Here is a 72,089-nt window from a genome sequence, read left to right on the forward strand (position 1 = left end):
CTAAAGTTTTCTGAGGGAATACAAACATAATAGTTTGGTGACTTCCACTGAATATTACTTATCTTATTGCTGCTGTCATTAAGTTTTCTTCCTCCAGTGCAGAAGCACAGAAAAAGTCTTGACTTTAATGTATATCTGAGAAGGGGTGTATATTAGATACACAGACGCTTGAAATTGTTTCCCCATGGCCATATTAACTTTGAACGGAAGCAGTTCACTAGATTTCTATATTTTGGTCTCTCGATGGATAGCTGTGATTGTGTTATTTTGCACAGCATATACTAGTTTTGCTGTTCTATGTTTTATCTTGTAATTTGCACGCTGTGAGGTAGATTGTTTATTGCCTCCACTCTGTGACCACAAGGATGGATTATTAAAAATAATGCAAATGTGATTGAAATCACTTCTGTGTGGAAATGGAGGGCTGCTTTTCCCATAAATATGTATGTCCCAGTTCTGTTCTGTTACTGTTATTCTAATGAAACATTTCTTTCTTTTCTTTTTTTCTTTTTTTTCCCCCCAAATTTTGGTTTGTAATTTATTGAACAAAAGTGCCACCAAACCAAAGCCAAGAGAGACTCCTTGTGATTTCTAGCATCTATTTTATGACCCTGTAACACCTATTTGAAAAAAAAAAAGAAAGAGTTACACATTTTTTGTGTATTTGTATATTTCTTGATACAGAACCAGACTCTATCCTGCTACATGATGGATGACAAAGGTTTGGGGCCAAAATCTAATCAAAAAACATTTATTGAAATTTTAAGCTGCAAATGTGCATTGCAATATTTGAATGCAAATTAGCAAACACACAAGCTGTAACCTCTCATTTTTTGTATAAGAAAATAAATATATCAGTCTTATATCTTAAGACTTTTACAGTCCTGTATGTCTTGTATGCTGTACACACAGGAGACAGAAACTTAATCTTAATCTTAATTTGTGTACTTGTGTACTGCGAGATCCTTAATGTTCAGTTCATTTAGGAGCTTTGGTTTCTGGAGAATACGTATGGAAAGAAAAACAACCATTTTTCACATTAAATCAATGTTAGCCAATTTAAAGACATGCTGCCCTCTGCAGCCAATAAGCGTTTATTACAACAAATATGGGCATACAGCTCAGGAAATCAATGCTGCTTCATGATCACTGTTTTAATATGTTGAAATTTACCCTGTAATTTTGCACAAATGTGATGAATATTAGATGTTGCTTTGGTGTAAAAGAAATAATTTTATTGTGTCATGGTGATGGTTGATCTCCAAGTCTTTCTCCGCCTCAGAAACTGTCGCAGGTGTTCAATTTTGACTCAACCAGGGAGAAGATATCATGTGTCACAGACCACTGCAATCCAAAATCAATGACAAAAGGGCAACAGTTAGTTTACAGGAAACTGAAAACTTGCTTGTTAGCTGGTGAGTGTCTTGGTAAATGAAAGAATAACAACAAAATATCAAATGAAATCATCGGGGTGTCACCTACTTACCTTTTATTTTATTTAGGGGTCCATAAATATATTTAAATGATACAGTATTCAGTTTCTACTGGACAACATGACCACATTCAACCACTACATCAAGCTCGATCACTCTAGCAGGTTTTGGAGATTTTCACTGAACCCAGAGTGAGTGTAAATTTAAGTGTGTACTGCAAGGGATCCAGGAACCTACAAGTTGTTGGGGCTAAAAACATTTTCAGTGACATCATTTGACATTTGAACAGACTGTGCCAACTGTACGAGGGAGAGGTCAGCTTGTTTCCAACATGATAGAATCACAGAAAAATAAGCCTTTCTCTGAAAATGCAACCGCATGCATTTTTCATCCTCCAACATCAGCGGCTACAGAGCTGACAGAAACACTACAGCAGCTTGGAAGGCACACATAAAGCCACCTAGTGGTGAATACATTGTGGTTTTGGTCAGTTGCACCAATAATACTGCGCTGTCTGTATTTAATTATAAATAAATATATAATATATATGCTGTAGCTTCTAATGTCTTTTTTTCCCTATATGATAATGTATGCAGGTAGGCAGGATTTACACCTTATCAAGACACCTTTAGATGTTGTGCAAATGACTGTGACACTTTGTCCCAGGTGGACGTGCATGTGTGAATTCAGGTAATGAGCATGAATATGGCACGGCCCCCTGAAAAAATTCACATGTTGTATGTTTCTGTTTGGGTTCATGGTTGGATGTGGATTTACACACAGCATTCGCACAGCATTGAATTCGTGTTTCCTTGCCTAAATATTTCATATTTCCATTGAAATTCAGTCGTACTGGGTGTCTGTGCAGGACATGCTTATTCTTTGTTTCAGATGTGGTGGCTGAAAGCTAAGGTGTTTTCTTTTATTCGAATTCAGTCAAGTTTATGGTATGATGTCAGTGGAAAAAAAGGATCCACGAGGTGATTCCCACTGCATCATTTTTCAGTGTTTCTGAAAAAGAAAACGCAGAACACGTGCTCTCTCTGGGTCCACTGAGAAATATCCCAGAAAAAAAAAAAAAAATCAGAGTGTGGCATACATCATACCTAGAGTTTTAATCTGTGTCTTTGAATCTTTAAACCTTTAGACCATCGTGGGAATGTCACAGTTTTCTGAATGCTGTGACATCTGGATTGCAACCTTGAACATTAACTGTGTATCTCCCAGATATGATTCCTCTTCTAATACCAAATGTGAGTGTGTTCCCCAAATATTAGGTTATTCATCTGTTAACACGAATAAAAAGTGTTTGAAAGTCTATGAAATGAGAAATACAACAAAGAGACTAAGTATATTATCCCCAGTAATTGCATTTTCAGAAGGTATTCACTCAACGGACTCATTATTACATAAAAGAACAGTTCAGAATATTCTCATCCATTCTCGTGAACAGATTTTTATTAGATAAATTCAATAGAGCCTGTCACTCTAATTGTTTTCAGTTTTTACTGAGAGTCAGGTAGAACATCTGTGTGAGCTTTTTTTTTTTTAAGTTAAAATTTTGTAAATCAGTTTATCAGTAAATTCAGTGCAACAAACTGTAAGACACTTAGGCTGTAAGAAAGTTCAAATTTCAAGCATCTGTTTAAATCTCAGTTTAGGTGGTAACTTTATTATTCATTTTATTAATTTTAGTCCTGTTGCTGCCCCAGACTCCAATGTTAACTTTTACGTGGCAGCATTTTGAGCAGGATAGCGGAAAGTTCCTTGAGGAAAGAAAGGTTTTTTAGCATTATTGTTATTGTTTATGTTATTTCTGTCCTTGTATTTTAATGAGCTCCACTGTAACAAATTCCTATCAACTATGAATCCATGATGACCAAATTCTTGAAGGTAATGGACAGACTCAACCCAGTTGAGTTTACTGATCATACCACCATAGTTTACATTTTCTTACAAAGATTTCAAACAATTTCACAAATCATGATAATAAAGGTGTGAATTCTTTGGTTTAAATCAATATGCTAATCTCAGATTTACTAGAAATAAACTAGAATTGTGAAACGCAGCTCTGGGTATATGATTACATATTTTAAACCTATTTTATCTAAACTGTAATTTAATGAATCTTAAAAACTGTAATTGTGCATTTCAGCCATGATGTTCTTCATTTTTTTTTTCTTTTAGTAGTCTCTCACCATTGGTTAGATAAAAATCCAGGTGGTGGAGAGTCAGGAAAGTGTGCAAAAGTTTGGATGCTACTGCACAGCAAACCTCTGCACCTCTGAAATCTGAAATTGAGTTTCACACACAGGATTTATCAATGTCAGTGAGTAAACCGAGAAGCAATCACTGTAATATAAATAAAATCAATTAGCTATGTAGCCTACTACCACACTCAACAAAAATGCATACTAATTTAATCACTAAAAAACAAAAAACAAACACAAAAAAACACCACCACAGTCTGTGATATTATCTCTAAGCAAAATGCAAATGAACATCAATAAAGAAGACAGCGTACCAAAGAGCTTCTTCTCTGAACACTGTGGCTGTTGATACAGTTTTATTTTCAGTAAGCTTATTCTGCATGAATACTTTTATTTTGAAATATGCAGATCGGAAGTCGGGACGATTCTGCTAACGTTAGTAGGTAGCCGAGCTGGAATATGTCTTCAAAGATGTGAGAAGTGCAAGGTTATCGAAATCCCAGACAAACCCTGCTCCTAAATGATTTGAGACTATGCATGTCATGGCGGATGTCCATGTTCTGAGAGGGACACTTCCGCCGAGAAAGACTTTTGTCCTCTCTCTGGCTCGAGTTGTTATTGTAGCGTCGGCTAAACTAGCTATGCTAACACCGTAGCTAACGGTAGCTAGCTTAGCACACATTCCGTGCCTTCACTCTCCTCGTAGCCAGTTGATTAGCACGGAGCGGCACGGCGCACTCACCAACAAGGTAACTTTGGAGCAGGCTAACCAGAAGCATGCATCAACAACTGACCTGGCTAATGTTGATGTCAAATTTCCTAGTTAGTAGTAGGAAGTTGGCGTCAGCTGAAGGCAAGGTTACAGTGTAAGTTGTGTTATGCTAGTTGAGAAATTTTGACAAAACAATAGTCCTTGCTAACGTTTCATGTTTTGCCAAGAGCCACCTTGATGGAAATGTTGTTAGCAAAGGTTAGCTAACAGCAGCTTGCCTGCTGCACACCTGGCTCTCCCAGCAGCAAAAGCTTCAATGTTTACCAGTCGACCTCACGTTGTGCTGTGAGATGGACCACCAGACACTGAGCCACTGAAATGGCTCTCAGCCCGCACAGAACATCTTTCTGAGACGGTGTGTTTCTACGTTCAGAGGGGAAATTATGTCTAGCAAAGCTGCAACCAAGGACAAGAAGTCGAGCTTCAGCAAGAAGCTCTTCAGGCGGGGCTCGGTCCGCTCGGTGGGCAGCTTCATGAGCAGAGTCTTGAGGACCCTGACGACGCTGTCCCACTTTGGATCTGAGGTGCAAACAGAGGATGACAAAGATGATGGGGGGTTCACCACATTTAGACTTGGAAGTAAAGATTTGCCGATGGACGATGGTGACATCGGGAGCTTCCTGTCTGGAGAGAAAGTTCCTGGAGTGTCTGGTCTCAAAAACCATGGGAATACCTGCTTCATGAACGCCGTTCTCCAGTGCCTGAGCAACACCGAGCTCTTTGCTGAGTATCTTGTTCTGGAGCAGTACAAAGGACAGGAGCTGGATGAAGACAAACCAAAGACAAATGGTGTGCATCTGCAGAAGAAAGGTCCCGCGGCCAGAGGAGAGGTGACAGAACAGCTATCAGGACTTGTGCGAGCCTTGTGGACTTTTGAGTATACCCCTCAGCACAGCCGGGACTTCAAAGTAAGTTTTGTCCAAAAAAAGGCAAGATGAAGTGTCAAATGAAAATTGGAGCTTGACTGACTCACACACTATTTTTGGAATCAGAATTGCTAGACTAATCAAGGAAGACAATCAGCATGGAGTACATCTGCCAGTAATTATTTAGTTTTGTTCCAGTGTTGTTGCAGAATATAATTGTAGACGCACTGTCAACCAGAGACCACACACTTACATTATGTGCTTTTCTTTTGGATTGTTTTCGCTTTTCAAATATCAAATGTAGATGGAATGAGTCATAAGTAACTATGATAATTATCTCATTGTTTGTGTCAGTTTTATTTGTGGAAAAATAAGGAAATAAATAAGTAAGTAAATAAATGGCATTTAAGAGACGAATATCGAATTGTCTCTAATGTTGCCATCCCAAAACCGTTTAGGATCCAGGCTCACTACAAGTTAAACTGAATTACCTCCAAATTTAGCCTCGTTTAAGGAGCAGCACTGAACAGCACTGACATTTTGACATTGCAAGCAGTGTAACCTGATGGGGCCATGTTGTTTGTCACAGAATGCTGTCTCAAGAAATGCCTTGCAGTACAGAGGGAATGCTCAGCACGATGCCCAGGAGTTTCTGCTCTGGCTGCTGGACAGAGTACACGAGGACCTCAATACAATCAACCCCAACAGCAGGCCTTCCATAAAGGTGAGAATTTTATGGTTGAGTTCGTTTCGAGTGCAGGTCTGGTGCACTGTGTTTTCCTGGACTGGGTCAGGCCCCAAAGGTGGCTCCTAGAAAGATTAAAATGGGCTTCCGTGTAATTCTGCTGTTAATTGCTATTATTATTAATCTGCTCTAATTGCTATTTAGAGGTAAAGGCTATATAATGTTACCAAAGAATTTCCAGATCCCTGAGAAATATAATGTACACAAATCTGTGTGCTAGGATCTTAATAATCTTAAAGGATAGTTATAGTTATTTTCAGCTATGGTTGAAAGCTATGGCTTTGCCATCATGACAGTTGACGGTGTCTAAAATGTCCTCACATACTTCACTTTGACGCTCAGAACACACACTCAGAGTGTCAAAGCCAGCTCCAAGAGTTTAACCCCTCTGTAATTGATCAATACACATCCTTTCAACACAATCAAACACTCACCTCATTTGCTGTAAACATACTAGTCAGCTGGACAGCTAGTTTCATATGTTAACAGTGTCAACTATGGATGATCTGATCAAGTTTTTTTCGGGGCTGATTCCACTTTTTCGGCTCATCCAGGAACAGATCTGATTGCAAATTGAAATGAGGTGTTATAAGCAGCCTTCATGTCAAAGTGCACAGCACACATACATAATAAAAATCCAATTTAGCACTTTGTTTAACAAATTGGTCATATGTCTGCTCTGCCTGACATGGTCCACGTGTAAATCAGTCAAGGTTTTTTATTTAGACAGTTGGTACTTGTGAGTGTGTGTGTGTGTGTGTGTGTGTGTGCTTAGTGACCGAGATTTTCTCACCTGTTGCCATTGGTAGTGAATGAAAAGTTCTATATTGTATGGCAGCAGAGGCAATGCTATCTGTTCAGTATATTAAACTCGACATGGCTTCATTTAAACATGGAGTCGTGTTGCATCAATAAACTAAACACGAAATTAAAACCCCGCACAAAAAGCCTGAAAAGATGTTTTGTTTATTCTTGTTTCTTTTTGCATGTGCTGTATTTGTTTTGGTCTTTCCCCCTCCAAATGTAATCATTTATTCTTTTTTCCCTAATTATTTACATTGTTTAGGTTACTCATTTGCCTCCAGTTGTCCTTACACATTTATTTTATTCATTTTTTAGTCATCTATATGACATCCTTGGTCCTCCATGTGTATGTGCCCGTGCTCTCGTGTTAATGTGGTTGCTGTCCAAAATGGTCAGATGCTCAGAGAAATTGTCCAGACCTCCATAAACTCAGATAATTGATAATCAGCTTCTTAGGATATGGTTTTGCAAGTGTGTAGTTCTAGCATACTTGTATTGCTGTATGCTCTGTTGTGGCTGCTCAGTGCTTTACTGCCCTTACATGTGCAAAATTGTGTGTGAAAACTTGATGTTTCAGTAACACATGGTTGACCCAGGTCATGTAATTACATCTGCTTTGATAGACGGTCAAATTGTCTTTGTCTTATGTTTTAGTGTGAGGTAAAATTGTCTGCTCCTTTTGTGTCAGAAAGAGCAGGTTAACTCTATTTTGATGGAATTACCCTTTGGTTAAATACAGAAAAAGTTAATTTTAGTCTTAAGCTATTTGGCAAAAACAGCAACTTAAAGTCAGTGTGATTCTGAATGGGATTCCATACTTTTTGGAAAATTGCCCAGATCAGACATTCAAAACAGAAAATTGTATCAAAAAGAGAGAAAGAGAGAATACCATTGGGACATTGGTATAAAACATCAAATGTCTGGAAGATTCTCTTTAGTTTGGCTGTTAAATTAAAAAAAAAAAACAGGATGAACAAGCAATAACTATAAATAAAAATGTCTTTATCATCTTATTTATCTTATTTCACATTTGTTGGACTGGCATGTCCTCACATTATAGGTAGAAAGCCAGATTTAGAGTAATAATATAATAAGTATTTTTTTCTTGAAAAGTGAAGAATGCTTTGTTTTTCATGGATGATGAGCGTCTTTTGCATGGATGTTTGTTGCATAGATACTCACTGTATGCCACTGCTCATTCCCCATTGGTGGAGAAGTAAAGGTGACTTTGTCAGCTAGTCAATAATGGCTGTGTGTAAGAGCGCTGCCTGACTTTCACAGTTTGAATCTCACGTCACCACGATACACTCATATCATCTTTTTCTGTTAACATAAAATGTGTCGTGTTTGTCCTTTCAGCCACCAATTGAAGAAGACGACCAGAGCCTGGAGGGCCCGTCTCCTCCCCTCTCTGCTGGGTCATTCGTACAGGAGCTGTTTCAAGCTCAGTATCGGTAAGCCTGAACATCCTAGAGAAGTGTGATGTTGTGTTACAGTATGTCTCAGCCACAAATGTGAGATTTTTTTTTCTTCCCCAACAGATCGTCGCTCACCTGTCCACATTGCCAAAAACAGAGCAATACATTTGATCCTTTCCTCTGCATCTCCTTGCCCATCCCTCTACCACACACACGGTGAGTCCTCACTTTACCTGCACGCCAGCCTGATACCTGCGAAGTGAACCACACTCACTTGACAAGATTTTACATGATCAAACAGTGAATGATGCAGTTGATATGTCATCTGAGGTGCATAAACCAAGTAAATAGCAGAGGCTGTTCATTGGAAACAAAAGTTTGTCCATTTGAACACTTTAGCAAGCCTGCTTATCTTACTCGGTGAAGGTGAATGTGTTCACTAAAAATAAAATGGGAAACGTGTGTGCTCTTTCTGTATACATACAAACATTGTGAGGTCCAATCTGAACTCTAGCCAGGGTGTTCAGAGGTTATGTTTGGCAGATTATTCTTGTATATAAATCCACTAGTTTGCTATACTACAGTATAGTAATTACTGTAATAGTAATACTAATAGCACTTATAGTAAATGCTATTATATTTGCTATTATATTTTGCTTCTCTTTCCCCCCTAAAAGGACATGAATTTAGTTAATCAGCCTTCATTGACCCTGAAAAAGTGTGTATGTGTGTTTCTGTATGTGTACTCATGTATATGGGTCAGTTGATAAGACTGCCAGCAAAGCCCAGTTTTTGGGAACCAATCCTGACTGCAATTCAGCAGAATCATATTTTTTCAAAGATCGATTCAAGGTTATCCATTTGCACAGCTTATTATTTAAACCGCAAATTCATGTTTCACAGCTGATCCTAACTAGACGGTAAACCAGGAGAGGAAGTGACAAGTCCAGTGTGTGCCAGTTCTTGTGGGAGGAACTTTAATGACCCAGTTCAATAATGATTCCCTTGTTTCTTAATTGGTTAAAATTTTTTACTAACAATCTCAAATTAGAGAGCATAAAAAAAATAGAAATGACTCACAATACCCTTCACTCCAAAACTGTTGACACAGCACAAACACAACTGTACATCCTAAGTGACTGCAAGGTTGTGATGTGATGAAGCGAGGCTTTCATGGGAGCAGAGTATGTTCAGTTCAGCTTTCTGCAGAGCACGAACAGCTGACTTGTAGTGAAAGCTTACAGCCTTGTAGTGTCTAAAAGGACAACCTAGATTCCTTATGGAAATGTAACCATGCTGTTGGCCTTCGCTCAGTGTACTCCCATGCTTGCCACTCGGGCTGAGCGGTTAGCTGAGGATATTTCCCCACTGCAGGTGCTGTCCTCTGAATAAAATACTACATTAGTCAGGTTCAGTCACTTGCCTCTGCCTCCTCAGGCCCTCTTTCACTTAGAGCCATGTACATGAGAACATGAGTGCTACCGGCGACCTGAGTGATGAAGGTGTGCAAGATGAGCTTGTACCTAAAAATAGGCTATGGATTAATTGCTAGTTCTTACCTAAACTGAGAGCAGTGGAAGAAAACCGGTGATCAGGGGCAGCATTCCTGCACTCCTGTGAATTTTCTGAATGTTAGACATTTTTGTGTATCTCCTATTAAAATCATCAGAAGAGAGTTTGGAGCGAATGGTAAATTTATTCTCTATTTTCTGTTTGAGGTTGTGTTAATTTTGGTGCAGTGCTACTGGTCTTGATCTGTTGGTCTGTGCATCACCAAATGACAGCTGCACAGCCAGCTCTCTGATGTGATGTGAACTTGCCAAACACAAGATTAAAATTAGGGAGACATCGAGTTTGCATTTGATAAATAATCAACGTTTGATCCATATTGCTGGTTTTGTGTTTTTTTTAATGTGCATTGTGCAGTATGTCAAATGCAGTCAGTAATAGTTAATCTGTGTGTTCCCATGAATTATTTCCTTTAGTAATATTTAATTTATGAAGACAATATATGGATTCCTTGGTTAGAAAATAGTTTTAAATACTTCAACTGCAATAGTATTGTGGATTTAAAACGTGACTATGTGGTTGCTTGGACATGGATTAAGCTGGTCCTAGACAAAGCATGACATATATCAACATTTGCACCAGAAATGTACATATATACAGTACGTTAAATTTATTTATTTGTCACATGGGCTAGTTTAGATGTAAGCGAATTATGTCTGATCCAAGAAGCAGTCAGTAAGCCTGTGAATTACATCTTTACTTGATTTATTATCACACTCATTTGTGACTCAGTATGAGATATTTACTTTTTACTATCAGTCATGCAGCAGGAATATCTAACAAATTACTTAAACTCAAAACTACAGTATTAGTATTACACGGGGTAGTAGTTGGTTTTTGAAATGTGCAGTAAATATTTTCCAGTCATTTAAAATAAGTAGCTACTAATTTGCTGCAATAAATAAATAAATAAATAAATAACTGACTAAATAATGAGTGAGTGAGTAAATTAATACTACTTTTATCCCTAATAATAATGATAACTAATAGTTTGACTTTCAGTGGATAATTTATATTCCAGAATGATCTAAATGGTATTTCAGAGGCTGAGAATAATGTTGCAGACTCTGAAACACTTAATTTTTGCGGTGCTGATATTTATTTATGTATTGGAGATGTTAGGCAAACAAAACCTGTGTTAGCCTCCCTTTACTGTGCAGGGACAGCGTGTCACAAAGGGTGAGAAATTATTCATCATCTGCATTTATTTAAGCACCTACTGGACAAAAAGCTGAACAACGTGCCAGTGAAACTTATTAAAATACAACACAAGGCATGATGTTGTTTTCCATGTGTCAGTCTATAAATTTGCACTTCAGTTCCATTTACTTTGCACACTCTGCATTAATTTAAATGTGCAGTGATGGGTTTCATCAACTAATTATTCCTTGAATTAATTCTTTATGGAAAGGCCTTGTCATCCTGCAGCATTTTTAATGTGGCATGAAGCCCATGTGTTAAGTTAAGTTAGGGACGGTCCAGCTGTGTGTTCAGGACTAGTTGAGAACCAAAGCTTTAACACGCACCTATCCACAAACAATAGCAGGTTGATTTTCACTGTATGTTGTGTTTTTTACAGGATGGAAGTTGAAATAATTTAATTTGTTGCATTTGACTAAAAATTTTCTCAACTAGGAGAAACCCCCCTAACCCAGTTAAGTTTGGAACTGTATCAGTGCGATGTTAAGACACAACACTTGGAATGTTTTGATCATTATTGCTATTTGTTTTCTTGTTTATTTTTCTCCAGGCCCCTGTATGTGACAGTGGTCTACCAGGGGAAATACTCACACTGTATGAGGATCGGAGTGGCTGTTCCCCTCAACAGCACGGTCTACCGGCTCAGAGATGCTGTGTCACGCGAGACCAAGATCCCAATGGACCAGGTGCTGTTTCTGTCCTCTTATTAGCCCCGGAGCTGCTACTGTAAGACTAGGTTACAGACGCACAGTCTTAGCTCAGTGTTCCCACAGTCAAGTAGGACATAAATCTGAGTGCTGTCACTTCACAGCATTATCTCCTGCAGAACCTCTTTTGTCATAAACTTGAATTTGTTATACAGTGAAAGTGTAAGTAGTAGGGTAGTAACTCAGGGTTTGAACACATGCTTTTAGGACTGCAACAACTAAGCGAAGATACTGATAAAATAGATAATAAGCAACCGCCAGCAGCAAATTTTATCATTAATTTGTTCAGTGGCATGTCGCCAAATGTTGTCTTGCACAACCAATGGGTGCAGCACAGCGTGTAACAAGTTGGCTGGCTGCACACCCAACAAACACATCTGACTAATGATCCAGAATCCAAATCCAGACAGCACTTGGTAACTCTAAGGAATCACTGGTCTTTCAAATGGATATAGTCCCGATAGCACAACTGTCATTTTGTTTTTGAAAACCAAACACTCATGACATTTTTTACGCCTTGCTGTTGGCTACTGAGCCCACATTGTACTGGATTGATCCATTTTCTCCCACTGAGACAGTTTGTCGTCCAGTCTTGATGTGCTCTTTTCTCTGCTCTCTCTATGTATTTTCTTACTCCTGTTTGGGTGTTGGTTGGAAATAATCATCCTGTGTTTGAGTCTTAGTTTTTCCTGTTCATTAAGGTGATTATATTTTTGCTGTGGTGTCTATGACAAATAGTTTTCTGAAAGGGATTAGGCCCTTTTGTTGTCAGTCTTTGTCTTCCCTCCTTCCTTGTGATCTCATCCAGAAGGATTTGTCTCGACAATCAGTGCATGGCTCTCTACGTTGCAGACTTACATGCTTCTTTATAACTACCATAACCCATATTAGATGCATGCCATTTTACCATTGTGAGTTTCAAGGAATTTTATATTGTCCACAGTGAGTTAGTATGCTGTCCTCATAATGCTCAGTAATAATGTAACAGAGCCATTCTGTCTAGTAGTAATGTTAAATGTGGTTCTAATGTTCATGAAAGTATCATGCGATTACATTTAGCAATGTCAAAATTTGGGGAAAAGCTAAGCTAAGACAGGGTAAAGAGAGAAGTTGACTAGGAACCAGTCCTTAGAAAAAATAGTAATGATTAAAGGATAGTTTTGATTATTTTTAACCTGGACCTTATTTTTCTAGTTTTTGTTATTACAATTGATCATGTTCAAAATTCCATCACTTACTTCACTTACTTCACTGCCTAATACACACATGCAGGGCCATCAGCCAACTTTTTGCACATGTACAGGCAGGGAACACAAAAATTGGCTACCATAGAGTCTACAGAGTGTGTATACTCCATATTAGCCAACGTTTTGTGTTCCCTGTCTCCATTTGCACCCATTCTATGTGCGATTTGAGAAAATTAAGTATTATACTTTTGAATTAATGTGGTGTCCCATCTCTAATTTATAATTTTACATTTTTGGCCTTTTTGGTAGCCTCATTTCTCACTGGTCATCATAAAAGCTTATAAATTCACTCCACATCTTTTTTCTCTTTCAGTTTGTCTTGACTGAAATGTACTATGATGGGTTTCATCGCTCCTTTTGTGATGATGATGACGATCTAGACATCATTCAAGAGAGCGATTCCATTTTTGCCTTTGAGACGCCAGAAACCTTTAGATTGGAGAACATACGCACCAAAAGAGGTAACTCATACGTCATACCCACGCTGTAGCCTGTATCGTAATGTGAAAAGGGTGCTTCACTCACACTTGTATAAATAAAAGTTTTCAAGACGTGTTCATTACGTTTCTCCCCCAGGAAGTCTGCTGGCGAACCTGAATCAGAACAACTTGAAGTATGGGAATGAAATCGGTAGGACTCCATCTTTCATGCAGGGTGCCATGACTCCTGTCACGGCATCACCCAACAAGAACGTGGGCCCAGACAAGATGATCCTCCTGGTCTGTAATAGAGCCTGCACAGGCCACCAAGGGAGGAGGTACTGCATCTCAGAGTTTTATCTGTCCTTTGATCGTCTTCACCATTTTTCACATTTTTCTTTGTGGCCATTTTCAAATTGAATGGATTAATGAAAAACTAATATTTCAGAAGTGGAGTTTTGCATCTTTATCAGCAAAATATAAAATAAATCAACTTGGTTTAAAGAATCAAAGCTTGCTCTAAACTTGTCAGTGATCTTTACTTATACCATCGTGTTATATTTGGCCACACATTTCATGGTGCAGTTCTATCATTGAGTTGTTATTATTAATTACAGTCAAGGAAAAAATTCTACTTTATTTTACATGGAAATTTCTCATTCTCAATTGAGAATGAATCCTGCTTCCATAAATCCAGTTGCAGTGTATTTATCAATACATTACACCTACAGATGTTTTGGAACCACCTTCTGATTGCCCAAACATCATGGACTGTTAAAAGTGTGGGATTTTACTTGTTTATGCATACACCTGCCTGTAACAGTGCTTGAGAGCTGAAATGAGAAGACTAATTTCATGACAGAATTAATCCAAATTTTTTCTTTCAGTTGCCTGCAAAGCCCCCCCTCCAAAAAAAAAACACATTATTTTGCTTTGCTGTTTTCTCCTTTTCTCTGGGAATTGCTGTTGATTTCTGTTCTGATATACATGATCAGTTTATTTCAGTTACAGTATTTAACAAAAAGTGTGTCGCTTCAGTGAGTTTTGTTACAGCTGGGCCTTAAAAACCTCAGTGTCTTCACCCGTGTAAGCTGAGGAAAAAGGATAATCTTTGAATGCATGTTAAGACACAGTATAGATTTGTTCTGAATACACATAAAAACTTTGGCTGTCAGTGCCATTGTGGGCCGATGCTATGTCAGATGTAATGGGGCAGCTTCACTATTTACATATGTCCACCTTTGATGTTGTTATAACAGATATACTGTCACAAATGGACCTTCTGTTAGTCCCTCTTAACTTCACCTCCATTCTTCTCCTTGTCTCCCCCAAGTTACTTTCTTATAGAAGATGGAGGGTGAGGGAGGGGAGGAAAGAAAAATGAGTACTAGTTAAGGGTTAAAGGACTAATGCTGCAGCTTAGCTCAAACCCTGCCAGAACAGTTATCATTTAACAGACTCTGCAAGCTGAAGAGTGTTGTGTTGTTTTAGGTTTGGCCTGCCATTTGTTTTGTACATGGAGCGCACTGTGACCTGGGATGCTCTGCAGAAGGAGATCCTGGAGAAAATGCGTCACCTTTTGAGGCCTGGAGTCTACATTCAGGTAGGAAGAAGCTCTGATTTGATCTGATTACAGTTTTAATTTTTGTTTTTTTAATCAGTCACTATTCTGTTTTATTCGGGGTTTTTCTGGGTTATCCGGATATCATATTAGCAGACTGCAGGTACACAGTTGTACAAAACATCTTGAAAAATGCTTAATCACGTTGACGTACCATGACGCACCACATTGAAAACTTAACCTTTTCCCTCTCATGTCTGTCAGCAGTTACACCCTTAACGAGGCTTCTGTGACAACAAAACATGCCACCTAGGGAGGAAACATGTGCATGTCCTTCACCCATAATTGCTCCACTTCTCCAGTTCTTTACTTGTTTATGCATGCACCTGCCTGTAACACACATTTCCCCAAGGGGATGACACAGTTTAACCCAAACCTATTTCATGATAACAATGTTGAATTGATGTTGTGGTGTTTCTGTCTGTAGGTGGGACCTTTCAGTCTCCGAGTGGTTGGAGTTGTTGGCATCACCTACCTCCTTCCCCAAGACGAGCAGCCACTGTGTCACCCAACTGTGGAAAGGTGAGTCTTTCCTCTCTGGTTTCTCAGATTGTGGCTACCGTGTTTTTCTTTTCTTTTTTTTTTTTTTTTTCTTTGGGCCTGCCAGTGCTCTGCCATTGTATCTATGGAACTGATTTTCAGGTTAATTTTTCATTACTTGCCCCACCTCCATCCCACCTTTTCAAGCTGTTTACACACACCCTCCTCTCACCACACACATGATCAGGTGGTTGAGTCTCTCAGGCCTGGTTATATGATGTGTCCCAACATGACTGTTACCTCAGAAATGCCTGTTTAACGAGTTTGGCTTATAATCTAGTTCCCGAGAATAAAACTTATCACGCCCCCACAGCTCCATCATGGTGCATGAATCAAAGTCAAATGTCACTTTTTTGCCAAGACTTGCATATAACTGGTCTAAAGGTTCTGAGGTGGCTATCACATTGTATCATTCATGTCATAGTATATATTTATTACCCCCCAAACTATGCTTAGGCTATAATTTTGTTACCTCAGTGAAAGCTGTTCCATCCGAAACGCTTTTTAAAAATCTCATCTCTCTCTTTTTTTTTTTCAGTTGCATTGGAAAAAGACATCCTTTAAACAGTAGACATTTGCTTCACAGTAACCACATTTTTACATGCACTCCAATCAGACATAAGGATCTTTTGCAAATAGGGCCCACAGCTTATTTATTTGTGCAGTATTCTTTGCTATTTTGTTTGATTGGTGTTTACAGAAGCCAGCAGTGACATAACTTAATAAATATATCTCAGAGATGTTCGCTTAACTGGCCTAACGCGGTCTCTAAACTTGATGTTTCCATTGCAGAGCTTACAAGTCCTGTGGACAAGGCGGGCCGCCTCATGTGAAGATTGTGGTGGAGTGGGACAAAGAGACCAAGGATTAGTGAGTGAAAAATAATAACGACTGTACACGTTTTCTGTATCGCCAAATATCTAATCAATCAAATCAATCAAAAATATTTGACAGTACAACCAAGATTGGCAGAATGATGTGGAGTTTTTTGTTGTTTTTTTGGTTCCGATTTGCATTTTTTTTTTTTTTTTTTTTTTGCAATTTTGTCATCGGTATTTTGATTATTATGGATTTGTTTAAACTGAAGAAGTCTCTGTTTGGCTCATGTCATGCTGTGTGAGTAGCCATGTCCTCAATGCAGTGTGAGTCACCTCTCCTGCAAATTTTGAGAATACTTTTTGGTTTGAATCCCAGGATGACCAAGTCCTGCTTCTGAACTAAGTGTCATTGCACAGAAGCAGTCAGTTAATTAGTTAACATCTAAAGGCGCTGAACATTTTGGAAAATCTGCAGGTTTTTCTTCCTCTTCTTGATGTCACATTAGATAAAACAGCGTATAGTGCTCGGAGCCAATGAATTGCTGCTTGCGGCAGTGGAGTGGAGCAGACTTTTTGAGATTCATTTTCTGTAATCCTTAATAGTGGTGGAACAGAGCATTTCAAAAGCCTGGACCTTTTCTTTCAACATCCCTTGTGTGGTATTACTTTTAATTTGAAAAACAGGCCAAGCTACTTGTGTGGGTTATGTGCTGTCATTTTTATAACTAGTACAGTTGGTTTTGTTGACAAAGCATTAAAGGGGCCAACAAAACAACTGTACCAGTCCAGCAGCTCATGTATGAATCCCCGTAGTTTGTGCTGAATCAGAGAAACCACAGCAGCACAAACTTGGATCAGTATAAAATGTGGTATCTACTGGCACAGAGGAGGCTGTAAGAAAAAAAAGAGTTTATTTTGAGTCAGCAAACTGATTAGCGTCACATATTTCACATTGGCTCTATTCCTATGACAATAACAATTATTAAAATAATTATATGGTTATTGGTTATATTATGAACTCCATTACAGTGCCTCATAGGATAAAACACATCAAATAAAACACACTAGATATTGCGAAAGGTTGTGCTGATGTATAGTACACTTAAAGTTTTATTTTGCTTTGTTTTTTTCTTCTTCAGCCTTATTAAGATTATATTGGTCTTATATTTTATTTGAATTTGCATTAAAGACATCTTTAAATGTGTTAGGTTTTACTTGTGGAAATTTGTAGTGAACCTTTCTATAGTTTGCAGTGGAGTGGAGTTCAGTTCAGTTAGTTCAGTATACTTCCATGAACCCAGAGGGACAGTAAAAAAGGCATAAAAATACACATGGAGGTACAAATGTGAAAACATACATATAAAACAGCTAATGTGAATGGTTCAGGTGTTGTCATGCTAAAGTACAACAGTCAAAATCCAGGAGGGGCAGGTGGACAAAGGTTGAGAAATAAAAAAGGGATTTACTGCACACTGAAATGTGTTAAAGCATTTGACATCCAAGTTTGATGCTTTACTGGTTAATCTTAGATTATCGTTACTTCAATCACCGTACCTGTTCAGCAGCCTGAAGTGACCGCATGTTGGCTCACTAGGTGACTACTTTCCACAGGCAGGAAGCACTGACTTGTTCATGTGTCACAGCACCATGTCTGAACTTGCTCAACATTAAGTATCGAGTGTCACAGAAATACTCGATGGTCTGGCTACATTTCAAGACATTTGAGAGCGACAGTGCGTGGAGCCGTATTTGTGACAAGAAAATAAGTGTCCAGTCTAGCAGCACCTCAAAAATTGAATGAATCACTTAATGGTACACTGTGTTAAACTGAGGCGGAGTTGTACGTTTGGCTGCAAGAAAAAAAAAATGTTTTTAACCATCATGAATGCATACAAAGTTTTAAGACCCCTAAAGGTGAAATTAAGGCCACTGTATATTTAACAGTAGTCAAAGATGTTGGAGGCCTTGACTGGAGACAAACAAATTCAAGACTTTTTAAGACTTAGGAGAGATAAACAGAAACCAGATAACCTCAGAAGTCAGCATAGAAATTTACCCCAGGGATCCAAAAAGATTCCTCGATTTGTTGTGCGTTACTTTTCCCAACTAAAGTCGCACAATGTAGTGAGAGTTGTTAAGTTTGAAATAGTTGAAGTTTTTTGTCAAGGAAGCAGCGCAGTTGTGTTTATGCTAAGATGACCAGTGTCTGCTGCAAAGCAAATTGCCAAGTAATGTGATCAGCATGCACCCTCTGCTGGTTAAATGGAAATTATGTTCCCAGTTGAAGCCCTCTTTTCTTCTGTTGTCTGTTTTCCAGTTCCTCTGTTTTTTTCCCATTTTGGTGGTAAATGAAAAGGCATCAGTAGCCTTAGGTGGGAAGATCCATGCTAATAAAACCATGGAATAAGTCCTCTAAAAAACCTTTCAGTTAATGCTGTTTCTGTTTGTCAGCTTAATTCAGTGGCTGTGGCAGTCCTAGAAGAGATGCAGTATTCCATGGGACATTGAAAGGAATAGTTAACCCAAAAGTGAAAATTTTGTCTTTATCTCTCCCTCATTTCAATCACAAAGTTTATATATACATACATCAGACATACTGTATATGGCCAGCAGCCAAACCAACATGCACCCTGGTTGTGTTTTTGACAGAAGGTAAGCAGGTGTGGGCTTGGCTTGTACTTGGATGAGAGATTTTCTGGGGGAAACTGAGTTGCTGTTGGAAGTAGTGGCATTTGTGGGCCAGTAGGGGGCAGTCTTCCCTCTGGTCCTAATAAATCCCAGTGCCCTAGTGCAGTGACAGGGACACTGTGCTGTAGGAGTTGCTTCCCTTCAGATAAGACGTTAAACCGAGGTCCTGACTCAATGTGGTCGGTATAGATTCCATGGCACTTGAGTAGGAGTTTCCTGGTGTCCTGGCAAAATTCCCAACCTGGCTCTCTCCACCTGGCCACCTAATCATACCCCTCTGTAACTGGCTCCACGATCCGCTCCCTCTCCACCTCAAGCTGATGTGTAGTGAGCATTCTGGTGCAAAATGGCTGCTATGCATCACTCATTTGGTTGCTATACATTGGTGGTGGTTTTGGAGATGGCTGACACTGCATTGGCTATTGCATTACACTAAAATGATGGAGAATAGATAATGAAAAAAGTTTTGGGTACACAGGTTCTTCAATGATTAGTTCTCCACTTTTTTCAGTCATAGTAAAAAAACAAAACAAAACAAAAACAAAATGCTTCTCCTGGCGAAGTAAATTAATGATATTAAAATTTGACCATAATGTCAAATTTTTCCCACAGTTTGTTTGGACACACTGAGGAAGAGTACATCCCTGATGCTGAGAGTGTGTATCTGCACAGAGAACAACATCATCAGCCCCAGGCCTGCACCCTTGCTCAGTGCTTCCAGCTCTACACCAAGGAGGAGCAGGTACCATCCTGGCACACACACATGTGCGCACACACACGCACACACACACATTTATTAGTGTCACTAGCTGAATATTAGAGCGTACATTTTGCCTCTATCTGTCTCTTTCCATCTGTCTATCTTTCTGTCTGTCTGTCTATCTTAGCATATTTCATTTGTCAGTATATCAGAAGCTCAGACACATTATAATATTTTACCCTGCAGTTTCGCTGACTGTCAAATGACCCCTCATTACCTGTGGTTTTGCCACGTACAATGCTATGTTTGGAATTAAATATAACTCCTCAGCAACAGCCCACATGTGCATTGTGGTTACATGCTTGGAAATGTTCTGGTAAAAAGAATATTTTTGAAGAGGCTCTGCTTAAAGAAGTGGGTGACAGTGTAAGAAGTATAAATGAGAAGCCGAGGCCTCCCCCTCCTGTGTACGGCACATTTCATAAGCAGTGCAGTGGGCGCTTGTACTTAATGGCTGCTGCCTGGGCTGTTTGTGTTCCAGCTGGCCCCGGACGACGCCTGGCGCTGTCCCCACTGCAAACAGCTGCAGCAAGGCCGCATCAAGCTCAGCCTGTGGACGCTGCCGGATGTGCTCATTCTGCATCTCAAAAGATTCAGACAGGTACTGCAGCTAAACTCAGCTCTGTTCAAACTGAAATGTTGACCCAAACCTTCTTTATATTTATTTAAAATGATTGTGGCTTTTGTCTTGTGCAATTGTTATTTTTCAGTGTTTTCTTTGTTTTCCTCCTTTTTCCTTCCAATAGAAGTCTCCTTTTTCAGTTGCCTTTTTTTTTTTAGTTTTGGTTTGAGATTTGGGCATTATGTTGGCATTGCAGATATCCTTTGAGTTTAGTTAAGCGTATTCAGGAGTTTAGGAAAGGGTATACTGGCAAAATCACAAAATATCTGTTGTCCCTATTTTGGGATTCCTCTTGGTCATAGAAAAGCTGCGTGGAAGAGTCATGAAATTCAAAATGTATGGAAAATGACCTAACACATTTTGGAAATGTTAAAGAAATTTCTTAATGTGGTTTTCATCTTGTTAAGACTTGAATATCTTGCTAAGTCATTGTCAAGACAAACTTGGCATATCTAGTGTAGTTACTTTTGTAAAAATTGCATTCCGTTGTTGTAGGTACTATGTTCCATTCATGCAAGAAACCAGTGTCAAAATGATATTGTACAATTTTGTCTGTAAATGGAAAACATATAACTCAAGTGCAGTAATATAGCTGGTACTTTTGGTTCTTCTTGAATGTCGATCTGCATCTCATTACAGGAGGGAGACCGGAGGGTAAAGATGCAGAACTTGGTGAGGTTCCCGTTGATGGGCATGGACATGGCGCCGCATGTCGTAAAGAGAAGTCAAAGTAGCTGGAGTTTACCTTCCCACTGGTCACCATGGAGACGACCCTATGGCTTGGGACGTAACCCCGATGACTACCTGTACGATCTGTACGCCGTGTGCAACCACCACGGGAACATGCATGGAGGCCACTACACAGGTTTGACAGTGATTGCGACACTGTGAATGTTACAAGTGAAAATTAACCAGGATTTAAAAATACTGTTAGATAATACTAAAGATAACACGCTGTTAATGTTCATTATCCAATTCCATTGTTTTTCACCCATCCACGTTCTGTTTTGCACTTCATGCGCAGCTTACTGTAAGAACTCCATAGATGGACAGTGGTACTGCTTCGATGACAGTGAGGTGCAGCCAATGGCGGATGATGATGTGTGTCAGCAGACGGCCTATATTCTGTTCTACCAGCGGAGGACCACTATTCCATCCTGGTCGGCCAACAGCTCTGTTGCTGGTAAGTATTGTTTACCTAGTGTTCAGTTTGGAAATAGCTTTGTATCTTACATAGAGCACTAACAACACACAGGCAGGCTTAAAAGAAATGATCTGGATTATTTGTGTTTTTGATTTAATAAAAAAAAAAAAAAAAGAAAGAAATCTTAACCATTGATCATTTAAAAAGAAGTTGGTCTGAGACATGTGGTGGCCATGTCTGTACCTCTGCACATTTCTAGGGCTGTACCTGGCTAAGAATTTCCTCAGTCGACTTATAGAAATACATTCTTTACTATAATCAATTACTCGCTGTTCTTTTTTTTATTTACATAGTCACTATTCAAATAAATACACTGCTAACACTGTAGCAGGTAATTTCTTAAGAAAAATAAAAGCAGGTGCATGAATAATAAAAATAAAAATAACTTATCAGGGTAAAATGGAACAAAAGGGTAAGGCTATGCACAGTCTTCTCAAACGTGATTGATTAAACCAGTGGACATTGTCACAGTTTTTTAATTACTCCATGGAGTAGTATTACTCTATGGAATGTTATTTTTAAAAGTGTTGCACCATTTTTCCAACACAGTGGCCTATCACCTTACATTAGCTATGCACTAACATCATGTGTATGGCTGTACGTGTACCTTCGGTGCAGGTTATGAATTTATTAATTGTCCTTGTTATATTAAACTTTGGCCAGCTGCCACAGTTTAATACAATGAAGACTAATTAGTTGACCAGCAGAGTAGGAGGGGTCAGCCTTAGACGTTTCCTGCTGTTGGCCAGTACTAATTAGTGTGTGCATAAGGTATGCAGAACCATTGTGGAATTAATCTGTTGTCTTATTTTATTATTATTATATATATATATATATATATATATATTTTTTTTTTTTTTAGAAAAAAAAACATGCATAATTTTAGCATTTGATAGTGTAAAAGAGATTTGAGGACATTTTTGTCTACTGCAGGTTCCACCAGTTCATCTCTGTGTGACCACTGGATCAACAGGTTGCCTGGTAGTAGACCTGCTAGCTTGGCCTCTGGAGCTTCCTCAAGGCGCACCTCCTTAGCTTCACTGGCGGAGTCAGTGGAGTTCACAGGAGAGCGTAGTGAAGATGATGGTGAGAGACATGCTTCGATCTTCTATCTTTCTTTAACCTCTTTCCTTTCCTGTCTTCTTGAAACCTCTTGCTTTGGACAAATCCCAGTACTCCCATTGTACTCTATGTAGTGTACCATTTGGGAACCAGTTCTAAGTTGGTTAAATGACTGCAGTCCTTAAACTGTGAGCTTAATGAATCTCTTATCAAATACTTTTTCTCATTTCCTTTACAACTGGTGTCTGTAGCTGATGATAAAATATGTGCGTGTGCCACTGTGTTAACTGACTGAATAAACCAAACATGGCTTATTGCATAAAATGATTTAAAGGGTGGACCAGTGTTAGTGAAGAAATGATGAAACACGATATTTACAGTGACAAGCTTGATAAAGCAGGGGTAATTATAAACCCCATGCTAAATTATTTATCCTCGTAGCGCTGAAGAAAAAGAGTGAACCAATTTTGTGTTAAACCTCAACCTGCTGGTGCAACTAATTCAACTTTGGTTAAGTTTAGCACATAGCTAAGTAGCTACAGTATTGATTTATATCATTCCCATGTCATGTTTACTTCATCTTCTGTGGAGGGAAAATTAATCACCAACAGGTTGTAGATATTTCAGGTTTGTTTTTTTTTTTTGTTTGTTTGTTACTTTTTTTTTCCTGTTTTTCTGTTTTTTTCCAATGCAGTAAAAGAGATTTTTTCTTCCTCTCCCCATTCAGTTTGTTAGAGTGTTACCAAGATTCCCCCAACTTTATGGTCTTTTTTTTTTTTTTTTTTTTTTTGAAAAAAAAAACAAAACAAAACAAAACTTGCTTTTTGTAGAATTCACAGTAATGGATAGCTTTTATCTCACAATGTATGCTGAGCTCCTTATAGGTTTTTAAATTTTGTGTTCAAAGTGTAGTGGAACTGCACTGGTAGTAGCCTCATGGATCTGCTAGAGATATGAAATCTATTTATTAATCATAATCATAATCCAGAGAAGAAAATGATGTAGACATAGCTGTATTTTCAATAGGAAAACCTGTATCTGACCATAATCTTACTCATTACTAAAAATGTATTAACCCATTTATAAAAACTTTCTAAAATTCCTCTCTTGCTCCAAGGCGGATTCTCTGCCCGGCCTTTTGTGAGGAGCATTCAGCGCCAGAGCTTGTCCTCTAGATCATCCATCGCTAGTCCTTTGGCCTTCAGTGACACAGGGATAAAGCCTTCATGGTCTCTCTCTGCTAAGCTTCACATGAGGTCCAACTCTCCCTCACGTTTCTCCCTTGACTCTCGATGCTCACCTCCCCTAGAGAGAATAGGAGAGGCCTGTGATGACAAAGTTTCCACATCCTGTTTTGGCAGCTATAGTAGACATGAACGCTACTTTGGCAGCAGGACTCCCCTGTCTATGTTGGAGAGCAACTTCAGTGACCAGGACAATAAAAGCTTCCTAGACATGGTCTACTGCAAAGTTCCCTCTCAAGTGGACAAGAAGAGTGCCAGAAATGACCCAACGGAAAACAACAACCAGATAACGGCTATAGACCAAAATATACTAGCTTCCCAAGCTACTCCCTCCAAAGAACAGAAACGCAAGAGCAGTATTGGAGGATTTGCCTCGAAGACAGAAAGCACAGCCTCCACAAAGAGCTCAAGCAAAGCAGATCAAGAGAAAACCTCCAAAAAACGTCTGTGCTCATCCTCAACTCATAAGACCTCCACCTCTCAGTTGTCTTCCAGTACGCCCGTGAAAGGCCCGAAGGTAAGCAATACCAAGGAAAAGAGTACTAATGCCAAGAAAGGCAACTCCACACCCAGTGGGACTCCCTCCAAAAAGAAGGAGCCATCTCAAGCTCTACTGGCAACGCCGCAACATAAGCAATGCACCCGCTCCACACCTCAGTCCTCAGCGTCTCCCTCTCCCACTTCAAAGAAGAATTCCAGTGTCACTGAGAAAAGCTGTACAAGCAGCCGAAAGAAACTGGTAGAAAGGAGCTATAGTAGGGATTCTATGCACACTAGCCCCCTGGGTGATACTCCTCGTGGCAGCTTGGTATCCCGCTCTTCCCTGTCGAGGAGTGGAGAAAGCAACCGGCCTGAAAGGAGATCTGTGAGAAGCTCCAGCAGCAGTTCCTCTGTCACTAGCCTGCGCTCACCGAGCGTTTCCTCTAGAGACCTGCGGCGTAGCAGCAAATCTGAGGACAAGGGGTTGTCCTTCTTCAAGAGTGCCCTTCGGCAAAGAGAAAGCCGCCGGTCAGCTGATTTGGGAAAGAGCAGCCTGCTGACTAAGAAGGCCTCAGAGAGGACAGGTAAGCAAAATGGACAAGCAAAGGACAATGCCGGTGATAATGGAGAAACTGGAGACATAGTCTCATCACAGGCATCAACAGAGACTCATGGAAGTGAGACAAACTGTGTGACAAAAGAGTCTTCCAAGCCACCCAGCTCTCTTAGCCGCACTCTATTACATGTAGGCAAGTCCAAGTCTTCCACTTCTGAAGTAAGTCTTAAGTCTCCTACAAATGGGAAAAAGCCTCTTGAAAAGGTGCCATCTTCCAGGAAGCTGTCATCCAGCATGCAGTCTCCTGCATGTACAAGACAGAGGCCTCAGTGATATATCCACATTCGTTCCATTATTTTAGGTGTTGCAGCTATTTTCTTTGTGCCTAAGTTACAGTAAGCACCAAATGTATTTGAAAAGGGACACATTTTTTTATGTTGTGGCCTTGCACACTGGCATTGGGTTCATAAAAAGGCTTTGAGGTTTGATTATAAACAGTCAACTGCCCTTTGAGGTACTCTGTTTCTGTACAACATCTGCATATTTTGTGGTGCCTAACATTTTGGCTTGTATACACTCAAGCACTAATTTTTAGTATCTTGTCAAAATTGTTTAAAACGGTGTCCAGTGACACTTTTGGACACAAAGTATGAACAAGCAAAGGAATAACTGGCTAATTGAGTTAAGCACTAGATTGTGTCTGACACATATGAAATCGCGTGGGCATTCCTCATGCATGCTTGTGCACAACACAACTTCTGTAACTGCAGGGGTGCAGTGAGGCTGTAGGCCCTCATGATTTTCACTCAGTTCTCTAAAAAGGAGTACGCTGACAGCATACCCCCTTGGAATCTAGCAATTTTATTACCTGTCCCTCAAACAAGGGTGTTGATGTACCTTTGCAAGGCTGAAAAGTAATTTTGCTGGAAAGTCTGTTGTTTGCTTGTAAAGGGTTACGCTCGGGGGAAAAAAAAGGATTTAAATAGCAACAGCAAAATAGTTTAACCTGACAAATGCAGAAGTTTTATGGTGTATGAATTGTTTTCAGCTTGCACGTACCAACAATGCATACTTTTTCTTTTTGACTGACAGTTTTGACTGGTATAAAGATTCTCTTCAGATTTAGGTGAAAACACTAAAGTCAAAGCAGGCTGTTGATGCTTAAACCTCACCGCTGTTGTCAGGATTTCAAAGTCTGCAGTGATCACTCTACAAATAGTAAAGTTCAGTAGATAATATGTGTGTGTGTGTGTGTGAGAGAGAGAGAAAGAGAGAGAGAGAGAAAAGAGTTTCATTATGAAATAAGCGTGTCTGAGCATTTGCATTTTTTTTTATTTTTTATTTTTTTCATGGATTAAGGCTGATCAGATCAGACTGGTCATTGAAAACCTACACTTTCCTTTTGGAACACTAATTTCCGTACAGCTCATGCAGTGTTTAACAGGGGCTACTTCAGTGAGCGCCCTCTCGCCAAAAGCTAAGGCAGAGACATGGCAAAGAAATGTAGTCAGTAGAGAATACACAGGTATATGGTGTTTCTCCAGGCCATATAATGGTTCACTTGCCTATCTACCTAATCACCTTTGACGACAGTATCACAAATATCAGCATTACTGTTATTTGTGGTCAATATCTGTTTCTTTCAACTTTACTGAGAAGATAGTAGGGCTGGTTGTCATTGGCCTAGGCATAACCTGTAGTATCTTTTCAAGAGAAATTGTCTCACAAAAATCGCCCTGACACAAACTTGTATCTGTAATCAATGAGGAAATTAATAGATGAACAGAACCAGCACTGTGGAATACAAAGCAGCTGGCCTTGAAGCAAACTAGGCGAGGATATGAGAAAGAGTTAGTTTTGTATAAGTCTACAGAGATTGAGAGAAGTTGATTAAATTATTGTACTATAAACCTAAGGAAAATGCCCTAAGAAAACAATTATGGCAGTTAGAGCAAATGAAAGCTCTATTAATCATACTTACACCTTAAAGCAAGATATCAGATAATTTGGAAACCTGTGGCTCTTACATTATTGAATACCATTTACGTTGTCTGTTTTATTAAAACCTTGGTTTACAAAATACCAGTCGGTGGAAGACAGAATCAGATGTATTTTATAAAATGTTTATATGCTGTTAATTTTTTTCCTCGTGTTTTGGAATGAAACCCTTTAACATATAAATATATATAAGAGAGACGTATCTGTATAGATATAGATATAGACAGAGAAAGTATATAGTATATACCTGTATTTTCCCTCTCTTGAGCAAGATGTAAATTATCTTAAGCGCCTTTCAATACTGTCAAGAAAACAAATCATTGCCTCTGGCAACATATTAGTCCACTACTGTATGCATCACTGAGTAGGAATGTTTTAATGTTTAGCACTTTGTATTATAAAGTAGATTTTTTTTTTTTCCCAGAACAATGATATATAATAACTTAATGATGTATGTAATTCTATAATTTTTAAATGTGCTATCTGTACATGATTTCAGACATATCTTAAAGTAGTGTCATGGGCCTTAGACTTGAAATGGTATAAGGGTACATTCATCTCAATGTTTCAAGGGAAATTCTGAATAATTTCCCCATTACTACACCTGGTGCTGTTTAAAGGCCATGCTCCTCTGGCACTGATATTTCTTAAATTATCATATTTTTAAATGCTCCTTTTCAGAACTGTGATCACACTTCAGTGAACTAGAACCATATTGCTAGTGTTTATCATAACCTGTGGTACCTCATTTGGAGAAGACAATAGCTTGCCATTTTTTCTTCATCGGGCTGAAACGGAAGACTAATAATGAGCCATTTAAAGTGATCGTAGTGCTACATTTGTATTGTTAGCATTTGAATGGTTATTAGTCCAAAATGGATATGTAGGCTGAATTTTAACAACTGTCAGACACTGCATGACATTTTCCTGTTTTGTAGTTAAATGATAAGGAAATAGCAAGCCGCTGTTTGTCATTGCAGCCACCATGATGCTTGTTGGCTTTTGAGAGTAGGAAAAAAATGGCTCCCTATGCATTTTTCTTTTATTGAGATGACATTTAGGCCCTCAGGCCTCCTTCAAGATCAACAATAATTTTGTCATGACAAAGTTACCCCTCCCTCAAGTGCAATAATCATACGATGTTATTGGAAAGTAATCCGATGATCAACATTTGTGTTAGATACCAGCATAATGTATGTTTTCAGTATATGAATGAATATGGTTACATGGCATTAGACTCCATCCTTCAGAAAATAATTCAGTTACATTTGCATCATCTGTGGTGTCTGCTGGACAAATGACCAGCTTTCCATTTGCAAACTTAGCATTTCTCTTGCTCATATATACCAGGTTGCATTGTTCCACTTACGGTTTTAAAAGGGAATACCACAAAACTTAAGGATTCACATATGTTATTTACATGGCTCGTACAGGAATGAACAAGTCAGTAGTCACAGTTATCAGGGACATGTTTCCTTTGGCTAAAAGAATTTAACATACTGTATCAAAGCTCAGCGGAATAACAGTTTACCTCATTATTTCTTTTTTCCCTCCGATTCAAACTGTGCCTTTGCTGCATGAAATCATCTCTCGCCTTTGTTTTTCAAGACAATCATTTACTTATTTATTTATTTATTTTTAAACTGATGTTGCTAAGAGGTTGGATAACTCATTGAATGCCCACAATATGATTTAGAGGAAAAAAGTGAGGGAGGGAGGTCATTTTGTTGAGTATGCAGTTGAAAGATTGCCATTTGTTTGGGAGGTAAACAGCTTTGCTTTCTGAGGCGACCTAAATCACATTTTAAGGGCAAGTCAGTCTGCTAAAATCACTTTAAAGAGGTAAAAAAAAAAAAGCTGCCAGCCAGGCAACAGAGTCATGTCATTCTTTCTGGTGAGAGTAAAATGGCAGTTTGAACACTACAACTTGTTTTTCAGCAGGACATTTCTTGCCATGATCAGCCACAATCAATTCAGTTTTAGCCGGTGCGCTAATAAGTTGTAAATATGGCCAGTTTTTAACCTCCACTGCTATACATGAAGGCACTGTCTTACCCCAGTGGCATACTGATTGGACCAAAAGCACTATCAGAAACATAAACAGCCTCATAAATTCAGTATTTGGTCAGCCCTGCCAGTTTGTGATTATTTTTTATCGTTAAAATCTCCCCAGATTCGAAAACTTGAGAATCTGACCTTCACAGGTGTGCAGTGTTCGGCTGTTTGGCTCTCGTCGGTCAGCTCACCTGTTAACCAAATGAGGACAAAGACAGTAGACGTCAAAATCATCCATGTGTCCCCAACAGGTTGTTAGATCAGGTTGTCGCCCCACACATAATGGACCACTCTCCTAAAAACTTGGTGTGTTTGTTTGCTGTTCTCATCGTCCGTCCTGCATCTGCTCTGCTGACAAGGAGCGAGACACTGTGGATTCATAGATTGTTTGTCTCTACTTGAAAGTTGGCAGTGAAAGAATGTAGTTAACATCCCATTCAAAATGTCTTGCGCCATGTAAATAACATATTGGAATGTTTTAAGCTGAGTGGTATTCCCGTCGCTGCTCTCTTTTCTACTGGCTGTTTTAACTCCATGTCTAAACGCCACCAATGTGTATGACAGGCATTACGTAACAGAGTTTGGTGTTCTCCTTGTTTGCCTGTTTTAAGTCTGTAATTCAGTGTCCTGGTACTAGTGGCTGGTTCAAAACACTATTTTTTTTTTTTTTTTTTAATTTGTCGACTCATGGGTTTTGCAGTTGCAACTCAGTGATGTCCAGTAGATTTGATGTGTCACTTTTCACGGTTTGTTTCACATAGCACAGCTTTATGTATGATAATCTGATGCCTCTTCACTTTTTACATTCAAAATTTGATTTTGATTTTTATTATTTTATTGTTTTTTTTTTTTGTTTGTTTGTTTTTTGTAGTTAGCTTAGGGATTGTAAATAATGTTTATTGTACAACGTGGGTCATAATTTGAGGTCAGACTCTAAAGAACCTAACTTTTCACAAAGCGAATGAAACAAGTGTTTTTGTTTCTTTGTTGCATTCCCATGTAAAAATATTTTAAAGTCTTTGTAAGCTGTAGACGAGTCTTCAGAGAGGTTTTTCTGCCTTGTGACCATGTTTTGTTTTTACTCATGCTTTGGACACCCACCCTGTCAGTAGGAGTCCTGTAATATGTGGCAATTGCTGCTGACATTTTGTGGCAATTTGTAAATCCTTAGGCTCAAATCATTTAAAAAAAAAAAAAATGAATTGTAAAAATTGTAATCATCTCACACTCATTCATAAAGGAGAAATTTGGAGGCTGAGGCTTGAATTGCCAAACGTGTTGTGAGATGCTCATTTAAGAGAACTCCTCTGACCAGTGGGGACCTTACAAGTAGTTCAGTGAAAAAAAAAAGAAAAAAAAAATCCTCTCAGTGTATCTTTGCAGTGATACAAAATGCATACATATTGCAATAGAATTTCAAAAAAAAATCAATGTTATATTCAGGAGAAAATGAATCAACATTTTTATATGGATTGATTGTCCTCTCCATCCTTTTTTTTATTATCATTTTTTCCACTACAGTTAATGTTGCCTGTATTTTTTTTTTTCAGTGTTGTCAATGTACAGAATTGAGAATGATTGTGGAATGCAGTATTGCATGAAAATGCTAATGCATGCGTCTCATTAACTATGCAAGAGACTGCTGCTATGTTAACCAAAAGCAGAGCATGGCTGTTTGAATTCCATTGCTTTATTTGCACAGCATACCAATATTTAGAAATTGTAAATGACAATGCTTCAATGCCATAATCTTTTATTTTTACTATTTTACCATTGTCTTGTTTGTTCTTTTTTTAATACATATATATATACATACATAATTTTGGCGATACATGATCCTGCGTGCTCCTGCCTCTTTTTGAAGAGGCGATTCAGAGTAAATGTTGTACACCAGCAAGAACAGTAACCATTCTGTTTATAACACAAGATGCTATTACCCCCTCCGCTATTTTGTTACCGAATAGTCTTATATATCCAATGTATGTGTCTGTGCGTTGTGTCCATTTTACTTCACAGTGACAGTAGTTTATGAACCCGCTGTTGGAAACAGTAGCATCAAAGCTAAAACATTTGCAGTTTTTATTACAGTGTGTAAAGAACAAAGACATAAATGTAAATGCTCAGTTGCAACTTTTTGTATTGTCTGTGCCGCATCGTCTGTGTAAGGACTTAAGTGAATCAGCCTTTTTTTCCCCACAATTTTAAATATCAAAACTGGCAGTTTATAGTTTACCAACAAATAAGCAGTGGGTTCAAAAACTTAATATTGCTACTGTGTATAAGGTAGTGACTGATGAAGTAGATATGAAAGACTTAATCACACCAGTTGTGTAAATGCACACGCTTTCCAGCAAAAGTTAGTTTACTTTAAAAGAGAAAGTCTTTTGTTGACACCTTTTTGTTAACCATGTCAAAGAAAAGGACGTTTTTGCATTGTGTGAAACCATGCACCAACTAATTAGAATGCTATTAACACTGTTTTTTTTTGTTTGTTTGTTTGTTTGTTTGTTTGTTTTTAAATAGCCTTTTATGATTCAATCAAAGTAGCAATAACTGTTCATATCAAAACACTAAAATCATACATTAGAGTCACAGGCTCGTGTGCAGGCAACATAAAGCAATACTGATGCATGAGTAGGACTGGTGGACTTGCACCCTGAAGCCAGGTGTGAGTTGGGCTCTCGGCCAGGCAGGGATTTCAATCTTCACAGGCAAAGTTGGGTTTTTGAGGACATTTTCAGGATCTCTATGTCAGGAGCAGATGCTGTTTGAACTCATTCAGAAGTGTTAAATAATGAACAAAACGAATTGGAGTGGATATTTTATATTTTTCTTTGGGTGATACTAAGGCCTAGAAGTGGCTTAGCAGTTTAATAGACGGGCAAAACCTGAACGAATGTCATTTGCAACCAACTGGTGTGCTGTCCTAATTACTATACATATATTTTTTTTTTTGTAAATGGAGATGTGTCCGTTTTCTAAGCGTGAGTAAGAACGCTTGAGGTATACAGTGCTAAATACATAGCTCTTTTGTCTTTTTACTTGTCTTTTTTTATATATATAGTTTTTTTATCAGTCATGAATCATTTGTATGGATGAAAATTGATTGCGTTTTTATTGGGTTCTCTGACCTCCTGTTCACCTGCTAGTACCAGGTTCATGATTGTGTTGTTGACACTATATTGTCTGAACTGGCTCACAGTGTGTTTGTATATTTGGGCCTCTGTTCCAGCATTCGCCAGTTCAAGAGTTGAGGGAAGTGTTCTTACATGGAATAGTTTCAAGCAAGTGCGCGAGACTTTGTCAAAGTCCTTAATGTTAATTTATTTCTTTTTCATTAATGTGTATGCACTTTTAATGCAGTTTTTTTTTTTTTCTTGAGAATGCATTTCTCCTAGAGGATAAATGTTTCTATACATTGTTGGTTTAGCCATGCAAGAACAAAATGGAAAATCTGAATAAAAAATATTCAAACAAGTGTTTAGCATTAGTGTGGTGTCTTATTTTTTGGAATGGCAGTGTTCAGGATGCACCGTCAGTTGTTATAGTGGATGGTTTTCTTCAGTTATCCACTAGAGGGAGCTTGTCTTCTATAAATTGGCCCCTACCACAGGAACTCTGTGCAGTGTATTGCCATTGGACTCCATGGGTTGGGAGACTTTATCCAGAAGTGCTTTACTTATACAAGAGGAAAACCTCAAGTAATGGGACATTAATAGTTACGCAGAATGGTGAGTATTAGTGTCCACCTAATCCACAGGTTCTGACTGATTTGTGTCAGAAAAGCCTGAGAAATGACAGCCTGCGCCAGTTATGAGTCTAAGCACTTGATATTTACGAGCACGGCTTTCAGGCGGATCTGCATGGCTGTCCACAGTCTGCCTCCACAAAAGCTTAGGCATTTGCATTCTCACAGCCGTCACAAGTCGTATTATGTTGCCAGCATCAGACACATTTTGAAGGTGTTTTTATTTTCATGTTCAAAGATCTGCCTCCTCATCCCGTTTAGATTCAGTTGGCGTTGGGCAAATATATGAGAGCACACAAATCAACAGCTCACGGTCTCCCTGCTGCAGAGACTATTGTCTGAGACATCAAGGCTGTGCAAGACAGGAGCAGCTCTAAATTTCTGGGGAATATTGCTATTTCTAGCTTTTCTTGCCCACAGAATGTAGAGGTGCTAGAGCTGGAGTGTGCAGATGCAAGTATATGCCTGAACCTAATTTTCACTTTACTGAGAATCTCATCATATATTAACACCTTTGATTCCAACGTCATTTAGGAAGATTGCACTTAAAATTTTAAGCGGCTGGAACGTTAGACTTGTTTACCATAGGTGTTCTTCACTGCAACACCAGAGAGGTGGGTATCATGCATCTCACTTAAGGCTTCTCTGAGTGCAGTGACTCTGCATTGGCAAAGTGGTTATTTCAGTGCATGCAAGCAAATTACAGTCGCATTACTTTGCACATGTAAACATTGCTGAACACAACGGAATGCGACAGATTTTTAATCGCTGATCTAAAACAAATGACGCACAAGTGACAAAATAATGGACACGTTTTGTTGTACAGCAAAGTGGGGTGCACACGCCTATTGTCTCCCAACAGTGTCTTCTTTCCTGAAACATGAACTCATCTTAAAAAGGGACATCAACTGGCCTTGGTCAGTGAGGTGCACCTTCTCATGCACTTTGCAGACAAAAAAACAAGCCATTTGATTGGCCATGACTAATTCCAGCCCCGACCACACCAGCTGGTAATGTGTTCTTAACCCAAGCCTTTTCACAGCCGCACTGCTGTAGCATAAATGCCTCCGGTCTCTAAATTAACAAAAATCTGTTGGTGGCGCCCTAGTGAGTTTGTAGCATGAAACTGCTGGTTACATCCACACTAAAATATTGAGCCCCTTGCAGAAACTTAAGATTGCACCTCACGGAGTAATAACTGTCATTCACAAGAGGTAATCAATTTTTAATTTATTCAACCAAACAGGTAAAAAGTCATGTCCTGTCCCGATGACCTGCCCAACAATGACTCTATAATGCGTTCGCTCATCAGTCAAGAAAACATTTTCTAGCTCCAGTGATTTTGAGGATTCTCTGCATAGTAAAGAAAGATGCAAAGGGTTTTACTTTTCAGTCAGCGTGTAATGATGTAAGCCTGTAGCCAGATCTTCTGTTGAAGATACTTGGTAACTATAAAGGATGGCCCAGATGGACACACTGCCTGTCATCCTCTCAGAGCACCCCGTTGTTTTCTAGTTGGTGGGTCAGCTTTCAGCAGTGGTAAAAACATACTTTCTGCCTACCTAAATGTAATAGAATTACATCTGCTCATGCACTCGGCCCTCTTTTAAGTGTTATCTTGTATGCGGAAGAGACCAGCCATCTGATGTCACTTATGAGCGCTTTGTTTAATTCTAAATGAAGATTGCTTTGTGTCCACACCGGTGTGTGCGGCGACAGCAGTGGCTCAATTTTGCGGATGCTTTTATCGTGCTTACCATTGTTAACAACAAACAACAAATGAAGTAATTAGAAAAATGTGGGCCACAAGCCAAGTGATAACCACTCTTTTGCTTTTTTTCTTTTGATTCCCCCCCTCACTCCTCTACCGTGGCATGTTAGGCTGCACCATAACAAAGCACAGCCACTTGGGGCCTGGCTGAGATCCAGAACATGAATCATTTGAAATTTCCTGGTAAGCAGAGGATGCCATTTACTCTTATTCTCCAACGCTTTTAAACCAGCATCCGACTCTTCACACTCGATAATATCAGTCCCCTATGGCACAGTGGAGTTACTTTAGCAATTCACCTGTGGTTTTATCTCCTTTGTCCCCTCTTTTGACTCCACCCCAGAGAGTGCAAGAAAATCAATAATAATTGATTTTAGGAGGGAGGGATAGGAGGTTGGAATTCATGGGAAGAACCACGGGAAGACAGAGACAGAGCGGTAGTAGCTGAGAAGTGCAGGACCCTGAGCATAATATGCATGTGCCGGCACAGCTAAAGGTCACCAACATGAACCTGTCTGTAACAACAGATTATAAAGTGTGGAGGCCTCACAGCAGCTGAGGTCTCACATAAAAAAGAAGAATAATTGCAACTATGAACTGTGACGCCACCGCTTGGCTGCACGTATTTGTTCATTTTCACTGTAGGAAGAGGATGGTGGGCTGTGTACACTTCTGACTTTGTGGTAAAGACGTTTTGAAATAATTTGACTGGAGTGAGTTTTCCTCACAGCAGGATAAAGCTGGAATTGTGCTTTACTGCCAAGACATCTTTGTGGAGCTACAAGGAGAAGGGTTTCATGGATAACAGAAGGCTGCTGAGGAGCTGACATGCATGTCCAAAATATCAACAACACATTGTGTGGTCTACGTCAAACAAGCTGAATTTGTCCTACTTTCTGTCTGGTCACAGATTAAAGAAATATTTAAACAAGGAGTGTAGCACTTATCAAGGCTGAATCTTTACCACAGCAGCCCAGGTTCGAGAGTGCCTAAGACCCTTTGCTGCATGTCATTCCCTCTCTACTATCACTGTTAAATAAATCAGAAATGCCAAAAACTAATCTTTAAAAAAAAAAAAAAATGAAATATTGAACAAAGGTGGAACAGCCCTTTGCAGATGAGGTTTGAAAAGATAAACAAAATAATGCAATTTCTTTTCACCAGCGGTGAAAACGGATTTCCATTTTCTGGTTTCTTTTTTGATGCTTCCCCCGAGTAGACACATAAAACACAGACACAAGTGCAAGAATAAAATAAAATAGCCACGTGGTTGTCTTCATCTGACACCTGTGCACATTTGCAGATGGAGAAGAATATTCCAGCCTGAGGAGTTGATGACAAAGCTCATAACAACCATGAAGCCTATTTTTTGACACATTAATTTTGAAGTAGAAAATAATGCACCGTACTAAATCGGATGTAAAAATCTATCGCCCCACTATCTCAACATTCATTTGTCATGTTCCTCTGTGCAGCAGGCAATTAGTTCCCTGTTCTTGACTATCTGCAACAGAGCACCGCTGCTCAGCTTCATCTCACATTCACTTTTACGCTGCTTGTTTGTTAGCCCCTCTTCCCCGAGAGCAGTCAATCAAGCTTCACAGAGTAATGTTCAAAGCAAGACAAGACAGCAACAGACTTTCACTACAGAGAGGAAGGGCTGTTTGATTTCATTTGCAGGATTCGTCTGATGCGCTGGGGTCCGGTGGGTCAGCACAGCTGACAGCTCAGAGATTGATGGGTGAGATGCTTCCCAGGCGGGAAAGTGTTGGACAACATGAGCAGCGATCCAAGGCACCAGTGGGGTGGGGTGGGGGAGGTGCTGACATGGTATCCCCAGTGGTGTGTGTGCGCGTGCATGTGTGTGTGTGTGTGTGTGTGTGTGTGTGTGTGTGTGTGTGTGTGGTCTCTTGGCTGAAGACCACGTCCCTTCCCTCATCAGGACGACTGAATGGTGCTCAGTACCTGCAGCCTGAGTTCTCGGCACCTGTGGACCCATCAGTGCCTGAAGAATGGCATAACCAAGAAAATGTGAATCTGTTTTTTCCCCCTTTTGTTTTCTTCATTGAATTTTTATTATTCTCTGCTGTCATTTCCTTTTCTTCCTTATCTAGCGTTTTCAGACAAAGCAAATACACTAAGATTAGCGCTGAGAGAAATCGTCAGTCTTTCTGATTTGGATCAGAGCTAGCCGAACGGTGAGATGATTTTAATATAGATGCGCAGACACATGAGCATCCAATCACAATGATGCTATGGTGCTGCACCAATATTTCTCCTGTTATGAATATAACACGCTTTCAAAAATCATTTGTTCACTATCGCGCATTGACCGTTTTAAGATGTGATTTTGTCTCGAAGGGTCATGCACCGGTTTGTGTGTGCCTGCTTGTGTGCAATGTGTGTGTGTATGTGTGTGTGTGTGTGTGTGTGTGAGTGACTGGAAGTGGAGGGGAGGGGTGGGTACACATTGTTCACATTGTTTCTGCGGCTTTATGCTCAGATGTGGAATATCAATAGCTGTCATCTGCATCTGTTGGGAAAAAAAATACATTATTTGTGATTATTTTTGTTATTATAACTTATTATTATTTCAGTTTTCAGCAAATGTTTTATATGTTGTTACTACATGTGCAACTAGACAGTGGGTGAAAACCCATAGTATAGTGCACAGTGCAAATAGTGCATATCTAAATACACATATTAAGATTTTTTCTGGCAATTTTATTCCTCTGCGGGGACAGCAGCATAAACTCAACTTTTTTGTCAGTATATTTCAAATGTTCGCTTTTTCATAAATCATTGTCAGTTGGGGAAGCTCAGTTGTTAGCACTGTCCGTCACAGCAAGAATAACCCAGTTTCAAATTGCAGCTCTGGTTCTTTCTGTGTGTAATTTGCATGTTTCTCCTCACATTTGCATGTGTTTCTTCCTGCTGTTGACATGGTTAGGTGAACAGATGACTCTAAACTACCTGTGGGTGTGAATGTGTGTGAGTCTGTGTGTGTTAGCCCTGCGATGGTCTGGTGACCTGTCCCGGGTGTTTCCCTTCCTTCCACCCAGTGCATGCTGGGATAGGCTCCAGTTTGCTGCAACCCTGATTAGCAATCTGCATGTGGGGATGGATGCTGTCAGCTCAATGTGGTTCCTCCGCTTGTCATTCACATGCCAGGTGCTCAGTCTTCTCAATCACCTAGTAAAACTTGTCAGGCCTTCTCCATTACATGAACAACCACCAGCACAAATGGACGGACAGTGCACAGTAATAGTGTGCGGCATGTATTAAATATCCCATTCCACTATTTGTTGTGATTGTATGTCTGAGGCCGGTGGGTGTGATCAGACAGGTGTAATGGCTCAACAGATTTTTCCTGGCAGCACCTTCGACGTGCTTTCAATTACTGCGATGTCAGGCGTCTCTGTGTTTGGCAGCATTCCATCAAGTTGGGATTAAAAAAAAAATGCCTGGACCTGCCAGTCAGACGCAGGCAGGTCAGCACCTCAGTCCTTGATCTGCATATCACAATAGCTCGCATTTGTGGAGTAGCGATATAACACTGGAGGATTATGCTGGAATACTGTGGTGCTGCAGTTTTCCTCCCGCGAGTCGGTCTATCTGTCTGTTTTTCTATCTATCTCCCTATTGAGCTGAACTGTCTTGATAAATACTGCACATTAATGTATTAACACAGCAGGCAGGGGAGACACGGCGTTACAGTGATACGCTCCTTTAGCTCTTACCTGGCCCATTTTGCTCCGAATAAAGCCGTGACCATCCTCCACACTATTCTAAAGGCATGAAAGGGCTGGAGGAGCCATATTTTTAAAAAAGGCTTAGTGCTCTCATGAATCCTCTTTATCATGATGCATGGCTTCATGAGCACAGCAGCTAATACGAATATAAAGCCAGATGCCCTCATAAGCTGTTTCACCATTATTTATTTATGAATGAATATTCTCTGACTGTGCTAATATATCCCTGGGCTTAGGAAAATGGTCTAATGTATTTGTTAAGCTTGGTCTGGGTTTCTTTATTACCTGTCAAATCTGTACGAGTAATACTTAATCATGTGGCTTTATTTCTATTTCTTTCACTCCCCTATGATCCTGTGAAGCCTCTTAAAATGTGAAAAGAAGAATCTGACAGTGGATGGTGGTTGAGCTTGCAGAGGCACTGAGATCCCCATAAATGTTTGTATTATCATTATTATCCTCATTATTATTCCCACCTGCAGCTGCTGCATTATTAATGCAGATGACTATGTTTGACGAGAAGACAATTATGTTATTTATTGTATGTCAAAGAATACACTGAATTTTGAGCAAATGTCTGTGAATGTCTCAAAAAGAGAAATGCATCTCTGTTTCCATCTCTTTATAATGAGTCACATGGAAATGCAGCCTCCCCTCTTACATATTTACTGCATAAACATAACCTAGACCACTTTATTTGACGGAATTGGTATTTAAATAGATCACGAACATGATTTTTTTCTTTCAAGACTATCGCAGCACTATTAATGTAAGCTGGGAAAGTGACGGAAAGCTCAGACGGAGCGTACATCAGCATCACGTTTCTGAGTCGTTATAAAAACATCTCAGCTGAATGTTGTTTGGCATTTTAACATTCATCCTAATGGACAAGTACAGCATGAAAGCATCTGTGCAGGAATGTGCTTTGTTTATCTAGCTAGGGGTGTTCTTTTTGTCAATTTAAAAAGCGAGCTTTGCAACCCTTCAAAATAAAACCCTGAATACTCACTGTGGCATATTGAGCATATCCATGACCTTACCCTACAGTATCTGAGGTATACAGCAGGATGTTGCCCTTTCATTTTTACTTTATTTTCACCATTACTCTAGCACACTGGTAAAAGGCAGCTTATGAAACCAACGAGTGAAATAAAGATTGCATTCCATTGCACTGCACAGAGTTAACTCTCCCAATCACCTAATGGCCTTGTGTCATGTGCACGACAAGATGAAAAAAAAAGAAAGTCTGTCCTCTGTGCTCGGCTAATTAACAGTAAGAAGAGGCCCTATCACATCCCCCAGACTCTCCTCTTCTTTAGCTAACACCAATGAGAATAATAATGAACCCAGCAGAATGAATTACAGATCATCTTATACTCCGAGGAATAATATGAGAGCTTTATTACATAGTACATTTTGGTGACCATTTAGTTTTAAGCTGTTTTCAGTGCCGGCCGAAATGTAATGAGTGTACACATAGCACTGTAATGAGTCACCCAAGCATTTTAACCGGAGCACCCCAAACCTAAGCCTGTCGCTGTGTGTTGTGTATCAAGCTCTCTCGCCCAATTCCCACTAGTCCCTCGCTGGCCTTCCAAGCCGCCTTTCCTCAGCGATAAGCACCACCCTTTGCGTTTTAATTTTGGCAATTAAAATGCAAATACAGTGCTAACTTTGCCTTTGCAATAATTGGAAATGCTTGAGACGTTCTAGAAGATCCTAGGATACAAGCCATATTAAAGAAAAAAAAAATCATAATTAAATAATGTGTTGATCTACTAAAAAAAACAGTTTGTGATTCTCACTGGATAACATAAAACAGAATTTCATATTATTTTATTATTATTATTATTTTTAAGTTAAGACGTGGCATTTTTTTTTTTTTCCACAGTTGAGAAGTCATGTATTACCTCTCATTCAACTCATTATTTAGTATTATAGCTTTTATCTTCTCTGTGGATTTAGATCATCTTGAAGAATTAATTTAGCCGGGCTGCTGGAGATGAGATGAAGCCCAGAAGAGCCGGAGAACATTCGCTGCAGCTTTGTTTTGCATAAAGCCAGAAATGTCAGGCATGACTTTGAGGCACGCCGTTTGAATCACCTTTATAAATAATTGTGTAAAGAAACACACTAATGAATAAAATATTAAACTATACCCTGAATATGTAAACCTGAAAACCCTACAGTGATTCATGTGACTCTTAAAATTCTTGTTTTCATGTATTTTTAATTGGCAGTGAAATAAAGGAAAAAGAGGAGAAAAAACAGACAAAAGTGAACTCAACGAAAAGTCTTGACATGTAATGCAGAGGCAATTTACTGCAATTTAGTATGGCTGGAATCCAGCAGCCTCCTCAGGCGCCTCTTTTATTTTCATAGAAGATCCAGTGACAGTAATGAATCATAGTTAAGACCATACTGCAGTGTAAGCTCGCAGTTTATTAAACAGTCAGCAGCTCATTGCTTTTGATCCTTGGGAACGTCATTGTAATAGATTACAGCCCGCCATGTTGATAGTTCTCCCAGCCTATCCTTCTCCCGCGCTCCTTCCCTTCCACCTTTCAAATTTCATATTTCTTTGCAACGGGCTGTGAGGAAAACAACAACAAGCAAACAGACCTGAGGAGCCATGCTTTTGGAGTGTGAATGCAACGACCTTGACTCGCGCTATCCCTTGAGTATTGGGTTTCTGTGGCTGAAGGCAAGAATTTAATCATTGCATTCCTTTGTCTCTGAAACAGGTTCACTCTGACATTCTGGTGAAGGACGAGATATGTAAGGAGAGAGTTATCAGGTCTCATGCAGAGGCAAAACCCCGTCAACTTCCCGTGCCTGTATCGTTTGTCATTAGATGATTGATACTTATATCCGGTGGTAACAAAGAGCCATTCTTCTTGATTCTATTCAACATCCACTATTAACGCCGGAGCACTAAGTCGGGGTAGGGTTATATTGTTCATTAGCTTGTATTGTACCACAGCAAGTTTTGTGGCATTGTCCCTCCAGTTCAGAAATGGACAAAATTAATGATGGTGACGGCCAAAAAATTTCAGTTGTCACTCTTAGGAGGTCCTAAGGTGGTGTGTGCATGTGTGTATGTGTGTGTGTGTGTGTGTGTGTACTTGTAAGTGCTACATAGTGAGGACATAACCAACCGAGAGGGGACATTTCTAGGAAGTGAGAAGATTTTGGCTGTCCCATACAACTACAAAGGCAAATTCTGTGTTATTGGTTAAGGTTAGGGTAAGGTAAGATTTAGGATTAGGTTGAGGTTAAGGTTAAGGTTAAGGGTTTTGGTTGATTAGGGTTAACATGAGGGGAAGGCAGTAGAAGGCTGTAAGAAAGTAATGGAAGTCAATATTAAGTCCTAAAAAGCGTGTGTGTGTATGTGTGTCTTTCAGCCAGACTACTCTGCTGAGCACTGTGAGTTCAATAACCCTTGAAAATACACTTACTACTACTAATACTACCTTTTAGAAAGTTTATAATGTTCAGTTTTTGTTGACATTGTGGAGAATGTGTATGTTCATGTTCACTCAAAAAAAAAAAAAAAAAAAAAGCAGTCCAGTACAACAGCAGCACTAACTATGAGCTCAATGCCAAACACATAATTGAATGAACACCTCTTTTACTGTGGCAAAAAGAAAACCTGAGCATGATAGGCATCATAGAAGTAAACTTTACGGCATAACAGTTGTATTGGATTGTATTGGATTGTACAGGTGGACCTGATAAAGTGGCCACTGAGTGTATATGTCTGGGGTCATTTAAATTTTGAACATGCATTCATCAGGATATCTAAAAGACTGATGGTAATGTTTTAATTTTAAAATTATAATGGTTGTGAGGTGCTTGTTTGGACACTGAGCTCTGAAGCAAGCAGTAGTGTTTTTTTGTGCTCCTGTGTGAATGCACTATCCGATGTATATTAAGAGGCTGGGTTTTCTTATGATGTTTCTGACTTGCATAATAAGCTCTCTCTGGAGGTGGCACAACCCTGGTGATCCCAACAGTATTTTGAAGAGCAGCTCGATGCTTAATAAGCTCTCGCTCAAAATTAGCAGTGGCTATGACCTTTGGATTTGAATTCAGTTGATACATGATGATTAAAATCTCACTCTCTGTGATTCAATTAATATTCTTATCATGCCCATATGATACATACACAATATGGACAAAAGTATTGGACCACCTACACATTACACCTACAGGGGCTTTTATGACATCCCATTCTAAATCCATAGGCATTAACATGGAGTTGTTCCCCATTTTGCGGCTATAACAGCTCCCACTCTTCTGGGAAGGTTTTGTGTCTGTGGGAATTTTTGCCCGTTCATCCAGAAGAGCATTAGTGAGGTCAGACACTGATGTTGGACCAGAGGGCTGGCTCATAATACCTGTTTTGGTTCATCCCAAAGGTGTTGGATGGGGTTGAGGTCAGGTCTCTGTGCGGGCCAGTCAAGTTCTTCCACACCAAACTCAGCCAGCCATGCCTTTATGGAGCTGCTTTGTGCACTGGGGCTCAGTCATGCTGGAACAGAAAAGGGTCTTCCCCCAACTGTTTCCACAAAGTTGGAAGCAGAAAATTGTCCAAAATGTCTTGGTAAGCTGAAGCTTTAAGATTTCCCTTCACTGGAACTAAGAGGCTGATGCCAACCCCAGAAAAACAAGCCCACAGGATTATTCCTCCTCCACCAAACTTTACAGCTGGCACATTGCAGTCAGGCAGGGAACGTTCTCCTGACATTTGCCAAACCCAGACTCGTCCATCAAGTGTGATTGGTCAGTCCACAGAACACGTTTCCACGGCTCCAGAGTCCAGTGGTGAATTCAGTGATTAAGAGGTGTGTCCCAATACTTTCATCCAGATGTGTATATGGAAGGGAAGGTAACAGGAAGTCAAGCACCAGAACACAAGCATGGGGCAGGAAGCTGCACCTGGGCCTTTATCCCTGCACTGAGACCCACCTAAGAGGGCAGATGACACCAGCCTTTGTTTGGTGCTTGATTTGATTCTTCATGTTTGATGAGGTGTTTTTAAATAGGTTTTTAGTCCATTTAATACAATATTAACATGGTTCTTTGATATGGATTGCAGTCACCTCTGTGTCTCTGGCATGGTATATATTATTTACCATTGCATATGTTTTGTAAAATGTTCCTTGTAAAAGTTTCCTTTTGCATATTAATGTGCTTCTGTCTCTTTTGGTTTTTAAACAAAGGCACTAGAAGAGCCAACCCGTGTTTTCCCCAGACTCATTAGGTTTTAGTTTGCCTTTAACTAATCAACTAAATGAGGCACTTTCTGTTTTATTTTTCTTGTGGGGCTTTGGGCTGTGTTAAAGGGAGGACTGGTAGTGTCTTGCATTTGTGCTTTACTGTGTGGTTAACTTGCTGTGAGTAGGTGAAGCACTGCTGATCTTTACTCTAGGATAGATCCACTTCTATATAAATCACTTTTGCAAACAAATATCACCATAAATAATCATACAACTACAACTACATACATACAACTAAATAATCATACATATCCAAACGACTTGTAGCCAGAGGCAGATAATTGTGCCATCTGGTGCTGAGAGTCATTAGGCCTTTGATCTCCATATCTGCATTGCATTGAGCTGTGTGCATTCACTGACGACATCTGCAGAGTTTTTCTTGTAAGAAGATGTTGATTGTCTCATCCTACACTTAACCTCAAGGTCAACCCAGCTTTTTTTTTTTTTTTTTTTGCTTGTTTGTTTTTTTCTCTTTCTGTATATATATAAAAAAGCCTGTGTCATTTGTCCGAATGTTTGTGCTTAGCTATCCTCAGTAGTCTAGAGGCAAAATAAAAAAACACATCTAACTTGAGCTCTCTTGGTAAATGAAATCGATTAAAGTAATTCATCCTCTCACACCATGTACTATAGACTCAGCTTGCAGTTGTATTATTGCATATGAAAGCGGGCTAATATGACTCACTTGTTCAACCTTTTATTCTGTATTTTATTATATATACAGTACAGGCCAAAAGTTTGGACACACCTTCTCATTCAATGCGTTTTCTTTATTTTCATGACTATTTACATTGTAGATTCTCACTGAAGGCATCAAAACTATGAATGAACACATGTAGAGTTATGTACTTAACAAAAAAAGGTGAAATAACTGAAAACATGTTTTATATTCTAGTTTCTTCAAAATAGCCACCCTTTGCTCTGATTACTGCTTTGCACACTCTTGGCATTCTCTCGATGAGTTTCAAGAGGTAGTCACCTGAAATGGTTTTCACTTCACAGGTGTGCCTTATCAGGGTTAATTAGTGGAATTTCTTGCTTTATCAATGGGGTTGGGACCATCAGTTGTGTTGTGCAGAAGTCGGGTTCCTACACAGCCGACAGCCCTATTGGACAACTGTTAAAATTCATATTATGGCAAGAACCAATCAGCTAACTAAAGAAAAACGAGTGGCCATCATTACTTTAAGAAATGAAGGTCAGTCAGTCCGGAAAATTGCAAAAACTTTAAATGTGTCCCCAAGTGGAGCCGCAAAAACCATCAAGTGCTACAACGAAACTGGCACACATGAGGACCGACCCAGGAAAGGAAGACCAAGAGTCACCTCTGCTTCTGAGGACAAGTTCATCCGAGTCACCAGCCTCAGAAATCGCAAGTTAACAGCAGCTCAGATCAGAGACCAGATAAATGCCACACAGAGTTCTAGCAGCAGACCCATCTCTAGAACAACTGTTAAGAGGAGACTGCGCCAATCAGGCCTTCATGGTCAAATAGCTGCTAGGAAACCACTGCTAAGGAGAGGCAACAAGCAGAAGAGATTTGTTTGGGCCAAGAAACACAAGGAATGGACATTAGACCAGTGGAAATCTGTGCTTTGGTCTGATGAGTCCAAGTTTGAGATCTTTGGTTCCAACCGCCGTGTCTTTGTGAGACGCAGAAAAGGTGAACGGATGGATTCCACATGCCTGGTTCCCACTGTGAAGCATGGAGGAGGAGGTGTGATGGTGTGGGGGTGTTTTGCTGGTGACACTGTTGGGGATTTATTCAAAATTGAAAGCACACTGAACCAGCATGGCTACCACAGCATCCTGCAGCGACATGCCATCCCATCCGGTTTGCGTTTAGTTGGACGATCATTTATTTTTCAACAGGACAATGAGCCCAAACACACCTCCAGGCTGTGTAAGGGCTATTTGACCAAGAAGGAGAGTGATGGAGTGCTGCGGCAGATGACCTGGGCTCCACAGTCACCGGACCTGAACCCAATCCAGATGGTTTGGGGTGAGCTGGACCGCAGAGTGAAGGCAAAGGGGCCAACAAGTGCTAAACACCTCTGGGAACTCCTTCAAGACTGTTGGAAAACCATTTCAGGTGACTACCTCTTGAAGCTCATGGAGAGAATGCCAAGAGTGTGCAAAGCAGTAATCAGAGCAAAGGGTGGCTATTTTGAAGAAACTAGAATATAAAACATGTTTTCAGTTATTTCACCTTTTTTTGTTAAGTACATAACTCCACATGTGTTCAGTCATAGTTTTGATGCCTTCAGTGAGAATCTACAATGTAAATAGTCATGAAAATAAAGAAAACGCATTGAATGAGAAGGTGTGTCCAAACTTTTGGCCTGTACTGTATATTTTTTTTAATTATCCTATCTTATGAGACCTATATTTTGGCTGTTTTACTCAGGAGATGTCAAATCTGTTAAATTTCTTGTAATTAAGTGCATGTTTTGCAGATGAGTGATGACAGGCTCCAAATACTACCCCCCAAAAATGGACTGACTCCATGTTTTCTGTATAAATATATGACTGCAATGAAGTGGCACAATCGACTATGACAGGTTATTTGTGACTTTGATGTTTGTGAGAAAACAACCAACACAGAAAAAAACAACTTTGGCAAAGACCGGGTGAAAATCGATGGGGTGAACTTCAAAGAAGTAAACCTCAAAGTATTGCAGAAGTTTTACAGCAATGAAAGTTCAATTGTACACTAAGAAGTTTTTATTTATTTATTTATTTTCCAAATACTTGCATAACAGACATTCCCAAGGGTCCCTGAAATGAAGTCAAAATTGGTTGGGAGCTGCTGAGCATAACAAAGGAACAAAACAGACACAGGGAAACCATTTGAATCATGTCGGGACCTCCAGTCGCCCATCACCGCTGACTTGATACCTACACACACACACACACACACACACACAGTATACATACGCACTTATACATGCTTCACAGTTTGGAAAGCATGACAGACAGAGCTGCAAACAATAAGGCACTGTAGCTACATTATATAATATGCCAGGTGCCATTCCTTCTTCTGTTCTCCCTCAGTTTTCTCAGCAGGAGTTCAGCCCCTGCTCATGTTGCACAGCAGGAGGTTGTGTGGCTGAGCGGGGGCTGTGTCGCGCAAGCCGGTCGGAGCTCCTCCTCCAGCCTCTTCCACTCCACGCCCAGTTTTTAGACTCATTTCAGCAGCAGATAAAAGCTTAACAGTAGAAGCAAAATAGATGTGGCGTTCATCATCTGAAAACCGGGAAGCTCAACATTAATTTAAGGTGCAGCTCAGCACTGTGTGTCAAGTTTTTCTAGTCATTAATCTGTAATAAACTCTATCTTTTTTGGGGAGGTACAGATTCAAAATTTGAAAGATTAGAACATTATGAGTGAAACATGATGGCCGTTCCCATGTGTATTTATGTCTCATGAGTTACTGCAGAAAGTCTTGGATTGCCACCAGTTGTTGCACAGATTTGACGCTAGTTTTCAATGATGGTAATGTTTTGTGCCCCAAACTGCATGGGATTAGCATGAGGTGGGCACGTCTTCAAAAGACATACCTGTGGGTTTCCACAGAATCCATTTTCATTCAGATAACTTGAGGTCAGAGGTCAAGGGTCCCCTTTGAAAATGCCCATTCCAGATTTTCCCTTGTGAAAATTTGTGGCCCTTTTCAATAGTACCTACTCAGCTCGACTCGGCTCGACTCTACTCACCTCGACACGGTTTAAGTGGTTTTCCATTACAATTGAGTACCAGCTCACCGTGGGTGGAGTTGTCATAGCGCCCTCTGGATTCTTTGGGCCGCCACCAAGCACAGAAAAGTCTCCACCTCTTCATTTGACCACGGTACCAGTTTGCTTGCCATTTTCCTACTTTGCCAACTTTAGCAATGATCAATGCGCACACACAGTCACTGTTGCCGTTTTTTTTTTTTTTTTTTCTTTTTTTTTTTAATGCCAGGTGTTGCCAGGAGTTGCTCTCATGTGTCACTGCTCCCTGTCCAATAAGTTGCCTGCACGGCGTTTACGTCACATTTCGGCTTGACTCGGCTCACCTCAGCTCGATTGGAACCCCGGCTGAATAGGTCCCAAAATAGTATCTGCTATCAGGTACCACCACCTAATGGAAAAGCTCTCAAACCAAGTAGAGTCGAGCCGAGTCGAGTCGAGTAGGTACTAGTGGAAAAGGGCCATAAGAGACTGGTACAAGGAAGGACTTTGCTTTTAAAATGCTACTACAATGCACCCAAAGAAAGCTACAGATGCAGTACATGTTGATGGCGTGTATGCTTGGTGCTAAGACTTTTGGCCAAATGCATAAAATACTAAATGATTTACAAAATTCTGAGAAATGTGAATCAAGTTTTTAATAGCATAATTTGTAATGGTTATATCAAACATTTGAAATAATAATAATAATAATTTAAAAAACAGTGTCTTGTATTATATTTTATTTCACTTTATTTGATGTGATCAGGGAAGCTGCTGCAGCTCAGAGAGTATCTTCAGCATATTAACCTCTTAGACTTTGCACATCCTGTCAGCAGGTTCGTCATTACAATGGCATGCTGCTTTATTGAAAACCATGGAACCTCCAGGGAGGTTTCAGCGTCTGCAAAGATAGCAAATACATCCTGCTGAATAACAGGGAAATGTGTACAAAATGATGCACATGACATCTAGATAGCTTCTGTTTGAATGGTGCAGCTATAAAACTTTTACATGTTGGGTTTGAATATTTCACTCCATATAAACATGATGTAGCTTCAAAGACACCATGGAGCCAGCAGATACAGAATATGCACTGTATGTGGAATACGGATGAAAAAACACGCACCCTTTTTTCTAAATTTGAAAAGGAAATTGAAGGTAAAATCAGAGCAGGGATTAATTTCTGTTCAATTGAGATGAGATGCCAGCTGATATGAAAGTGATATATTTTTCCAGCAATAGAAAATACACACAGAGAATCTAACAATTATGGCTGAAATGCTAGCTCTATGTGTTCTCATAAAATTCTGCAAAAATTGATGTGAGAGCTTTCAGACCTCCAGGTTTCTATCGCAGCACACGCAGGGATGTGGAGTATTGTCAGCGACACTGTGTGTAATTACTGATTAGAAAAATAAGAGGAATTCAACCCCACCTGACATGCAATAAAACCGGATTTAAACACTGTCATCATATCCCGAGACCTCCCTGCCAGGTATTATCAAGCAAAGCTGGAGAGACAGTCAATCCCATGCCTGCTGTGCTCAGCATCAGGATATGTGAGAGCAATCTAAAAGCTGCTCCGCTAACAGAGACAGAGCGGCTATAGGATCCTGTTCCTGGGAGCATATAATTTCCCATTTCAGCATATTGGCCCATTCTGTAATTAATCTTAATTCCGGGGCAGGAAGTGGCGAGCAGGCGATCTGTATGGGATCGTATGTGAAACGGGCTGAGATTGGTCGGCTGTCATCTTGGACCCACGCTGTGGTCTTTCAATAAAGACAAAGAAGGGGATTTCAGCACACAGACAATCGGCACTCATCAAGGAGGCTGTACACTCATGTAATTGCTCTGGCATTTGTGCAGTGAAGAGGCTGGAGGAGTGATATATCTTATGTAAAAACCCAGTTGTATGCAAGTCTAACTTAGATTTAGATATTATGTTTGCTTACTATACTGACAGGCTATCAAGGTCCATAGACAATGATTTTAAAACCCCCTTTAGTCGTATTCACCGTAGTTTATTGTGTCATAAATCATTTCTTGTTTTATTATGTTGTTTCCCAAAAGAAAGTAGAGAGAAAATCCCAGTAATATATTCAGAACAGAGGTGTACAATGACCTTTATGATTACCACCACAACAAAGACTTCATCAGCAATCCGTGCTTTATTTTACCATACATGTTTAAAAAAAAAAAAAAAAAAAAGAAGTTGCTGTGATAAAAGCAATGTGAATTTCAAGGACATATTTAATATAAAACATTATCTGCTGTTTTTGTTTCCAAGTCTAATCTCCATAAAAAAAAGAAAGACATTGTTTGTGTCCTTTCACATGGTTGACATTTCCTCTTATTATGGTGTTTAATAACTCCCGCAAATTGTAATCAGACGCTTGAGAACAGCTGTAAACATCGGAGCCGCTGCCCAGTAATATTGGAAACGTGAGTCTGTGATAAAGGGATGAGGCGACACACACGGAGGTCAGTGTGATGCTGAGGACAGTGTGACGTCAAAAGCATCTTCCTGTGGCATTTCCTGTTCATACAAGAAACAGATGGTGTGAAACGTGACTCTTGGATATTACCGGCCAAACGCGCTGAACTTTATTTTAAACTCTACTGTAGAATTTTCCAAGTTTCCAAGGTTTCCAAAGATATCAAATATGTTCTGCTAAATTACAGGAAAATGAGCATAACATGATGCAGAAGACGCCTAGATATTATCTGTTTGTTGAAATCGTGCAGCCATAAAGCATGATGTCCCGTCAGTGAAGCCCAGCAATCAGCAGATACAGAATATGGGACGTTGTACAATATGGGAAAAAAATACTTTTGTTACCTTTGAAGTTATTTAATGGGGACTAAAATCAAAAATCTTAGTTTAAGGCATTAAATCTGTTGGGAATACCCCTTTTTCCCGACAAAATAGTCTTTTTCCGATGTACCCAGACTGAAACAAGATGTTCGATACCATTTTCACCTCTGTACGTCCACTGGTTTGGTTTATATGGGTAGCATTTTGTGTTAGCTTAGCATAAAGACTTGAAGTCTATGAGAGTTATTAGCGTAGCTCCATCAAAGTGAATGTGTTTGTGTATGTGTTCAACGGTTACAGTTCCACCATCTAAAACTAACTTCGCCTGAAATGACTCTTGTTAAAAAAAAAAAAAAAAAATCCAAGATATGTAGTCTAAATATACGTATACACTGTGTAAATTTATTTTTTTTCTAGGCTAATGACTCCTATAGACTTCAAGTCTTTGTGCTAAGCTAAGATGAAATGCTACCCATAGGAACCCATCTGATGGACGTACAGATGTGAAAATGGTATTAACCATTTTAACTCAGTCGGGGTAAGTCAGAAAAAAAACACATTTTGCCCAAAACCTTTGAGTATTCCTTTACAGAACAAAGGTTTACCATCATGTATTATAACGACTCAAAGCATAAGGAAAGAAAATGAATACTAATAAGGGCAGGACAGTGAGTACCGAAGCCACCATGCAGTTTTGACTCCACTTTCCATAAATTTAGAACGACTGCCGGGACCTCACACTATTTGAATTGAGATTCAGCTGCCTATGTAAGTAAGCTTTTCTTTTTTTCCCTCTTATAACACAACACAATGATAAATACGGCTTTATGTCACAAAGCTTATTAGGCTCAGTCTTGCGAGATGTTACAGTTAGTCCCTCTCAGCCTTGTTCTCAACATGTGTGCGTCACATGCATGTTCAAAATGTGAAAGATTGTAGTTTTTTTTTTTTTTTTTTTCTTTTGGAGGAGCGGTCAAGAGACTTTAAAGTATGTGTGCTTATTTGTGTGGATGGAACCGACAGCGAGTTCACCGCGACGCTGTGCAAGAGATGCGGTGTGATAGATACTAAGCTCTTACCTCAGCCTCTCTGGTAAAGATATCCACTCTCTCTCTCTCTCTCTCTTTCTCTCTCTCTTTCAATCTCCCTTCTGCGCTCTCTCTCTCTCTCTCTCTCTCTCCCTTTCATCTCTCATCTGCAGTTCCTGGCTGATCTGCCACCATCTTGAAAGTAGCTCTACATTTCTGAGAGCAGTCTGCACTCAGCAGCTATAGAAGTTATCCTCACACTCCGGCTGCTGTATAGAGGACAGGTGGGTGTGTGAGATATCCACAGTTTTACACAAGCGCTCTCTCCCGCTACAGTATATGACAGATTTATAAAATACTACACCCAGTGCCAAAAAGCCTCATCAAATAACGAACACAACCTTTTCTCCTGTCAGTCTGGCCTTTTAGATGAGAAAACTTTTGCTTTCTGCAACAGGAGCGGGAGAGGGACTTTCACTGCTCAGGTGTCTGCAGACAAATGTGCCGTTGTCTCTGTAAATGAAAATGAACAAGTCCAAACAGTGGTGAGCTACAGGCCCAAGTGTCTCTGCACGGATCTGACGCAGGCTCAGACAAACAAGACACACTTGTTTGTCGAATCAGAGTCACGACTGTTGTTTATCACCAGCCCATACTGCAAGGTTACATGCTGTAAACACAAGTTCAGTCATTTTTTTTTTCTTTACATGATTTCAAAATGAAACTGCCTCTGTCTTCTGCACTTGGGTCAACAATGACAGTTTTGGTTCAACAGAGGTGTCGTGATTACATTCTGTAGGCCCGAAGAGAGGCACGGATTTGCGCTCTGAGATGTTTGAACGTATGAAATAAACAAGTTTACATGATAACTGTGGGTTTATTGAGGCAATGGAGATCATCATGCTCAATAATAAATGAGGAGCGGGGCTGGGTTGGACGAGACTGTGATGCGAATTAGAAGTCTTTTATCTGCTGAGCTTTTTGCTTTACCTTCAAAGTTTTACAGCCAGCTGATATTTAATGCATTGGCCTGTTGTTTAAAAAGTGAAGGGATGTGTGTGTGTGTGTGTGTGTGTGTGTGTGTGTGTGGAAGTAGTGGTGGCTGTGTTGGTTTAGCTAGATCCAGTAAGCACACATGAGCCAGACCACAGTGATAACGTCAGGCGTGTTTTTAAACTACTCTGAGGAATTAATGCCTCAGACTGGAATCACACAGGCATCGCTCTTATGAATGGCCAAGGAAGGGCTGGTCTTGATGTGACGTGACGCGCATACCTTATGTCTGCCCGGCTTTGTAAAACTGATAAAACACCGTGATTAAAGTTAACAATCATGAATGTACCAATTGCCAGCTAGAGTAATTAGTGGTTTGTATCAAATCCCTCTAACACCCCATCACATACTACCAGCAATTAAACTCGCCTCACAGTGTGTTACGAGAACTTGTAAAGTCCCTCTGCAGGCTACAGCGAACATCAAACAAGCTTGTTTATACTTTGTAATAGATGATTTATTACATGATAGCATTCCTTTTGAACACATCTGTTAAGAAGAGCCTTCTAGGGAAGACAGAAGCAGCACTCATTCCCTCATTTATGTACATTCTGCAAAGATCAAAGGCAGAGCAACTAGATTCTTTATATATATAAAATATAGAAATATACTGTGCAAATGTAGGGGGGGAGATTGTTTGCCTCAGTTTTGAGCTCTGTGTTTGTTTTGTAGTTTCAATCCAGACCTGACAGGGTTGAGCTGAGGATACGCTCGAGTGTTTTCGGAGCGCAGTGACCTCTGGCCTCTCGCTGCACGCACTGCCGCGAACAGCGTGTCACTTGGACATGTTATTTACCAGGCGGTTGCCATTCCATAACACAACACTTCCCATCAGAGCAAAAAAAAAAAAAAAAGTGTATTCTCATCATCTGTGCTCTTTAGAGAAAACGACATTACAGTGAGGGTGAACTGATACCGTCCATCAAGTGATTTGCTGCTGTGTTTTTCACATCAGCGTCACACCAAAACTGCTAATAATCACTGAAGGGATTATAATTACATGGCTCATGACCGATGACAAAATAATTCTGTTGGAAAGTGAAAAATAGCGCAGTGGCATTTACAGGCATTTTGACCCATGCATCAAATTTTATTCCCCAGGCTTGTTTCTGTCTCAGCCACTAATTTTGGGTAATGAGGCATCATTGTTTCACCACTCACACTGCCTGCAGTCAACTAGGTTTATCTGTAATAATTAATGTCATTTGATACCACAGCAAGAAATTACATTTAATCAGAGTTGCAATAATGATATTTGTGGTGTGTAAAGCGGTGTTGTCACAACTGCTGGATAAGTGCATGTGGGAAGGGTCTGCCTACGCCCACCCACCGCAGCAGCACCGCTGTGAAGAATTTCATTTTCATTGGCTTCAATGAGGCTTTGTGCCACATGGTAAAATATTGTTTCAGAAGCCTCTGCACCCAGAAGACACAGGGAGGAAAGAGAGTGTCAGGTCTAGCAACACATAGACACCCAAATGACTTCACTTACATCCACATGATGTGTTTCTACAATATTGATTTATTTATTAAATTTATTTTAGATTTAATGGGACGGTGCACATTCATATGAAAAATGAAACACACACAAAAAAAATCTCAGTTAATGAACATATAACGGTTTCAAGGTCCATTTGTTTGATGGCATTTTCAAAAGGAATGAATGAATGGGAGGATAAATGGGGAATATAAAGTGCCATTGTGCTTCAGGTACAGTTATGAAAGGATAGAAATGTTTCGGTGTTGTTCCTTTTGCTGGTCGGTTGAGCTCAATAATCAGTCCCGGCCGTGACCGTGACTTTGGAAAAAGGTGAATTCAAATAAAGTTGAATGTAGTTTGAAAGGAGGTTGGTGCATTGAACAAATCAAATGTCATCATTATCAGTGGCATCAGTGGCTGCCCTCGCCGGCGCCGTCACACAGTGAACTTTTCATGCGGAAGCTGGCGGTGGTGCTGAATCCACAACACTGCTGCCTCTAACACACACCTAACTCAGCTCTACAGAGTGAAGCCTAGACAAATGAAGAAGCTGGGCGATTATTGGTCCACCTATAACATTTATTATTATGAAGTGTCACTATTATTATTGCCATTTTCCATTCAATTCTCTTGGAATTGTAAAATGTAGTCATAGAAATGAACCACCAAGTGCACTGCATCTCCGTTATAATGCATGATTTAAGATCTTCATCCTACTGGCAAAATTTGCCAGTAGCATGGGATAATCCCATTTGTCTCGAGTGCACTTGTTTCAGGAGTTTTTCAAATATGAATATGTTGAAACAAGGCAGAACAAGACAGGTGAGCCCACTAGTATGAGGAAAATGACACTTGATTCAACAAAATTCTGGTAACAAGTTGATTGACATTGAAAATTGTCAACCCAGTCACCAGAATAAAATGTTGTTATTTTACATTGTTCAGAAATGTCAATGTTTATGAACCAAATATATGTTGCATATCAACATTTAGACTTACATTCAGTGGTTCGAGCCTCTGTCAACTTCATGTGACTGTTAACATCCAAGCATGCGCGAATGCTGGTTTAGGCACTTCTGTTTGCTTCGCTAGCTTCGTTAACCACCAAAACTACTTGGTTAAGGTTAGGACAAAGATCACTGTCATGGTTAAGGTTAGGAAAAGGTCATGAATATGCTAGTGAACTTGAGCTAAAAACAAACAATGATCTCATCGGTACCGGACTCAAAAAGCAGAAGTGAAGCTGATTGTGCCCTCCACCAGCTCACCTCTGTCCTAATGCATTTTTTTTCTAGCATTTCTGCTTTATTTGACAGCCACAGTGGTGAGAGACAGGAGAGGCAGGAGAGAGAGAGAGGGGACGACATGCAGCAAGGGGCCTGAGGTCGGATGTGAACCCAGGACGCTGCGATCAGGACTCAGGCTCAGCACGTGGTTCACACTTTTATCCGGTGAGCCACCAGGACACCCCGTGCATTTTTCATGTGTTTTATATTACATCACAAAACTTCAAAATGTGACATTTCAATGTACCCTTGGTTTGCAGAAACATAAAAATGACAGCATTATTTTCCTGGCAACTGGGCTGGGATTGTGTCATACCACATGGCCCACTTGTTCCAAGAGAAAAAAAATAAAATAAAATAATAATAATAATAATAATAAAAATAATGCTGAATATGAGACTGATTGTCTTGTTTGGAATCATTTGGAATCATTCATTTGTCTAGTTTGTCTTTATTATTGGAAAAAGCTTCTGTCCCAATACTACGGAAAGAAAGAGATTCTGTTTCACATTCACTCAGTTGTGTTCCACTGCAGTAGCTTGTGAGGTCAAATAGTCTGCTGTGGAAATCGTACAGGAAATATTTGCCTGCTATGTTTTTTTTTTTTTTTTAATGACAAAACAAGGTTTTATGTTTTAGCATATCTTGAGGAAACCTCATGTTGGGCATTATGTATTCCCTCTTAGTGTCAGAGAGGAGACTCTACATCGTGGGTAGAGCGATGGCTGTTTTCGTAACCCGTCACCCAGCGCGACAGATGTTGAATCCAAGCACAAAATAATTCCACTCCATCAACATCCTGGCAGCCACACAGGGCTTACATACTTGTTAAGTGCCTAGCCAGTGTTGCTGGTATGCAAAACAGTATGGGGGCTGGAGGGTAAGTACCAGGAATTGTCAGGCGGTATCATCGCTACTTATTGTGCTCTCCGACCCGAGTGGGGCCACATGCTGCATGACAAAAAGCCTCATCTACTTGGTTCCATCCTTGGAGCGCTCCCTGTCCTCTCAACCTCTGGATGCCTCTCCACAGGAATCAGCAATGCCCTCTCCTTTCAGCAGAGAAAAAAAAAAACAAAAAACAAAAAACAAAACAAAACAGAAGATTCCAGTGATTTTGGTGTGGATACACTGGTTGGAAAAATAAAATTAACACATAAATTCATCATGCCTGCTGCAAGTCACACCACTTGTGCAATCAGAAGTGTGAAGCAGGTGCAAATGGCCGGCTTGGCGTATGGCTGGTGTGTGCTCACAGAGCTACATCACTATCTAATTCCTCCAGCAGTGCCCTCTGATTGTTCCTTTAGGCCTGCGTGTGTGACACATACATATTCAATTACTCCCAGATTAACATGATTTTCACCAGATTTTACTCCGTTAGAAGTTCACATTAAACCATGAGCCAAATCTTTCATTCACTTTTCTGTAGTTACGCAGTATCTTATTTGTGTGTGTGTGTGAGTGTGAATGTGTGTGTTTGTGCGTGTGTATGTGTGCAATAATGACTAGGCAGGAGAGAGAGAGTGCGGAAGCGAGAAAGATAGGGCTGTGTGTTCTCCCATCTAATAGTAATTTTTGGTTTTGCAGACTGCCAAGGCTGCAAAAGGTTACTGCACACTTGGGTATCACTTTGACGTGCATTTTTTTTTTTTTTTTTTTTTTTTTTAAATCCAAGCTTTTGAGAGTTGGCTGTGGCCCAGTTTATCAGTCATAGGTTAGGAGAGAGATAAGAGAAGGAGAGATAAAACACCATGTCATGCAGGCAGAAGAAAAAGCTGACAGACAAGACCTAAACTTTTCAAAAGCCTAAATTGCTTTCTAGGAATCTATGTGTGTGTGTGTGTGTGTGTGTGTGTGTGTGCCTGTTTGCATTGTTAAACATGCAATCCACAGAACAATATCACGATACCAACAAGATCTCCAAAAGGAAAAAAAAAAAAAAATGTGAACATAAGATATCAAAACACTGGCGATGTTTACCGGCTGCCAGACTCTAAAACTTCCTGCAAAACTTCTTGCAAGACCCAAATGCTTTTGGTATTCTGAAATACAGGAACTTTTGTCCCCAAAGTACTGGAGCTCCTCTGACTTGGCTAAAAATATGATCAAAGTAAATCACACTAGCTGTTCAGTAACTCCACAGACATTCTGCCATTTCATTTTAATAATGGAAAATGATTTATTTCTTTTCCTCTCTGGATGTGAAATACAGTCTTGAAGTCACTGCCAATTACTGAGACAAGTAACTGCAATTATAATTTTATTGATGGAGTTGTTACTGTTGTGAGTAATAACTACTGGCCGCCTATGCTCACTGTATATGAAGGGAGTGAAAAATATAGGGGAGTGAAAATAGTAAATAAGAGCATGCATATAAATAGATGAATTTCAGTGTCACAGATTTTTACACCCAAATAAAGATGACCATCTGGGTGCCATCAAGCATTTGATCCAGACAAAAACCAAACCGATATCAAAGAAAAAGCGGCGACAAGGGCTGATTGATGTGCTGCCTCATGTTGTCTGTGTCGGGGGCCAGAAGCTGCACTTGAACACACAGCAAAAACTACAGCCAACAGCCACTAGCATGCACGCTCTTCACCTGAGTGAGAGGAAATAACTCCCCATACCAGTAGGTGGCGGTAGTCTGCATTCATCATTCAAAAAGGGAAACTCAAAGACCCAGGAATGGAGATATACAAGCTGAAAACAAAGCAGCGTTTGCTTAACATTATCACACCACTCTCGCTCACCACGGGTGGTTTCGTAATGTAGCTACTTCTAATCAGGAATATGTCTGATAAGCAGCTGCAAATGGAGCTGGCGTTGACAGCCATGGGTCTTTTGGTTATGGAGGAAGAAAGGAAGAGCAGCGAGGCGAAAAATAATTCCTTTCTCTTCTGGTGCACTGATTCCCTAAGCTGAACAACCAATCAGAGCAATCATTTTGATGGATTCAAAATGCTCAATCGGCCGAAAAGCCACTGCGAGAGGTCAGACTCGTGCAGGGGTAGGCAACCATGTGCCACGAAGAGCTGGGAGTCTGCAGGGTTTCATTCCAACCACCAAAGTAAATCACACTAGCTGTTCAGTAACTCCACTCCATCACCTGGTGGAGTTTTTGGTTGGGATGAAAACCTGCAGGCTCTCGGCTCTCTTGGTTGCCTACCTCTGGACTAGTGTCAGTGTTACGGGACACATAAAAAAAAAAAAAAAAAAACGGTGGACACAGACACGCACCAATGGCCAAACACCAACAGATGGCTGATCATTTGCTTGGTGTGTCACAGCCTTAAGAGCTTTCCTGAAACCTGAATCGGTAGCTTCATAAGTGACCACAGGCAGAGAAAAGGCAGTATCATGGAGGAGGTGTGGCCCAAAACACCCTGCTTGGCACTGCTGTTAGAAATGATGATGGTTTCAGCGTGGTCCATCTCTGTCAGGTACCAGAACTCCCTGCAAGAAACTCTCCGCGGCTTTGACTGAGTGGCTCCAGACAACTAAGATGTCCCCTCGCCCTGCAAAATGTATGCTGCTGTCCATCATGTTCAAAAGAAAGCCGCCTGTGCCCAGATTCCTTCAGATTCAGCGACAGGAGCTGCAGTTTTGTGATACGGTCAAGTTTCTGTGGTGCACAAAGACCTGCAGTGGGATGAACAGGACTCCACAGTGGGGAGAAAAGAGAAACAAGAAATATATATTTTTTTTCTTCCACACCGCCTGACAAGATTTCAGATTCTGTCACTGTCTAACACTGGGTATGTGAGACCGTCATTTGAATATGCTGCTCCGGTGTGGCACAGCTCACTAACCCAGGCCCAAACCAGCTAAGCAGAGTGGATTCAAAAGCATCATACCCAAGAGAAAGTATGATGGCTACCAGAACACATTACACACCCTCTCCCTCAGCTCTGTCTGTGACGGCAGGATGAAAATATTCACTGGAACAACCTCCTCAGCTCTCAGTTCAAGGGCTAGCTATGACGGGTGAATTTGACCAGAAGAAACACGAGGAGTTAAAACAAAGTGCTGATCCCACCAGCACAGAGGATATACAGAGGATGCCCAACGCCTTTCCTCATTCCCTTATTAACCCTCTACATGGGCAAAACAAAACAATAATAAACACACACTAATAATACAATGATAGTCAGTTGATTGAAACATTTGCTGCCAATGTTTTAAGTGATGTCAAAAAGCTAAAAACTTATTTCTTTCCTGTTTTTTTTTTTTTTTTTTTTTTTTTTTTTCATGTTGTATGTCTCTTTTTAGGAAGGCCACCTGACAAGCCCTTCTTTTTTGACTCCTATAATTTTTTAAAAGTTTTTTTTTTCACTTCCCAATCTCTATGTTCTGCTTGTATTATGTATACTTTTTGTATTATGTGTTTTTGTATTATGTGCGATAATAAACTAAACTAAAACTAAACTAAACTAAAGCTGAGGCTATTGTAACCTTTACTGTATTAAGACTCAGTGTGTATGCCAGTCAAGTGTCTTTCTATCGGACTCAACGCTCAGTGCTGCCTGGGTCACCGATCACTCACTGGTAATGCATAACAAAAGGCTCAGTAATTGTTAGAAAATATTTTCAAAAGCATAAACCCCCCAGTAGATGTTTGAGGGAGGTGGAGTTTATTATTTGCATTTTTTCCCTGACATTGATAATATAATCACATACTTCATGGCAGGTTGTTTGAAATGTTTCTTTGGGAAGCCTGAAGCATAAATATTCTTTGAACAGCAAAGATCAATTGTCTCCAGTGATCAAAAACTACAGTGCCGAGCTGATTCTCTTTGAAGGCTGCTGAAGGCTCCTGATTTGCAGCAATACTGATTTAGTGGCATTTTTTAAGTTATGCAGTACACTTTCACTGTCCAATCTATTGTGAGTAATACAAATAGCTATAATATGGTGTCTTTTGTGCATTACCTGTACATTCCTGTGCACCAAATAGTTAAGTTTCACTGTCAGTCATGCAAACAAGAAAGAAAGAGAAATAAAAGACTTGGGTGCCTGGTGGTTTGAGAAACAGTCACATAAATGCACATTACAGTTTGTCCCTACACACTGACTGAGCACCCAAATCCAGCTTGGTGCTCAGACCAAAGGCAGGACGATCTAGCAGGTGTAGAAACGAAAAATGAGGAGGAAAAAAAAATGAAATGAACATCAACATCAACTCAAAACTCCCTTTTTTTTTTTTTTTTTTTACCTCATCTGTTCTCTCAGGTATGAAGAAAAAGGCGAGGCCAGAATTTTCTCTTTAAACATGGAATTAAAGTCAAACACTGAAGAAATATCAGGTATATTTTTTTGACATGCCGCCTTTTCTACATCTCAAACAAAATCCTTATTACTCTGTATCTCTGTGTGTAATATGAAAATCAAGCAACTTAAATAAAAGGGGGGAAAATGCTGTTAGGCAGGCATAGACTTTTTTTCCATTCTGCCTGTGTCATTTTTTTTCTTACAGTATTAAATGCGGCTAACATACTGTATTTGACTGATTTGGTTATTTACCAGAAGTCCTTCAAATGCAGAAAGGCTACGCCGCTCCCTCTTATCACAAAGACTGAGAGGGAGGATCTGTTTATTGTTTTCCACCTGCATTAACTGGTTAAGGCGTTCATTCACCATGCAGGTGGTGTACACATTCAGCATATAGTTGGTCAGTGCATGGCCTATGAATTTTAAATGACACCTAATCTTAAGGGACGCTTTTCTGATTTTTCATATTTTGTGTTAGTGCGAGCTGAAGAATGACAATGTCAGCATTCCAGTGCGCATCACCCCGCCGTGCTAAATTTAACTGACTTTTCGTGTGTTACCTGCAACTGAGCTGTCAGGCTGGTTCAAGGTCCCCAAATGGGAAAATCACACACACGCACACACACACACACACACACACACACACATAAACAGCCTAGGAGGAGGTAGGATAACACACTGCGTCACAATGTGAGATATGATTCGCGGGGAAATGTGGGTTTGAATTTCAAGACGGCAGTGTTTTGTAATAATCTAGACCCTATTAAACCTCGGTGTTGAATTGCACCGCCTTTCGTCCTGTTGTGGTTTCGCTCTTTGGATGCTCATCAGGCCTCCCGTGCAGCAATGTGTGTGACCTTTCCATGATGAAACATGGTGGGTTGGAGTTCTGACATATCGTTTTGTCTTGGGAATCTTTGGCACAGAGGTTCTCCTCGGTGCGAGGATGCATGACAGAGTCCTGGGGTATCTGAAAGGCCACTATCCCTTTTCAGAACATTTAACAAGCAACTAAGACACACCGAAGTTTGCTTGGCCCCATGAATCATATCTCGTCTCCCATATTCTCCTGTTTTATTCTCTCTAATATGCTCTCATCTGAAGGTTATCTGAAGAAAAAAACCTTTGCCTTTCTGCTTGGCTGTAATTTCTACACCACTTCTCTTTTGCATGATCACTCGAGGGTCACAGGAGAGTTGTGAGGGCATTACAGTCATGACCTTTGCTCTCCGTCCTGTCATTGCTTGTAATGATGGTGATAAAAGAGAGGAGCATTGTTTCACTTAATGTAAACTGCAGGACTCTGGGTAAGAGCATCAACTAAATACCTAAAATGCAAATGTAAATGTAGGAGAAGTGAGGGTGACGGGGAAAAAAAACACACTTTTGAAGTGCCATCGAAACGTTTCCTCTGGTATCAATATCAAAGATGGTTGTTGGGAGTCTAGCTGTCTGATGCAGCACATAAGTGATTTATTTTGAGTGAGAGAGAGAAAAAGCACAGCCTGAATCCCTCAGTTTCAGCCCCTTGAAGAAGTGTGGAAGAGTAGTGGTGCGTCTAAAGAGAAAAAGGCTTTCACTTCAAAGCCAAAAGATGAGTTTGGTCTGTGTCAAAGCACTAGCACCACTTAGAGAAAGACGAAACTATCAACAAACAGAATTTCACATAGCTTTTCTTGGCACTCTGTGGTAAGTCATCACGCGGCACTTACAGATAACAGAGGAAGTGGAAATTCATTTAAAAATCCATACAAGCAAGTGGTAACTCTCAAAAAATCTCTTCTCAGTGTTGGAAAAATGGTAGTGCAAAGACAGAAGTGTATAGGATTTAAAGAGTGTGTGCTGCATCTCCTCCCTGGAACCTTTTTATTTATTAAAGGAGGCCAGAGAAGGGGTTATAATTGTTTATCTGTTCAGCTCAGTATTCAGTGTAGTGGAAAATCATCAAATTCAGAAATCAAAATCAGAACCAGAAATACTTTATTGATCCGTGAGGGGAAATTGGGTAATTTAAATTAATCTCTCGAGATCATTACATCAACACATCTGAGCAGGAAAAGAGAATCAAATTATAAAATTCAACCCATGTCAAAGCCTGATGGCCCTCACTATAAACATTATTACATGTCTGTCATACTTTTTCCATCTAGAGTTGTGTCATAATTGTTGAACTGAACTGGATTCGAATGAGTATTGTCAATAGACGGTTTTTAATAATTCAGTATTCAACCAACTTTGATACTGAAAAACACAAAGGCACTGCAAGTCCCAGTTATGTCAACAAACATTAATAATCCACTTATGTTTGAAGCCATGTAGTGCAACTTGTCATGCATCTGAGATGGATCCTTTCTTTTTGCATTTAGAGAGCTTTACAGTGTCTCTCGCTTGCACAAGCTATTAAGCTGTGCCCATGAACAGATGAGCCTTGTTACACGTCTTTCACCGTTTTTACTCAGCGTTGTACGCTGCATGTGAATGCATTCCGATGTAAATTTCCATATCCTGATGAGCCGAGAACCTTTAAAAAGCCGAGGGAAATGTGCAGTGGGTGATTTGTTCTAATTTACAAGGAGGATGATGGACAGGTAGATTGGTGTTTACTTTCTCTTCCCTCATAAACAGTTTCAGATTATTAAAAAAAAAAAAAAAATGTCATGTGGGGTGAATTCAAACAGGCAGGGTGTGTCAACAATAACAGATCACCCCTCTGTAACAAATTTCAGGACACACAGTATTGTGACTCTGCCCAAGGCGAGATACCTGCCTTACCATCGCTGTTTCAGGTTTGGCCAGTGTGTAACCCAAGTGTAACCCAGTTAAAAGTTTGAGCAGTGGAACAATTTTTTGCTCCTAGAAATGAATGCAGGACTTGGAAAAATGTTACACTGAGGCACAACTTTATTGCTATTTGTATAAACTGTGTTTACAGCTCAAAAAATGTGATTTGGTGCTGGATCACCTTTTAAAATCCCTTCTGTTAAATCTGGGTTAGCATGAAGAACGCCTTCCCTTAATGCCAGCTCACACTCTTGGTTTGCATATATTTATGCAATAATAATACTAATGCTACTTATCACAATATTATTTAACACTAATGCTAACAGCAACAATGATGATGATGATGATGATGATATGAAGAAGAAGAAGTAGAAGAAGAAGAAGAAGGAGAAGGATAATTTGGACCTAGGCCTGACATAAATAAATAATTTTCTAAAGAATTTAAAATGTGGTTTTATAGATGTGCATCTGTGAATATGCAGCTTGTTTTCACCAAATTGCTTTCAAACTGAAATGTTAATTTTGAGATTAGTTTCTGTGTGTTTGTATTGACTGCAGGCTGCTGGGCTCTCTGGGGTGAAAGCAGGGTTAAGATATAGGAATATAAATAAATACATGCAAACTAAAGATTTGTATCTGTCCTTCCATGCGATTCCATTTTCTAAAAATCAAACTTGGCAGAAACCCTGTATAATCTCTGAGGGAAGGCTGCATTAAGTGTACATGTTTGGGTTTAATGTGGGATTCACCACAGCCAAAGGGTAACAGGATAATTCAAACAAATGCAAACCATACTTTGCGCCCGTGGGCATATTAAAAATTGTCTGTCTTTAGAGCGTTTGTCATGCTAAGATAACATTTCAGAATACAGGCACCCTACAAAGCATTCATTCACTTGACTTTCTGCTCATTCGGTGCTACAAAACATCTTTCAACACGTATTTATGTGGCTGTTTGATCCCAGCGTTTCTTGGCAGCCTTTTTCGAGTGCCGGTGGGCTTCATACAGTAGCACTTGAGCATGATGTGGAGGAGATAGTTTATTTATTAATGACAGTCAAGTTTAAAGGTTTCCAAAAAACAATCTTCCCCTTACATGTGAAAGTGCAGAGGAGCACTTTTGCTGAAATTCAACAGGAAAAACCCAATGAGGCATGCACCTCATCCTTTTTCCACATAAAGACTCAAGTGGTGCTAACCATTAGTGAACAGCATTCTCCAAATTGTGTCTGCAGATTTTGACGCAGAGAGTCTAGCCTGCTCCTTAAAATTCTGGCGAGATGCTCCGAAGGAACCTAAGACCAATTAAATACCGCACAGGAGCAGAAATGGGGAAAAACACAGAATGCAAAGTAATCTCTCGCTATCACCTAAAGAGGGAGCGTAATCACAGCAGAGGGCTGCTGTGAGTGAGCAGTAAATATTTCAAGGTTAGGGGTTCAGGGTTTCTGTGGAGAGCGGTGGGAAAGAGGAAAGAGACACGACAAACCCATTTTCTCCAAACGCATGAAATTAATGTCACAATGGAAATTCTTTGATAAGTCATATTACAGTAAACTGGTGGCAGTGTGATTGCAAAGAGCTTTGCCACAATCTGGGATAATTTCCCTCAGAGAATCTATCCCAAGCAGAGGCAATCTCAGTGGCTTTGCATTTGCTCTGATTATTGTCTCCTGTTCTCCAAAGTAAAACCATTAGTTCCACAATTACAGAGAGTTATATCCCAGAATGATTCGCATTTTTTTCTAAATGCCTACACATTAAGGGTCAATGAGGCATTATATCAACAGACCCCATCCTCTGCTCATATTTATGACATTAATGGCATTTTATTCACCCCCCCGTCCAAAACAACCATGACAGCTTTATGATTCCGTTTCATTAGAAATGGAATCATAAAGCTGTGCAATGCCTTTATAAATCTCAGGCTAACATTGCTAATTACATCTGAATAAGCAGCACAAATGTGCGATATCGATCAAAAACCAAGGAGATTCTCACCGCACCATGTTTCAGCTCTAACACATACTAGAAATTAAATAAATAGGGCTATGCAAACTTTTTTAAAAATATTTTCTGTGTCCATATATTCCAATTATTCGAGGCAGTCAGGACTCAACAGTTGGCACAGATAGCACTGGAGGGTGACAGGGATTAAGGAAACAATCTCTTGTCTTTCAAGCCATTTGGTGCCACTGAGGTTATTTTCAATGTTTGGTCCTCACAACTCAGGTTGAGACAAATTTGCACAGAACAAATAGTCGTACTGCAGGGGTGGGGTATTTTGTATAGCCTATTTATTTATTTATTTATTTATTTTTTCAAGCATGCCACAATGTTAGCTGTGCCATTTTTAGATTTCTTTGTTTCCAGTGTTGTTGAGTGTTCAGAAATAGCAGCTTAGCTATATCTTTTATTTATTGGAGTGGAAGTGAAAATGCATGTGTTGTGGGCCACTGTGGTATTTAAATTATCAGCTGACTTACAGTACAAAGGCTTTTATTTGACAAGGCAAAAAGGAGGGTGAAGCTCCTTTTTGCCTTGTCAAATAAATACAGAAATAAACACATATGCAAGTTATTTCACACATTATACCCATAGTTTTACCTATAGATGCAGATGTGATGTGTGTGTGTATGTGTGTGTGTGTGTGTGTGTGTGTGTGTGTGATTTCTGATTTAAACCTCTGCAACCATCTGATCAGTGGGCTCATCATTACAAAAGCATGTTTGCTTTATTCAAACCCACTGAACTTTATTTTAAACTCTAATGGAGATTTCAGAAATTTATTGAAAAGCATGGAAATGTGTATAAAATGATGCACAAGACATCTAGATATTTTCTATTTGGTGTAACAGTGCAGCCATACAACAATGGCATCTTGAGTTTGAATATTTCAGTCAGTGTAAGCATGATGTAACTTCAATGCAATCAGAAAATACGGATGTAACATTGTGGAATAATATGGAGGAAAAAAAATCCTGATTTTGAAGCTATTTAAGGGAAGATTTAAGGGAAAATCAGGGTTTACAGGCTTAATCGTGCCTGGTGAGTTCACTCACTCTGTCATAATAGCAAAGCTGGTAACACTGTAAAGCAGCTCCCACTGTGGTTGAGTGTGTTTTATGGTCTGTAGCTGCTTGAAGTGCTCATTCAGAGGCCGAGGGGGGCCCCAGCAACAACAGCAAATTGGTGAATGTTTGGCTAAGAAGTGGTACTCACTGTTTGAGTTTCCAGGACAATGTTTGTGCCTCCTGCCATCCTCAGCCAGTGCAACGCTCTCACACGACTACTAAGCAGCTGAGTCACTGCAGGACGCCGCGTTGTGTCCTGGTGCGGAAACCACAGTGTCAGACACGCAGAGACAGCCTCCATCCTTTGAATAAGGACTTAATTATCTAAGTCACAGACCCAGACTGACTGCGTTATCAGGTATCCTGGAGAAGGTATATGTTATCACTACGTCCCCCTTTCTTTTCCTCTGGGCTTCCCCAGAGCTCTGTCCTGTCCGCCGAGCTGACTGCTCATGTGATCACACTTTTTAAACTCGAAGGCAGAGGCATACCTTCATACCTTCACCAGAGCAGAGCAATTCTTTAACTTGCAAAGTTTATGGTTTATCTCACGGGGAATACAACACGTAAAGGTCGTTTTGCAGCCAACTTGGAAGTCATGTATATTGAACCTTGCGCATGAACACAACATGAGAGTTATGGCTAACGAATAAAAATCGCCTCATGGCAGAAATCCCAGATCCAGATTGCCCACCAAAATGTTTTTACCTTACTCTTGGGCCAAGCGCTATCTCTCCACCGATTTTGAGTCAAATCTGTCATTTTTGAGATAAGACAAGATAAGACACACAAAAAACAAATGGGTGAAAAAGGGGAAAAGTATCTTTCAAAGATAGATAGATAGATAGATAGATAGATAGATAGATAGATGAACAAATGAAAATGTGCATGAGTAATATAGGTATATGGGGGGGCCTGTTTGCAGATTTTTCTTGTCCGTGACCGGTGCTTGCAAACAGAAATAGTGAGTAATAGAAAGCTTCAGTCACTGGTTATTTAAGCATTCATCTTCATTCTAACATTTCATTGAGTAGTCCTCCTTTAATGCCAGTTTTATAAGGTCCCATTAGATTTTGCAGGATGAGAAGAAGGGAATGCAAATCCCCAGCCATGCTTGCGTGTGAAACAATATGGCAGTGACCTCCGGGGATGGCTGCTGCTGCGCTACCCTGGGAGCCCGTATCCTCCACCACTGCTGCTTAATTAGTGGACTGTGCGCCTGGAGACCTGTTCTGCACTTGACCTTTCTGAAGGTAAGGCAACCGGCGCATGTTCAACAGGCCAGAGGAAAATGAGGTGAGCTAAAGGGGAAAGGTTTCCACATTGGTAAGTGATGTGAGTGTGAGTGTATACATCTCTGTGTGTGTGTCTGTACGTGGCTGGGCATGTGTGTGTGTGTGCTTAGGTGCGTGTTATTCCCTCTTTTCTGGGATGTATGGCGCCTTTAATGGGCAGCTCTTTGTTAGCATGGAGCCTATCAGGCGGATTAAGTCAAGCGTGAAGCAGCATTGTAGAAACAACCCAAGATCCTAAGGCAATATCAGCCACCATCGCTGCTGTGGGGGGAAAATATTCATGTGGTTCATTTTTTCATTTAGAATACCAGTTTGAGATATGATACACGCTATGGGAACCTTTATTCCTGGAATAGAACCTTGCGGAATGATGACATATTCAAAAGGTGTATTAATGCAGGCAGAAGTTAACTCATAAACCTTTTTTTTTTTTTTTTTTTTTTTGTAACTAGATTTCCTTCTCAAGGAGGTTATGGCTGCCAAGTTTCAAATCAGCCATAGGAAAGTCTTCTTTTGTTATTGTCCAACTGAGAAAAGGAACATCCTCATTATCCTCCACAGCTTTGGCTCATTAGGAGCGACAAGGTGATGTCTCCCATATAAGTCCTGCATGACTGTCCTCCATATGGAAGCGGGAGGAAACACTGGAATTTTATGTTATATCACTATAATATAGTAATGCATGCAGTGTATGTGTTCATTAAGGTGCTGAAGTGGATTTCTTTTCAAATTAGAAGTCCCAGTTACCCTCTGGAGAGTTCTCTCCTCTTTCATGTTGGTTGAGAGTCTTGGAGCAGACATGCCGAGGTTTCCAATATCAGATAACAACTAGAGCTAATACTCCGCTGTATCGTAGTGTATTGTTATGTAAATTCTGGTAAGAAGCAAGCAACAGCTCTGCTTATCTTATACAGCATTTGGAAATTGCAAGTGACAACAAGCTTAGAAACAGGAGCTCAAAAAAAAAAAAAACGTCTCGCCGAAGGTAGATCTTCAGTTGTAAATGCAGAGAGGTCAAAGAGTTCAGGTCATTTTCCCCCCAGAGTCAGTGCATTATGTCTTAGCCAAGGACCAATAAATCAAGAATCTCTTTTTTTTCTTATTACTTTTGCGCAGTTTTTATGTTAGTGATGTATCATCACCCGTGCCATTTTTTGAAGGAACCTATACTGTGCTGTCTGGAACACTGCGTCCTCAACTGTCTCTCTTTGGATGTCTCACCGAGAACACAGAGATTACAGACACAAGCTTGTAAGGTTTGTGAAGTTTCAGGGCTGGAGTCTCAATAGAATTTCAATACGCTTTCACAGCAAGATTTATGAAAGGCCTCCACAGTAACTGCTGTGGAGTGCCTAAGAGGCGATCACAAACCACATACAGTACTGAATGTCGTCTTGTTCATCGTTTTCAATAAGCCAGCAAATGAACCCATGGTAATTGATTTTATTGTGCACTGTTAGACGTTCCTTATTAAAGGCAGAGCTAATAACATAGTTCCGAGTCTCTCAAAGTTCATGACATTTACAACAGCCTGTTTGCTTCTTTGGTATTTACCTTGAAGGTTAGACTGGCCAGTGCAGGCCGGTGTTGTGAATTTTTAGTCACTACTGCCCAGTGAGCGCTTGGATCTAAAACTACTGCGTGGACCTCATCTATTATATATGGCGCAGCATTTGAAGCCAAAAGATTGCACAACAGTGGTGGTGAAAATAAAAAATTGCTAGTTTTTCATTAAAATGTTTCTTTGAATCTTATGCCTTTTTTTTTTAGAGAGGGGCCTATTGGTTGATTTATCTTGAGTCAAAAAATCTATTTCACTGGAGATTAAAAGGTTTCTTTCAAAAGGAAGAATGGAGCAATCCAATCAAAACACAACCTCGGTTTTTATACCCTCCATCCCCTGATCGAGTAACAGTGACTGTTGCATGCCGAATTCTTGCTGTTCCAGATATTAATCCACCATTTTACCCAGGATTATTCCACCAATCTAATGTTTTATCAGAAGAGGTGAGGGCTTGCAAAGTGCTTCAGTCTGATGTAGAGCTTTAGTTAGCAATGGTGTCTGATTTGGACTTTGTCATATCAACTCTACAGGAGCATATTTATGCTCCCAGTGTCCTGTGTTCCCCAATTCAGTAACCCCAACCCTCTTGAATACAGAGCCGGGGAAGTTCTTCATCATGCGCCATATAAATCTGGGGAACACAGGACCCTGGGAACATAAGGAATGACTCCAGCTCTACAACTGCAAACTTCCCAAGTGTAAGTGGGTTCTTCAGCAATATTACCCATGAATAATTTGCTAACAAGTCGTTGCAGGACTAGAATGAGCTGTAGTTTATTCAGTTCAAACAGACAGAATCATTTCCCTTTTGCTGGTCAGATGAGTCACAACAGTTTTGTTAATCTACATGTGGAGCTGCCACCACAACCAGTCTCTGAAGGTTAATTTTCATATCGTAGTGGAATCAACAGAAACTAATTGCTGGATAACAGGTAGGACAAATGATATCGGAGCTCTAAAATATGACTGCTTGCTTCAGGAAAGGATTAGCAGAAACGCAAAGTATATACTTTTTATAGATAATGTGCACAAAATGTAAAACCACTGTTATGGTCCTTAAGGAGGCGCACTCAAAGACCAAACATTACTTGAAATGTACTTTGTTTTCATCCATAATTTGGTTTGCATTCTCTTAAGTAGGCAGACTGGGGCATTGTACTCACAAAAACCTCATCATTTTTTTTTTCAGTCAAAGTCCCGTGGAAAACAGCTGTCCGCAGGAAAGATAACACATGGTTGTCTTCACTGACTATCACACCATGGCAGTGGTTTGGCACTTTTTCCCCCTGCGCTATGTTGTCAAGCCCTAAGCATTCTCCAGGAAAAGTTATAATTAACTGAGCTGAGATAAAGTTGAGCTTATTGCTAAACTGGTATGTGCATCAGTGTGTGGTGATGGCTCACTAAGTAGCAGCCAGCTGTAGACTGCATTGGCAGGTTAATCAAAAATTAATGGAGAATATCACAAATTACTGTTTAAATACTGCTGTTGGCCCAGAGACATGTACTGGAAAGGCACAGTTGGAATACTACTGAGAATATCAAATTTTCTTAATATGGAAGGTCACATTGTCACATTTGCACATTAGTCTAAGTGTGTCTAGAAGGGACTGCTCAATTCACAGTCCTACTTCTGGGAATTAAAGCACGCCAGTAATGCACCTAAGAACGAATTCTGAAAAATTATTCATACTCCAAATGGACCAGTGCTTTCCTGTTTTGCAATTAGCAGCCTAACAGCCTCCTGTGTTGTGCTGTTTTCTTGTTAGATGATTATCATAATGTCATGATTAGTGTACACTGTGCGATCTGAAAAAGCACGTCTTTAAGAGCAATTACTTTCAAGTTAATGTATTTTGTATGAAGTCACTAACACAGACATCTGTCATTTCTCTATCCAAAAACATCCGGCGCCTTTGCATTCTCAAGATAAGATGTTGCAGCACATCCTCCCTGTTTCATATCAGAATTAGAGATGCATTCCGTTACAGTGATGACTGTGATAATTATGCATTGACCCTCCATTAGCAGACTTCAGACTGAGAACATTATAATTCAGACCATATCAAGCACACTGTCAGAAATCTGGCCATCTCTCTCAAAGCATATCTTTCAAGCATTTTATATTGTAAGTGTCTTGGGAGCAGAGACCACACAAAGTCGTGCACAGCACTTCCTGTTGTGCTACAGCAGATGCTGATTGATTTTGCTGATGCACAAATACACCGCAGATGTTTGCAGCACACATGAATGTATTACTGTAGCAGCCAGTGAGACGCTGCTGCTCACTTCTTGAATGAGATGCTATTCATTCAGTATCTGTAAGCAAGAAAAACAAAAAAAAGTACTTCATTTCACCTTCCACCTTGTGATAGAAAGAAAGAAAGAAAGAACACTAAGGGTGCTCTGGTAGATATTTACAGATTTTACCAACCCAGATCAGTCTCATATTTTTATTCACTTTTTTTTTTTTTTTTTTTTTTTTTTTTTAATTTCATCTGGTATTTTATTCCAGTTACAGTACCTTTATTCGGTAAACCTGTCAGTATCAGCTGTGAATTTATGTCAGTGGTATGGAGAGATGTTTCAATGCCAAGAAAGTCATAGGCTGATTTTATTTATTCACTTGACATTTTGCAGTTACTTTACATTGAGGAGTAAAGCCAGTGGTTCAGTTTGGGTGAACAGAAGATGACTGATGGTGAATAAATATGCAGGGTAAGCAATGTTTGTCCAAACAACATAATTAATGTAGGCTCAGTGTGGGTAAATGGCTAAATATTGAGGACTCTGAGGTCACTAATGCTGGTTGCCTGTTAATGACTCCATGGCAACATAAAATATTTGCTAAGAAGACAGGTTCTGTGTATGTTTCTTCCACCAAGGCATTTTTTTTTTAAATAAACAAAATTGCAGCATTTCTTTATTTTTTTGGGATAACAAACCTGTTGACCCAGATTATGATTATATTGAGTCTTTCAGTTGTAGATTACTTTAAATTGACCTTCTCAGTTTATACACAGCTTAATAAACTCACCCTTTAAACATTTTATGAAGGTGCCCTCACTTACAGTTTCATGAGTTAACATGTACTCTGGATGACTTCACCGAGGTAGCCATTTAAATAGACAGC

General features: G+C 39.9%; 1 protein-coding gene across 1 annotated transcript; it reads left to right on the top strand.

Annotated features, from left to right (window-relative positions):
• Positions 1–4,074: 4,074 nt before the first annotated feature.
• On the top strand, positions 4,075–32,515 carry usp31 (ubiquitin specific peptidase 31). The gene is made up of 16 exons (XM_030057926.1): positions 4,075–5,323; positions 5,871–6,005; positions 8,190–8,284; positions 8,372–8,464; positions 11,568–11,703; positions 13,285–13,432; positions 13,548–13,728; positions 14,882–14,993; positions 15,439–15,533; positions 16,344–16,421; positions 19,670–19,799; positions 20,299–20,418; positions 21,079–21,304; positions 21,464–21,622; positions 22,577–22,729; positions 23,823–32,515. Exons 1-16 carry the CDS (start codon positions 4,799–4,801, stop codon positions 25,316–25,318), a joined length of 3,882 nt encoding a protein of 1,293 aa, XP_029913786.1. The 5' UTR covers positions 4,075–4,798; the 3' UTR covers positions 25,319–32,515.
• Positions 32,516–72,089: the final 39,574 nt, after the last annotated feature.

This window comes from Myripristis murdjan, chromosome 8 (assembly GCF_902150065.1).
Source record: "Myripristis murdjan chromosome 8, fMyrMur1.1, whole genome shotgun sequence".
Classification (NCBI taxonomy): domain Eukaryota; kingdom Metazoa; phylum Chordata; class Actinopteri; order Holocentriformes; family Holocentridae; genus Myripristis; species Myripristis murdjan.

Bases quoted from the DNA above. Each gene is read 5' to 3' on its own strand.
- usp31 (XM_030057926.1), top strand. From the start codon at position 4,799: ATGTCTAGCAAAGCTGCAACCAAGGACAAGAAGTCGAGCTTCAGCAAG. The intron at 5,324-5,870 runs GTAAGTTTTGTC...TGTTTGTCACAG, and splicing joins AGCACAGCCGGGACTTCAAA to AATGCTGTCTCAAGAAATGC. The intron at 8,285-8,371 runs GTAAGCCTGAAC...CTTCCCCAACAG, and splicing joins CTGTTTCAAGCTCAGTATCG to ATCGTCGCTCACCTGTCCAC.